At 38.5% G+C, this 72,089-nt stretch overlaps 2 protein-coding genes and 1 long non-coding RNA gene across 3 annotated transcripts; 2 read left to right on the forward strand and 1 right to left on the reverse strand.

The window, feature by feature from the left end:
* Positions 1–3,394: 3,394 nt before the first annotated feature.
* Positions 3,395–13,506, reverse strand: hhipl1 (HHIP-like 1). Its single transcript, XM_042501141.2, has 9 exons — positions 12,782–13,506; positions 9,324–9,970; positions 9,087–9,230; positions 8,543–8,871; positions 7,599–7,725; positions 6,670–6,815; positions 6,468–6,549; positions 5,427–5,509; positions 3,395–4,781 (listed from the first exon to the last, which is right to left on the reverse strand). The coding sequence occupies exons 1-9, from the start codon at positions 13,073–13,075 to the stop codon at positions 4,222–4,224; spliced, it is 2,412 nt and encodes an 803-aa protein (XP_042357075.1). The 5' UTR covers positions 13,076–13,506; the 3' UTR covers positions 3,395–4,221.
* A 1,220-nt stretch (positions 13,507–14,726) lies between these two features.
* Positions 14,727–48,191, forward strand: LOC121953160 (coiled-coil domain-containing protein 85C-A-like). Its single transcript, XM_042500072.2, has 5 exons — positions 14,727–17,313; positions 42,225–42,304; positions 44,695–44,787; positions 44,900–44,998; positions 46,407–48,191. The coding sequence occupies exons 1-5, from the start codon at positions 16,641–16,643 to the stop codon at positions 46,494–46,496; spliced, it is 1,035 nt and encodes a 344-aa protein (XP_042356006.2). The 5' UTR covers positions 14,727–16,640; the 3' UTR covers positions 46,497–48,191.
* A 4,799-nt stretch (positions 48,192–52,990) lies between these two features.
* On the forward strand, positions 52,991–58,971 carry LOC148187557 (uncharacterized). The gene is made up of 3 exons (XR_015778775.1): positions 52,991–53,081; positions 57,706–57,802; positions 58,100–58,971. It is a non-coding gene; the product is annotated as an uncharacterized LOC148187557 (long non-coding RNA).
* The last annotated feature ends 13,118 nt before the right edge of the window (positions 58,972–72,089 follow it).

Genomic DNA, 72,089 nt, shown 5'->3' on the forward strand with positions numbered 1-72,089 from the left:
ACACACACACACACACACGCACACACACACACACACACACACTTTGATGGCTCCACTGATAATCAACCCTGACAGGAGGAGGTGAAAATTCTCGGCGTTCCCTGTGGAGCCGGGATGCCACTCCAGCCGACTTAGGCAGAGAGAGCGAGAGAGAGAGGTGGGGGTGCGGAAGCTAATATTTGGGAGGAGAGGGAAAGACAAGACATGCAGGAGGTCTAGACTTTGAGACTCTGACACAGAGTTTATCTATTGTACTTAAAAAACACAAGAGTTTTTGCAAAATTTAACTTTTTCTTTAAAATGTATACATAAAATAGACATTTTTACAGTCAAACAAGTTACATTTAACCGAATAAAAATAGATTAGATAGAAAAAACAATGCTACTGAAGACATGTTGGAAATTAAATTTGTTCTTGCTTTACTTAAAGCATGATAGAAAATGTTTATTGAGTCTGACCAAAAAAAGAAAGAGTGAGGCCATCATCTGCTTGTGTTCCTGAGTGATATCAGGAGTGAATTGGGATCATGTTCTGCTGACAGGAGGCCTTTCAGGGCCTCAGAAATGGCAGCAAGCGGCGGTTCTGAGGTTGCACACCACAAGCCACAGACCCTCACAAGGTTTGTTACATGTTTTAAAGTGAAACCCTCTTAAATCCACTTTTGGTGATCTTCATGTTTTCACTTCAATTAAAGGATTAAAGGGTCCTCAGTGGGCTAAAAAGATCTTGGACCCTTTCAAACAGCACAGGCTGATGTGATAAATGCTTGTTAGTTCTGCTGAAAACAGGGCAGTTTTTCTTAACTCCTGGAGAGCTGACGTTCTGCAGATACCAAAGTTGTACTTGAAAGCTAAACACCTTGTGTTTCAGCCCCGTGATGATTTCCAGAGAGATTTATGTTAAGTATACAAAGAATTCAATATCATTAAGGTTTCATGCCCTTTTTGCAAAGAATTAAACAGTGTACCATCTGGGCGGCAGACTGGCACAAAGACTACACTTGAATTATTAATACAAGCAATCTTTCAAAGCATCTGTTACTTCTTATGTCCTCTTCTTATAGGAAAGGCAAACACAAGTCGAATTGTCCTGCCCTCAACTAGTCGAACTACCCCAATTACAAACTGTCCAGAAGTCTCTGTTAGGATGAAACAACACTGCCACCTGGTGCTATGTCACACCTACTGTAGCCAGCTGTCGCAAAAATATAAGGATGGCCATGACTGTGATACACTCCCTTGTGTTTAGTTGGCTTTTCCCCTGTTTTTTGCTTGTGTGTTAGAGTGCATCCTTGTACTTGTCAAATAGTGAGGACCAAATGACATTTCAAACCAACGGAGAGGGGACATTTTTAAAAATGAGGGCATGTTGGCTGCTCCCTACTTCTTTAATCCTTTAACAGCCACACTAAAAAAATGCCTTTGCACAAAAAAAGATGCATTATAGACTGTAGAATATGTTAACAAAATGCATAAATTTATTAAGCAAAGAAGTGTTATGCATTGTAAAAAGTGCAAAAGTATATAATAGAAATCTAAAAATAAAAGTAACTTTATATATTTCATTTTCTGTAACCGCTTGTCCTTGTAAGGGTCATGGGGGGGCTGGAGCCAATCCCAGCTGTCATTGTATGGAAGGCGGGGTACACCCTGAACAGTTCGCCAGACCATTGCAGGGCCGACACATATAGACAAACAACCATACACACTCACAGTCACACCTAGGGGCAAGTTAGAGTCACCACTTAACCTGAGCTGCATGTCTTTGGACTGTGGGAGGAAGCCGGAGACCCCGGAGAGAACCCACGCAGACACAGGGAGAACATGCAAACTCTGCACAGAAGGGCCCCCGCCCGGACCAAACCCTGTTCCAACTGGGATTCGAACCAGTTGGAACTGTGAAGCAACAGTGCTAACCACAAAGCCACCGTGCCACCCCTTTATACACTTTATACAATAAACATATAAAAATAGAGAAACAAAAATAGACACTAAAATATATGTTAAATGACAAATTATCAATGTTATATAATACAAATCTGAAAATAAAAGTAAATTCATACAAAAAGCAGATAAAAAACAAAATAATATTTAAAAAAAAAATTATTAATAATCACAAATGATTATGAATCTAGTAACAAAAAATATCAAACAAAATACTAAAAGAATATCGGTATAAAATGAAATTGGGTTTGCCAAGTTTTTAGAAAATCAATTTTCAACACCCTGTAACTTTTTTATAACCAACTTCCCGTAGGAGGCAAACTGAAGTCATTTTTTTAAAGACACAATGACATCTGACAACATAGCCTACCTAAACCAAATGGTAGAAATAGCTCAATACAGTTCTATACAATATTCATTGAGATAGTGACTCAAAAAGTGCTCTAGCAAAAGTTTGAGCAGCTGATGATATTTGTATTAACTGTGTTGGTTAGTTTAAAGTGTGATTCCACCCATTCACCTGGACTCTTACATCTCTGTTGTCTTTACATCAAAGATTACAACTTCTATAAGTACTAAACTTTATTGTGTTGTCCTTGATACTATGTGGATGTGTCCATCTTGTACTGTCATCAACTTAAGTCCCCCTGTGGCACACACAGACTGAAGAAATTCAGGGGATTCTGGGCCACTATCCGGTTGGGTACAGAGAATCGGGGCGAGAAGAAGGCAGGGGCCACACATTGGCAGGCTGTAGGGTGGTCAAGCCTGGCTCCAGCTCCTGAGATTTGCTGCTCAGCATATCAATGACCTTCACAACACAGAGAACAGATTCCTCAAACAAGCACTGACTGGTTAGAATAAAAGAGCTGTCATTTAGACTTTGTTTGTCTTGGTATTTACTCAAAATCGTGCAATCACAGAGGATGTAGGAATGGTCTTATTTTAAGGCCATTTCTTCGGTTATTTTTTATCTTGTGAAATACTAAAAACGATAAAATGAGTGCATCTATACCTGACAATCTAAGTCATATGGTTAAAAGCCTAAGAAAGACAGCTAAATGGCACGTCAGCAGGGCTGCATGCTCTTCTGTTAGTAATTAATGTTATAAAATAACAAAATGTACAGATATCATTTCAGCAAATGTAATGTTAGTGTTACATTACAGAGTTTATGGTGTGCTAATGTTTTGTGGGATGTGCACGCTTTCATGTTTCAACATGAAAGCGTGCACAACATAAAAAAGCCAAAAAGCTTTGGAAACATGTCCTTAAATTTTGGTGGCATGATATTATAATGCTTTTGTTATTTTGCTTGATTGACAAAAAGGCGCATTTGTGAAAAAAAAAAATGTTTAGAAACTGTTACCCTCTCTTTTTTAAAAAATACACTATTTATGAAACTCTACTCTAAAATGTCAAGTTTGGTACAAGTGTAAGAGGAAACCAGTTACGACTAGTAATCTTTTATTAAAACCATTTACTAAAACAATAACATCATGATACAAACATACATTCATTCAGTGGGCAGTGAGCATTCACCAGGAACTATGACATTCAGACACTAATTGTCAAATTTGTTACCACAACAAATTACTCAGAGGGCAAAGACTTAATGCAATAGTGCCAAACATACATTCAAATTAAACAATCAAGTCGGAGATGGAAAATTAACAATAAACATTATCATTCAGCTTTGAGAAAAGGCTATGTGCCACTAATGGCCAAATAAAACATTACTGAAGGAAAACCCCACCTTTAGATATGGTTACAGTGTTAGATATCATCAATGCATTCCAGCTGTTAGCTTATCTCATAAATAACCTCTGGAATGCTTTAATTAAAAGGATTGTCCTTGTTGGTACTCCAAGTTTCCATAAAATCTGCATCATTTCCTGCTTTAGATTGCAATTTCCTTTTTTTTTTTTTTTTTTTTTTTGCATTCACCTGTGTGTTCTATGAGAACAATTAGTCCCTTGTTCAAAGCACATTGTATTGTGGTTTATACAAGATTTCCCCTTTTCCTTTTATATTGTGATGGACTAACAACAAAGAACAGCAATTTTAGACCATATTTATGCTATTTAACTCCACTGCCACTGCTGGAAATATGATGGCACAAAGTTATGTGGTCTGTTTGGTGCGCTCATTCATGGGAATTAGAAAGTTATCCATCAAGAGTAAAATAAAAATACCAGCTGTTAAATTCAGGGTGCATTTTTACGACAACAGGTTTAGTTGGTGATCATTAGCTCTGATTTCATAGTAGTCAAACATTTAGACTTCTACAACGTAGTCTGAGTTACCACAGATCACCCCGGCGTCTTCATAATGGGCACAGTTATTTATCCCCACGCCAGCATGTTTGCAGTCCAGCAGGCTGGACTCTGTACCTTCACACTGAACATCATCCAAAAGAATGGGCAGATCCCTTCCCTCCCCAAACTCTGAGTTCTTGGCTGCCTTCAGAGCATGCCTGAAACCCAGCTGTCGGCAAACCACTGCAGCGTTCTTGGTGGTCCATAGGTCATCGCACACAGTGCCCCATGCCCCGTTAACGTAGATCTCCACCCGTCCACGGTCACTGCGGCCTTGGTCATCCCCAACCAGCCTCACCATTCCGTTCTGGAGCTCAGGCGTACTCTCTGCTCTGGATTTGCCCTTTCTTCGTCTGTTTTTCCGCCTTGAATTTCTGGGTGATTTGGTAGTAGTTGTGGTTGGCGAAGCGGTGGTCAGGTCTTGTCCTAGAAGATCAATAAGCTCTTGGAGCCAGTCGTAGGACTCTGTAGGTTGTGGGTCAGGCTCAATTTTGTTTGGTGGGTCAAGGCCGATTAATGCTAATGTGAGGACAATGAAAAAATATGAGACCAAGAGTATAAACAACTTTATGTCTAGGGCTTTATTGAACCAAAGAAAATTTTGACTGATTGAAATTCTACCTACTCCTCAACTAATTGATTCATAGATTGGGGTAAAAAAACTGCACATTATCTCTAGGTTAACTAAATCCCCACAGGCCACTCTACCTGGAAGTGTTGTGAGTCTACCAAAGCATTTTTTTTTTCTTTTACAGGGCTCACAATAACACCAGAGCAAGTAAACTCTGTGTTCAGGCAAGTGGAATGCCTCGAGTAAAAATAAATGTGATCTCGATTGTATCATTTGAAAAAAAAGTGTGCACTGTGCGCTTTTCCTCAGTTAAAAGAAATTCATTGAACTTAAAAATTTAAGAGAGGAAAAGAGGACAAGAGGAAAGACACAAGTGCTCAACAACAACCGTCATTTTTCAGCTAGGAAATGAAATGCTTTGGTGGAAACACGGCCTCGGTAAAGTAACATCAGTGATTGTCAGACCAATTAGTATTTGGTCGGACAAAAACATATCGATCAAGCAATCGACCTTTCGACTAGAGGCTTATAATGTCAGATTTAAATTGTTTTGTAGTCAGTATTGAGGTCATAGTGTTTGGAAGTGGACTTACTTTCTTGGGGAACAAACTTGATGAGGTTACTTTTCACTCTGACAGGAAGAGGGTCATAGTGGCATTGTCTTGGTGGAGCACGCCTGAAAATAAAACACAACGAAACATTCTTGCACATTAGAGAAGCCAGAATACAAGCAGGTGGACAGAAAAAACTGTGGTCCTGTGATATATATTTAATTTCCAACTCAAGTCACAACAGTGGCGAGGAACACTTAAATGAGCTTGATGGCTGGGAAACAAATTAAGTGACACAACCGTCTACTGCTGAGAGAAACGCAGCAAGAGCCAAAAGCTGTCTGAAGCAATGTCAGAGAAGGGAGATTTAGGATGGCAGGCCTTTCACACTACTGCCAACACTGCTTCATTTCCCCTCCTTTACCAAAACAGAGACAGGCAGTATAACCTCCACATTCAGCAAAAGTTATCCCACCAGCACTGAGAAAACACAGATCTAAGCTCACTTCCAGGCCAAGAATGATCATGATACTGCACATCCCTCAGGCTCACTGAGAAGAATGACATGCCTGTGTTTGTAATTATGAACAGATGTGTGTCAGACATATCCAATTCCAAGAAATCGAAATAGTAAATACTCTTCACACAGTGTGCAGACACTGTACAGGGCAAAAGTTTTCTTTGTGTAATGATGAAGTAAGAAAGAAGCAAAGTAATCATCATATGAATCACTCTATGAAACCCTATTATTGCTGCAACTTGGACTATTCCAAATCACCCCTAGAAGTGGCTATAATGGACTAAACCATCTTGTACCTGATCTGTATGAACAGGATTTGTCGGTCAAATCTAAAGTGTTGAATTGATTGGTGGTTCTTATTTGTATGCATGTACATGTGTATGCATGCATGAAACTACCATTACACACGTTCTACTGAAAATGAACTAAAGTCAGGGACAGTGATGCTGGAAAAGACTACAGACAGTCATTTCTTTGTCATAGCCTACACCTTCTATCAAAAGACAGGAATATGTAGCTGCAGCACACCAGTACAGTATACACACAGTGTCCTTAATACTCACCTTGAAGGGTCCACTATTTTATAAATGACTCCTGAAGGTGACGTAGCGCTCGGTATTCCAGTTGACATGAAGTACAGCTCGCCTGATGGAAAGACAAACAAAGCATTACATCAGGCAGACATTGCACAGGAAATCATATTTCCAAATTAGAGCTAGTGCAAACTCAAGACATATTCTGGGTTTGAGGGTGTGCATGCATTACCAGCTTCATCCTCTGCAAAGGAGATGATGTACTGGTGGTAGTTGTTGATGAGCCCAGGGAAGGCACAGGTCAGGCCCATCCCCATACAGATCTCATTGTATTTCCATTGCCTTGTGTTTCTGTCCTCCTGGAGACTCATCAAACGCCTGGAAAAGGAATAAAATCTTCAATCTCTAATGTGCAGTGCACTTCATGATGGAGAGTTATCTGAACTTCTATACCTTAGCAACAAGTATTTCCTACACTGATGTTGTGTGTAGAGCATAACCAAATTATATTACATCAAAGATAATCTACATGTCAAACTGGAATTATCTTTATTAATTCTAATCAGTTCGTTATTGAGTCCAATTCCCTTGAGGTGTTCTTGAGACATTGCATTTACAAGAATGCAAGAGATGAGGTCACAGTGAGCTTTAACCAGTAAATTACTAGTTAAATTACTAGTTAATCATTGTGTCCAAATGGATGTTCATGCCAAATTTGATTACCTCCAGGTGTTCTTGAGATATTTTATTGCTGAGAATAGGACAGATGGTCAGACAAACCGAAAAACAAACAATCCAACTTTCAGGTCTCGCCAAAGATAACATGAGCCACAACCTCCTCTTCAACATGACCAGAAATGGAAGACATACTCTCTGTCTTAAATCTAATTTTGTATCAGTATCACAGTGTGACAATAGTCTACTGTAAAAGTCCTGCATTCAAACTTTTCTTAAACAACAGAGGTAAAACGTACTTAAAGTAAAAAAAAAAAAAAAAAAGCAAAAGTTTTCATTGTATAGAATGGCCCAAAGTTTATGTCTGACATCATATTGGTACCATTCTTTAATAATGTCTTAATACCCTTTTTAACAAAAAGGCAAGCTTTAGAGGTTAGTGTTATTGTGTAAAGAAAATATACTATTTACTAGATTAAAGCTTACCCACTCATAAAGTCTCCAAATATGTACATGCCATTCAGATTGGGGTATTCACAGCCGCGGTACACATAGCCACCAGTCACTGACTTCCCCATCTTGTGAGGGTATGCATAAATAGGGAGGACATCATCTGTGAAGAAACTGAAAAGTTATTATTGGTATTACTGAGTTTCTCCATCTTTGTTAGCCATTTCTTCCCAATGAAGCATCTTGTTGACCTGATAAAACTTGCTTTTATTAGTAAGGTGAAAATAGTGAAAAATAGTTTTGGAAGCTAAATATGTATTATAGGAAGAAGTCCAACTATTTTAAAGTTCCTATGATTATGCTGAATGATTACACACCCAAATAAAATCTGAATGCTGTAAGTGCGGGGTACAACTGAAAAGTGAAGTATTTTTTGTAAAATATTGGAAACTAGTATGGCAGTCACACTTAATTGCCTTGATAACGGTGATATACTGTGCAGAGAACAATGCAGTTCCAACTAACAATGTGCTTTTGAAGTAACTGGTGATGCATTAAAATAATTTAAGTTAGGCAAGTAGGTCATGGTCATTGATTATCTAACTGTCTAGTGTGACAACATGATTACTTGAGGTTACAAAAATTAAAATGCTCTATGGTAGATGATGGTCAAATTTTGCTTTCAATATTCCCTCTTACATGTGTTTCAATTGAATTAGTTGTAATAATGAGTTCATGTCCTTTGCTTTGTGGCAGCACCAGAACACTGGTCACCATTTCTACCAAGGGCCAAGACCCTGCAGTCTCTCTTTCAAACATAACATGACAGAAGTTGATTTCATCCAGACAGGAAAATTTACACTAGTTTGTGCAGAGAGCTGCCATGGTGTGTGTCTGTGATGAATAACTCCAGTTCTGTAGTCTGGAGTTTAAGGAGGTTACCACGGGTGTGCTACCATTTCACTGTAGAGTATGCCTACCTAGTGAGCTGTTGGCACACAGCTTCTTGTCGTAGCAGGAGAAACCCTCTTTGGCTCTCCAGCCGTAGTTTCGCCCTTTCTCGATGATGTCGATCTCTTCGAACTTGTTCTGGCCCACATCCCCGCAGAAGATACGCCCTTTGCCCTCTTTGTTGCGAGGGTCGCCCCGGTCCACAGAGCACCTCCACATATTGCGGACACCGTAAGCATAAATCTCAGGTCGTGCCCCTCGCTCTTGTATGAAGGGGTTATCTGGAGGAATTCTGTACAATGGCCCTCTCTCATTGTCATCCACATCGATGCGGAGAACTTTACCCAATAGAGCTGACCTAAAGTGGATGGTGGCAATATGTGAAAAGTGATTTTAGAAAATGTAATTACTCTTCAAATATCTAAACTACCATTATATATTATGACTAAAACATAGGTGTAGCACTAGCCCTATTCAAGGTTCTTTGCTATAGTTTCTAAAACTGGGTACATTCTTCATTGATTTAGATCATTTGAGTGTGTCTAGTTCCAGGAACCTTTGTTGATGTCTTACTTGTTTTGGGCATTCCCATATTTCCCAAATGGATCTCCTGCCATTCCACCATCTCCTGTGAAAATGTACAAGTAACCATCATCTGCAAACAGAAGTTGCCCTCCATTGTGGTTGGATGCTGGTTCATCTATCTCCAGAATAACCCTAGAAGGAGAGTTGACATGACAAATAAGACAAGAAACAGACCAGTTGTAGGACCATTGCTGTACTTGCCAACCTGGATCAGTCCATACCTACCGCTCAGAGGCATGATCCACCACATTCATGTCACTGGCTGACACGTGGAACTCACTGATCCTGATCCTCTCATCAAAACCCACCTCCACTGAGTAATATACATACAGCTTCCCATTGAACTTGTACTTGGGGTGAAAGGTGAGTCCCAGAAAGCCTCTCTCGTCACCTTCCCATGATGACGTTAACACCGCCTTGGAAATATTCAAAAATGGTTTCTCTAGTTTGGACCCATCAGGTAGGTACGTCCACACCAAGCCTACCTGTTCTGCCACAAAGAACCTATATGTGCCATCGTTAGCATGCACCATAGCTAGTGGGTTCCGCAGCCCGTTTGCAACTTCTTTCAGGCACAGCTGCAGACAGCCATCCAAGTCTGACTGAACCCGGCCCAGATTCTTGGTGAGCTGTTGGTTGCTGAGGAGGTGTGGGTAGCAGTAGTCCACATCTTCTAGTTCCAGATACTGGCAAAGAAGTGCCTGGTTTTGTTTGACTTTGGCTATGTGTGGGTCATCAGACAGGAAAGGAATGGTGGAGCTGCACTTCTTCCAAAACTGGGCGCAGTAGTCAGGACAGAGGCCAGGGATGGTCCTGAGTGGGGTGGTTGGGACCTCAGCATCAAAGAGATGAGCTGCATATGGAGAGCATTCCTGGCCAGAGGAGAGGATGAGTGAGTATGACATGTAAATATGTAGAGATTTCCTTGAACCTGCATTAAGAAGCCGCCCTCACTCCCAACTCATCAAATACCATCGCATCTGTATGCAGTGTACTGGGCCATCTCATTATCTGACGCTCTAAGCAACTGTTGTAGTATAAAGAGCAACTAAGAATAAGTGGGGTGGGTGGGAGAGATGTTACAGGGGGGTCAAACAAACACCTTTCACCCAGGAGATCACTGTTTGTGTCCCATGTGAAACCAAAAATAAACAGTAAGACATGATAACAGCATAGCACAGTATGTCACATCTTGTCAATGTAACATACACAATGTTACATTTGTAAAACATTTATTTTTACATAAACAAATAAAAACTCAATAAAACAATTAATAAAATAAAACAAAAACAAATAAAACTAATTTGGGTATGTTTCCCCAGAAAACAAAACCCTGAAGGACATGGGTCGTGGTTTGGGAAACTAACTAAACACTGATAATGTACATTGATTGATTTGTTTATTTAAGTGTCATGCACTTAATTGTGCCCAGCCCACATGGGCTTATAAGACACTGACAATAACAATACAGAAAGAATACAAAGATGCACACATAGCCCCTTCTAATATGTCCACATAACAAAATATAAACTATACAAGGAGCATTTCATAATTTACAAACCAATAATAGACAATTATATTGGATACAGTGTTTTCTGGAGTAATGACCATACATTTTCAATGAACCTGGCTAAGGCGTAAATCTTGTCCTTAAAGAGCCAACTCAACATATCACACTCAGCCAACCAAAATAAGTCGGGGTTCTTCGCCTGAACTTTTTTTAGACAAATGCTTTCTCAGATCCCTGTACAAAGGACAGAAGAACAAAAAATGAAATTCATCCTCAACAGCTTCAACATCACACAAAACACACATACGCTGCTCTTTAGGAATACCTTTATACCTACCGACTTCTATCGCCAGAGGCAGTGTACCAGATCTTACCGAGACCTTAACAGAGCACACAGGGGCCTCTGTCCCCTCCTGAAGTTTAATGTTACATAAGGTTCTGTGTAGTAATTTTCTTTAATTTGAACATAATTTCTGAGTTTTGGCTTACTCCAGATCTCCTCCTTCCATTGTTTCTTATGGATGTGTAGTCATTTTTGTTTGACTGTATATATTTTACACTGCAAATTATTAATTAAAATATAATGTAGCTCAAAAAATAAAAATATTGCATAAACTTCCCTTGACCAAGGGTGATTGTGTGCTCGATGCCACTTAAAGATCTTTTTGGTCAAGAGGGTGAAAGCAAAATTGGGTTTCTAAAAAGTGTCATTGGAATAAAACTCCCCACAGCCACTGATCCTATCAGAATGATAGACAAATTAAAGAATTGGTCTCAAAATGAAGGTAAAATCACTTTATATTTAAACTTTATACCTTGCTTATTTGTTAATTGGCACTTTCCCTGATAAAATACAAATAAAATAAACCTAAATATTGCACAAATTGCAAGAAATTGCAAACGAAATATTTTTCGAGAAAATTATATTCAAAATAATTTCATATATAAAATTATGTTACAGAAAAAAAATATATAATTTATAAAATAAATACATGTATATGTTTGGCACCTTTTTAAAAGGTTGTTTCACATTTGTTTCATTTTGTTTTTTAAAAACTTTTTTAAAAATGGGCTTAGTTTCAGGTTATTTTCTTGTAACTTTTTCTCCAATTTTATGCTAATTTTTGGGCCACATCTTGTTAAGTTTTTTGTTGTCTTCTCCCCATATTTTGGAAAGAAATGAAACCAATTTGCTAAGGTTTCAAAGGGTTAAAATCCATATGCTCATGTAGACTACAAAGCCCATAGTGAGATCAGATGATTCCTCAGACAGTGAAATATTAGGTCCATCTGCTTGATAATAAGTTGCAGCCTCAGTTGCTCAATCAGCATGTGAGAGGTCTCTACAACTTTCTACCCTCCTGTGTGTGTGTGTGCGTCTGTCTGTCTGTCTTCACATCTCATCTATATGACTGATGTGTTTTCAGAGAAATTAGTGAGGGGGGGCCTTTACCTTCACTCAGCTGGTTCTTTGGATTAAGACATTTAACTTTAATTTTGGTACTACTGCTATGCAGTGGTGTGAATTTGCATATTAGCTAAATATTTAGAATGGTGTAATTTAGATTTAACATTTAGATATAACGTTTAACATTTACACATAACACCTAACATTTAGATATAACATCAAACATTTACATTTTACATTTAACAAAATATTTAACATCTAACATTTAGATGGAACATTTAACATTAAGATTTAAGACTTAACATTTTGATATAATATTTAACATTTATATTTAACAATTAACATTTATAACATTTACCATTTAAATTTAATATTAAACATTTTTATTTGACAGTGACATTATCTTTAATATATTTTTCACGATGGCGTAAATCTGGCAAACTCCGCAAATATCGCTCTGAATATGTTTTAAGGGGTGATTGAAAAATTCACACCTATTTTTAATTATGTTTTGGAGCTAAATACCTTAACAACACTTAACAACAATAACAACTTTACAATCGGCGTCCCATAGTCAACTTCATAAAAAGAGGAACCTTTTTCTGAAGTTACTGTAAGATCATATGATTCTGTTGGACTGTTTTAGCATTCATAGATTGTTTTTACAGATGACAGATCGCCTTCCTCTGCTGATTTTGTTGTTTGGACAGACTGTTGGCGCATGATGGAGACACAGCCAAGCGACCTTTGTCCATGCGTGCCTACCTGGCAGAGCAGCTCCAGGACGAACCCCGCGCAGTTGGCATATCCATAATAATCAAAGTTATCCATAATTCTGTAATACTTTGTCATGATCTCCTGGTCCTTCTGATAATCACAGCAGCCAAACTCCTTGTACATGACGCAGAACTCCAGCTCCCGGAGCGGTCGGAAGGGCGGCTTAAAGTCCAAACACTGCGGGTGTAACATCACAGGTGGCACACAGAACGCCAAAAAATACAAAATGCCAACCGGTGAGAGGCCGAGCCGGGCCGGGACTGTGCCATAACAGCGCTGCATGATGGCGCGCGCTGGAGATCATGGAGAGACAAAGTTGTGTGCAGGAGCGACTTCCTGTGTGCACTTTGCTCCTCACTCCAATCATCCGCCCGATGTGTCCCTCTGACGTGATGGACCGCGGTGTCACCCCGGGCCGTGTGTCTCTGTGGTCAGGCTGCAGCGTCGGGAGCCGGTCCGGACGGAAACCAGCTGTTGTCTGTCCCGGTATGTCCCGGTCTGTCCATCTGAGCACAAGTGGGAGGGAGCCAGGGGCAGAGGCTGTTTACCAGCACAGGGACAGTCTGCTGCCTCCATAATACACTCAAAATAATTATGATCATAATAACGACCATTACCAATAAAAGCCTGGTTATTAATAGTGACGTCTCTAACTACAGCAATATCACTTTAGGACAACTTTACAATCACAGCATCCTGTATGACATGTCTGATTGTTTTCATTCAGAGTCTAGTCTTAAGCATTTCACCTAAAACACGCAGTGCATTGTGGGTTTATAGTTACTGTAGTTCCTTGTCCCGAACTGATCGATTGCAACATATTGTTATGTTGAGTAATCATGTATGTCAACTGCTGCCCAGCAGATGGCGGCCTTTACCAATCATAATCATTTTATTATGCTCATTTTACTGCTAAATAAATTCCGTAATAATGAATAAATAAATAAATAAAATTAAATAATAATAATAATGATGATGATGATAAAAACCATGACAGTAGTAATACTTTAATGAGAGTGTATCATTCTTATATTATATATTTGTATAATGATAATAATAATAATGATTATTATTATCATTTTACCCCTGAATAAAAACTTTTGCAATAATAATTATAATAAAAATGATAACAACAACAACAACAACAACAACAACAATAATTATGATACAACAATGAGCAAAATAGTAGTAGTAGTAGTAGTAGTATCGTTAGTATTATTAACAATAATGATAATAATAATATTGACACACTATGTTGGTTTTGTAACTGTATTAAACTGATTTTGCAACATATTGTTGAATAATAATTTTTTATAATACCTTTTTAAGACTCAGGAAATCAGTGGCGGGAGACCCTTATTTTCGGTGATGCCAGGCATAAACAAAGACATTTAAAAACAACAAATAAGCAAACAAATAACAGCTTAAATAGAAATATATTAATACAAAACAATAACAGCAATGTATAATTGCAAAAAATAAACATTACAGGATAGTAAACAGGTTATGGTGTAGATGTATGATTAAAACCATTTACACTCAATTAAAACAAGATCTGAAATAAAGCATTTGAACAGCCGTAATGGTGGCAGAGTGTCCAAGTTTAAGTTCTTTTGCAGATTATTTAATGTATAAGGTGCATTGGAAGAGAATGACATTTTTTCCTAGTTCAGCTCTGATTTGGGTGATTGGGAGCAACAAGCTACTCTGCAACTGAGTATCAAGATTATATGAGTTCAGAGTTAAAAGGGATAGAAATTTAGGGTGAAAGCATCTGTTTCAAAGCAACAGAATTCAAAACAGATACAAACACTGATTCAACTAGTCTTTTTTCCCTGTAAAAAGGGGGAAACAATGCACAAAAACCCAAATATTGTTCTTAATTTATAAATGTAATTAATTTATGTTAATTAAAATTAGAATATATTTGGGGTGAGGTAATTGTTGATTTACTGAAAGGCTGCATGAAGTTGAAAATTCCTGCAGTCACACTGGAGCTATTGTTCAAATCCAGGTCATGGAATTGTGTGTGTGTGTGTGTGTGTGTGTACATTAAATAGATTTAATGTAGCAGGACACTCAATCAGCATATAGAGATCTTCAGGCAACATAACCTACATCCACCTCTGTTTGATGAAGTGCGCTTGTTTTAGTAAATGTATTTATATTAAAAATAAATTAAAACATTAACTTTAAAGAAGAAACAAAGAATTGTCTGCAAACCCACTGGTTTCTCTCAGTAAATCAGAATCAGAAATATTTGATTGATCTCCAGGGGGAAATTGCGGTTTGTTACAGTCGATCTGGTGTCAGCCCAGAGAAGTATAGCATGTAGATATAAGCACCAACACAGCTCTAAAATGTGAAAATTGAAATTATAATAAGGATAATAATAATAACCACAGAGGCAGACAAAGAAAGGCAAAGTAAAGCAGGAAGGAAGAGGACGGAGTCAAAGCATGACAAAACATCAAGGTTTCAGGTAGAGTGTAACAATTATTTTACAGCCAAGGATGGATAAGTGAACTGGTCTATACAGAGTGTCTACAAAATCAAAAACACAAAATGGCTGCAAAGAGACAAAAATGACCAAAAAAGACATATAATGTACTCAAAGATAAGCAAAACAACCATAACAAGACACACTACGACCCCAGAGAGACATAGAATGACCTCAAAGACACACAAAATAACTATAAATAGACACACATTTTTGACAAATGGACACAAATTATCCAAAAGGGACACAAAATGAGTATAAAGAGACAGAAAATTCCTACAGAAAGACACTAAATGACCTTAAAAGACAAAATGAATAACCTCAAAGAAACATATAAAGACTACAACAAGGCAAAAATGACAAGAAACAAGCATAAAATGATCGGACATTGAATGACCTAAAAGAGACACAAAATGAGTACAAAGAGACAAAAATGACCAAGAGACATAAAATGACTACAAAGTGAGGCGCCCGATATACAGAGGTTGTATCTTCACCGCAGCGGCCGTGGTTTTGATTCCGGCCTTGACCCTTTGGTGTATGTCGCCCCCCTCTCTCTCCCCCTTTCACGCTTAAACTGTCCTGTCCAATAAAGGCAATACAAGCCCCCAAAAATAATCTTTAAAAAAACAAACAAAAAACTACAAAGTGACAAAAAACACCAAAAGAGACAAAAAATTATTACAGAAAGACACAAAATGACTACAAATACCACAAAAAACAAGTACCCTAATGAGGAGAGAAAGATGCATAACAACTACAAAGACATGCAAAACAACAACAAAAAGAGGCAAAACCATAACAACTGTCTGTGTCTTGCTCCTCTGTAGGTGAGGTAGTGGGGCCCTTTGCATATGTGTGCCCAGGGCCCACTGTCTCATCCGCCCATGGAAACAACCATCGCCAGTCTGTCGCTGTGGATATGAATGATTTGAATTTAACACAGAAACAGACCTTCAAAAGTTAGGGGAGGTTTGTTGTGCAGCAGTGTGTAGCTGCCTATAGAGGACACTGTGAGACTCTGTGCTCAGTGGGAGAATCAGATTGTCTCTGTCTCCTCCCATGCTCCTCCACTCCGAGCACAAACCAGCCCCAGTCTCCGGCTACAGGCAGCGTCTCATCGCGTCTCTCAGATCAACTTTAACCGTTAACGTTGATGAAAGTGAGACTACTGGATATTTCCGTGCTGTGATCTGCTCCGCCGGTGGATTAACGGCAGCTCAGCCCGGTGTGGCGCCGGCGGATGATCTCTGGAGCCCGGTGTGTGTCTTTCTGTCATGGATCAGCTTTTCATAATAAGATAGATAATTAGATATTTATTAGGTCAACATCGGAGCCAGCGGGGACATGGACGGGGCCGGAGTGAGCCAGCTGTCCGACGAGGAGCTGCTGCTGCTGGGGAAGGAGGACCTGATCCGGAGGCTGCGGCGGCTGGACAGCCGCAACATGGACCTGATGCTGGAGCACGGCAACATGATGAAGGACGTGAACCGGAGGCTGCAGGTCCACCTCCACGAGATCCGGAGTCTCAAAGAGGTCAACCAGAGGCTGCAGGACGACAACCAGGAGCTGCGGGAGCTGTGCTGCTTCCTGGACGATGACCGGCAGAAGGGGAAGAAGGTGTCCCGGGAGTGGCAGCGCTTCGGCCGCTACACGGCCAGCGTGCTGTGGAAGGATGTGGGTCTGTACCAGCAGAAGCTGACGGAGCTGGAGAGCAGTCAGGAGGCGCTCAGGGCGGAGAACATGGAGCTAAAGGAGATCGTGCTGATGCTGGACGAGGACAGGAGCGGAGCCGGATCCAGGAGCTCCTTAGACAGTCAGTCCAGCCTGAGCAACCTCAATTGCCCGGTGCCGGTGCGGGACGTCGGGGATGGGAGCAGCACATCCAGCACTGGAAGCGCCGGGAGTCCCGACCACCACCTCAACCACTTCCACAAAGCATCCGAGGAGAAAATTGCATCCCTGAGGAGATCTATGGACGACCTGAGCGGCCCCAACCTCCACAGAGATGGGATCAGTGGTAAGTGATGCTCAGTTTTACTGGGTCAAACTTTAATCTGTCACTTATTCATAGCCATGATGAAAAAAGACCAGTTTAAGATGGTTAAACTGGTTGACCAGCTTATCTGACTAGTTAAAAGTATGTTTTTGCGTAACGTTTGATGGTTTAGCTGCTTAAACCAGTTTGTGATGGTCCCTCGAGCTGGCTTATCTATTGAAGTTCCTGCAAAACTGAAACCAAATCAATGTGAATGAGTATGAAGAAATATCAGTCATGAGGGGGAAATATATAAAGCAAAAGGCATAAATCAGTTAAGCATGCTGTCACGGGATATGAGAGATAAATGTGTGCATTTTTGAGGAAATTCTGTTGTCTCTGGATTCAAATACTTATCTTTGAAAAAAAAGGTATTTTGCAGTGAAGTTTTATAAGGAACAACATGTATAAATAGATCAAACATGACTTTAAGTGGTGTAAGAGCTACAGTCCAAATCATTCTGAGTTAATATTTCCTAACCTTTACAAAAGTACATCTGTGGTCAATGTTACAATATATGAATGATTCACCACCGTTACCCATTAACTACAGCAGAGTGTGTGAAGTTCTAAAACAGGAGCGTTCATCCTAAATGCAAATTAGAAAGCAAATAATCATAAAGCATAAGATAAAACCAGACAGAACATGAAAGTTGTCATTCTTCCTTCCTAAGCACTGTCTATTATAGAGATTACAGAGCTTTCAACCACATTTCAAGGTCTTCATCAGTGGATATCTCGGAAATGTCTCAGTTATTGTCCAATGTGTGTGTCTAGTGTGTGTATTCTTTGTTCTGAGAAAATCTAGTAAGTAGTCCTGAAGTCAAAATGATTTTGTTGGGTATGATGTTCAAGATCAAGAGCATATGAAGTTGTTACGAAAGTCATCATAAGTCCAACAATATAGTGCAATGCTGGATCAATGGAGTGCTCTTACATTTAGGCAACTAAAGCTACTTGGTTAAGAATAGGGAAAGATCTTTGTTGTGGTCAGATGTCAAACACAAGTGATGCTGACTGTTATCCTGACGTAGCAGGATTAAGGATCACCTTTAAATTGCAATTCTTCTCAAACTATGTTTAAGAAAATGACAATAAAGTTACTTTGTACCCTGTATTAGGAGATGTAAACCCTGGCCTCCACTGTCAACCCTTTGAAACCTGGATCAACGTCAGTTTTCTTGTGCTGTGCCGTGATGCCTTTCACAAGGGATTTAACCCCTGAAACCTGAGCAAATTGGTTTGATTTATCTTGAAAACATGAGGAAAAAGGCAATGAGCAACCTGACAAGAAATGTCCCTCAAATTGTAAGAAATAAGTGAAAGGTGACAAGAAATGACCTGAAAATTTGTTAAAAGAAACAACTCTTGGCCTAATATGTTCAGGAACCTATGCGTGTAATTTGTTATATATTTGTTATATACAAATATCTAAAATTATGCTGCAGTAATTTTTAATATGTACTGAATGAATGAAATTATCATTTTTTTTTAGAATTTTTTTTTTGGTTTAATTTTCTTTTTTTTTTTTTATGTCACTAATTTCTTGCTATTGTTATGGCCATTTCTTGTTAAGTTGCTCATTGCTTTCCACTCATGTTTTTGAAAGAAGTCAAACCAATTTGCTCTTGGGCAAAGGTCAAAAACATGCTACTTCTTGTACTGGCACTGAACACTGGTATTGTAAATTATGTTTTGCAGGAACTGTTCGAGAGGAACATGATTCATAGGCTGACTAACCACTGCATGGTTCTAAAACTGAGTTCTGGCACCCTTTTGGCACCCTCTTCTAAGATACTCTAGGAAGCAGTGAGCAGTGTGTTAGTGTGTCCAGCTTTCCAGATAAACTCAAAGATTACAAGGCAGTGAATGACCCTTTGTGAGAACATTCTCCTGCTTTTTATTGCTTCAGACATTTAAAAACTCATTAAACTATCTGAAAGACCCATAGCGTTTCATCTTCCATGACTGAGGTGGAGTCTTGAGTCACCTTGCAGACTGAGTGACACTGTGCGGCCTTGTGCAGATGGCCCAGCCCTAATTATTCAGCTCATTACAGATGAAGTCAGGTCTAATGAGGATTTAGCACCTCAGCAGCGCCAGCGGGACAGCACTGTAAGTCGCGTCAGCAAGTCATCTTGTTCAGAGCACAGCTGGAGGGAGACGGCCAAGGTGCCAGTCAGCTGCATGCTAACTGCTGTCTCTGGCACATTCCAGCAGCCCCGAGTGTGTGTTTTATGCACACATTCAAAGCTTAGATGGGGATCAAGATTGCATTTCACAGCTTGGTGAGGCTCACATGCCACTGGCTTGTTTAGCAGGTTTTGGCTAATGGAAGCCAAATTCTGCTGACTGACTCATCAGCAGAAGAAACAAGTGTAATTATGTCAAATTATAATGTAGCATAATGTTTGAAACCTTGACTTTTCTACCAGTTTCTTTCAAATATCAGTATGTGTGGACATTCTTTTCTTTAGTAAATTCTGGACAAACAGGTAGAAAACAGAATGACAGAGAGAGATATTTTCACTTCACTCTGCTTTACTCTGACAGACTCTGATAAGCACAGTGTCCATAGATAACCATCTGGTAGCACTTATCACTGAGTAGGAGTCAACTGATTATGACAGATTATTGGTGTCAAATTTTGACATTTTGCTGTTTATCTGTATTAGTGTTTTATTAAATGATTGCTGATAAAATTAATTAATGAAAAAGTTTAAAGAAAGTAGGCGGGTTTCCATTAAACCTCAAATTGCACAAATTAAAATAAAAAAATTGCCTTATGGAAACATGTCAGTTAACAACTGTCCTATTTATCGCAAAAAAGTTTTTAGGCCAGCATGAGTATTGCAGGCGATTCGATAAAGCCAGACTTGGAAACATAATAAAAGTCACATGATATTCTACAAAACATGACTCATTGTGTGTGGACAGAGGAAGAGACTGGGATCTCCTTAACTCTCATACAAGACAAAGAAATTACGGCGATATTAGATTGGCTTTATTGAGTGGCTGCAATAGAAATAAACCTGCCAATGTTTGGACATCCATTGCCATGGTTATTGGAATGCTTTCACAAGAGGAAAGTCACATAACACCACAAGAGATGTCGCATACATTTTTGTATCAATCTAGCAGAGACGTGTGTAGGACCTGCTTAAGGGCAGCGTGTCTTTGGCGGATGCAGCGTGTGTGGGTGTTGGCTGCAGAGATTTATCCCCCTCTGCAGCATCTTGTCACAGCACAAGGAAGGCGTCCGTGTTTACGGACAGCGTTTTCGCCACTCTGCTGAGGCGGGGGTGTTGAACTAATGGTAATGAAGAGAGTTGGGAGGATTTCTGGTTTGGCTAGACTGGTTTGTTGTATGAGCTCAAACTGGTTTGGTTTAATGCAAACCGGCTGAGCCGCCACATGCCATTATGAGTAAACTTTAAAAAAATGCACTGATCGGAGCCTTTAAAGGCTAAAAATTAACATGATGCATTTGTCTGAAATTTGTAAAAATGTCAGATTGTTGTTTTAAAGCACTGAATAGCAAATTAGTGCGGTTTGATTTTGAAAATATGGGAAAAAGGCAATGAACTAATTAGTGAGAAATGTTCCACAAATTACAAAAAAAGAGTAGATAAAGGACATTATTATAATTTTTTTAATTAAAAGAAAAATGTCTCCTCTCTAGCTATCTTCTTTATTAAAAGAAAAAAATGGGGAAAAAGCTAAGTAAAAAACTATACTTATATTACAATAACATATTAAAGCATGTTACAGAATTATTATAATTTTTAAGCATTTTTCCTAAGTCTTTTTTTTTTTTGCTGTTGTATTTTTTAAGGCAATTTTTCAGGTAATTTACCTATGCTTCTTCTTATTTTTTTTTTATTTTTTAACTTTTGTGTCATGGCCCTCTTCCAGTGTTTTTTTTCAAGCCAATTTGTTCAGGTTTCAAAGGGTTAATTCATTCAGCTTTAATTAATTATGATATTTTTTGGTAGGGTTTGGGATATTTTTAAATACTTTTTATTGTAGTATTACTTGTTTTATTTTTGTACCTGCTATCATGTGATTAAAGTTCCATCTTGAGGTTATGACTGTGATGTTGTTGGAAGCTCTGGAAAAAGATGAAGCTAAATAGTCAAAATTTAGTTAAGAATATCTTAACTCGTGTTTATGATAATTAAGCTTTGAGAGATACATGCTGAAACCTCATGAATAACATTATACCCAACCCTTCTGTGCACAGTGTCCCAGACTGCAGTGGATGGTTGTCAGATGTGGTCTGTGGGCACAGGTTTCAGTTTTGGTCTGTGTTCAGGCACAATGCTACCAACCTCGGCCGCCTCACTGTGATGGTGAGACTCTGGGAAGCTGTTTTACAGTCACTGCAACAATTTTGTCAAGAAATAGTTCCAGCCTGTAACTCCTGAAAGCTTGTTTTAATAATAATGTGTTAATTGGTGAGCTTTTGTGGTGATTTTTTTTTTACTTTGGACAGAGACAGCAAAGCATGGATTAAAAGGATGCAGACATAATTCTGTGCTTACAAGATGTTAATTACAAAAATGTGCCCTTAATCCTCTCATGGATTCACTCACATTTGAGCTAATCCTAACTACATGTGGGGACAAGCGGCCATCACAAACTCACTCTAATGAGATGAATGAAAAAATAAAATAAAAATATCTGCGAATGAAACAGCAGTTTGTTGACATGATTTAGGTTAGAATGCTTGAAACAGGTTGGTTTAATTCTTATTGGCTTGTCAAAGTAGACCAGTAAATGATGCATGCAGCCAAATATTTCAAATATAATCCAGAATTCCACATAAACTGATAAACGGGGATAAAACTGATGGAATCATGTGGCTCTTCTAGACTTGCTATCTTCTAGAAAATTCTATCAGCCTGAATGGATCAAATCTTCATAGTGAAACTGGTTACTTTGCAGGAGTTGTGATGCTCAAAAATTGTATCCACCATATAGCAGACATCTCTTTTACAGGTAAATCAAAGGGGAAAAGTATTTTTGGGCCCCATGGCATCACATCACAGACCCAGCCATTGCAATTCTATGTGTGGACAATGTCAAATTTACTTCAAAACCTACCACTGGCCCTGGGGTCCAACAAGCAACACTACAAATGTCAACTTCATGGTCGCACTAGAGGAGATGGTCAGTCATTAGGGGATATCCTCTGATGAACATGAATGTAACTGAAAATTTCATGGTAATCTATGTAATAGTTGCTGAGATATTTCAATCTAGACTATCCCACTCTCATGGCTTAACCCTTTAAAACCTGGGGAAATTGGTTAAATTTCATTCTAAAATGTAGAGAAGAAAATGGGCAACTTTACAAAACATGGCCCAAAAGTTAGACAAAAAAATCGCAAAAAATGTACAAGAAAATGACCCGAAAATAACCAGGAAAAAAGAGTAAAAAAATAAGTCAAACAAAAAAATGACCTGAAAATTAAAAAAAAGTATTTAACATATCTTTTTTGATTCAAAATATAAAATAATTCTAATTATAAGTAGATGCACACATTTAAAATATCTTGCAATTTGTGGGATATTTCTTGCCAAGATGGTGATTGTCTTTTTTCCCCCATGCTATTGAAAGAGATCAAACCAACTTGCTCAGGTTTTAAAGTTTCAAATGCTTGTGAAAGGCTTCTGAACGCAGCAAAAGAAAACTGTCATCGGTCCAGGTTTCAGGTGGTTAAAATAAAGGGTGCTTTTGCTATCTGTACCAAATCTCAGGCTTTCATTTTGGCTACACAGGTTTAATCTTCTTAAATTTGACTGATGTGCTGTAGCAGCTGCATATTCTGAAAGTTCTCCTGCTGTTCCCCATAAAATCCATTAATGCTTTCTTCTATGAATACTTTTTTTAAAAATCAATTTCATGTGGTGAGTTTGCTTTAGTTGCATCAACTCATGTGATGTTCACAAATTTAGTAGTAATTAAATCAGCTCATCTGACAGGGGTGTGGTTCCAAAAACCTGATTTACTCTCAGAAACACAGGGAGCACTCAGCTGTGCTGCTGAAACCATGAGGTGATTTTAAACCTCAGATAAGAATCAGTAATAGAAACAACCGCATACCAGCCCTGAATGGAATGATAACTATGTGCAACTGAAACTGCAGCGCTATCAAATTCTGCCTCTGCTGACCTGAATTCTGTGTCAAGGTAGATGTAGAGAAACTCCACAGGAAAGCTCAGGGGAGTCCCCAAACAGCTTTAGTGCATTTGTCATGACCTATAAATATTCCCAGTTCAGCTCGTGTCAGTTAACAGGAGTCAAACTTTTTCTTACTGAGAGGGTATCTGTCAACAACTCCAACAGCTGAGTCTTGTTCACCAGCTTCAAGTGCTACTGAAATATGCAGAGATCCATTTATCAAGACAATCAGAGTCTTCAGGCATTTCTTGTTGGATTGTATAGAGACAGATGCTTTCTTTTGTTTTGGATTTATACTCAGGAATTCTTGTTGTTGTTGTTGATAAGGATTTTGCTGTTTTTCATCCTCTGAGTAGTCGGACAGTAGTCAGCATATCTTACATAAGTTCTTTTCAAAGATGAAATGCAATATCTTGTTTGGAAAGTTGATATTTTTGCCTGAGATGATAGTGGAGAGAAAGTAAAATCCATGTTAATTTACGACAAAAAAAATAAAATTAAAAAAAGAGTGGAATAACTTCAAAAAGTAAACATGTCAATATTGAAAAAACTCCCATTTATTGCAAAAAAAGTTTTACACTTGCTTGAGGTGGTATTTCAGGCGATTCCAAAAAGCCATATTTTGCAAAACTGGGATGGAAACACTTTTTTGGCTTTAGTAGGTCACATGATGCTATGGCTATGTGCTAGTCAGTAGGAACTGGCTCCCTCATGATGCAGCAGGAGCTACAGAGGTGTTATTGCATCACATAACTCTTCAAAAGTTGAGTGGATCATCCAGAAGTTTTGAATCCACAGTTCCTCTGTGAAATCGTGGACTATCATCTCCCAGAAATCCCTCATATGTGGCCGCTCCCACGCATAAGGTGCTTGTCTTTCCAATATTGCTCCATAACATGCTTACATGGCCTTGGATCGTAAATAATGACTAACGCTAGTGAGATGGCTGCAATAGAAATAAATCTGATAATGTTTGAACAGCCATCACCATGCTTCTTGGAATGTTATTGCCACATAACATTACTCAGTGGAAACGCAGTCATCTCACAATTGTGTTTTATCATTATTTCGAAAATATCACATAAGTTTTGTGCAAATCTGTAATGGAATCCTGTTCAATAAAGAATTTATGTCCAAATAAAATAGGCAACAAGTCAGAACAGACTCTGGTCTTCCATCACTCTGTCTGAGGTCACTCTGACCACTCAGTGATATAAATCACTCGACCCCTAAAGTGATCAATTCTAATGAGAAAGTCCAAATTCTGAGAAAGTCTTAAAACTAAAAGTCTTTCAAATCCGTCACACTGTCCAACCTCTCTCTCTGTGATGTGTGTGTGTACCTCTCTCCTGTATTGTAGTCAACACTAACCAGTAACTAGTGCTAAATGTTTGTTGGAAGACACCTAATGTGTCATATGTTGAGCTCAGTCACAATGGAGACAGGATTCAGATTGACCCCTGTGATAAGAAAGTCCTCCAGCATGGTTCTCTCTGTCACTCTGTCATGAGGGTCGCATTTACGTAAACAAGATAACATTTCACTTCTCATGCCTGCAGAACATTTACAGTCATATTTGCACCATAGCATGGAGGGTTTTTTTTTCCTTTTATCAGTTTCAGTGCAATATATCATATCATACATTTGGACATCTCTTTGTCCAGCTACATTAAATCATTTCTTTTAACCTCTGTTTTACAATTCTGAGCAGTACTTGTATTAAAATATTTATCTCTGCAGTTTTTTTCTTACCCTCTCTGAACTTGATCTTAAATTCCAGTCTCAAAGATTCCAAAGATACCAAGTATGACAGGATGGATTTGGGGTAAATTTGCATACAATACCTTGTAGGACTCATGTGGGACATGAAGGTGAAGAGGACAGCAATGAATTTGTTTTCCAGAGCTGAGCAGTCCAAATGAACCCTCCACCTATCATGATAATCTACCATGTCATCGTTTTTTAAGTCATGCATTTTTGGGAGATTAGCAACATGAGACAGTGACACGGGTCAATACTCCACTTAATACTCCGGAACTACCTGGAAGCAGAGGCAACAGCAGCCTCTCCAGTCAGTCCACCAGATTCAGGGGCTTGTTTCTGGGAGGTAATAGTCCATGAAAACTGTTTTTCTCACATGCCTCCATGATAAAGAATCCAAAAGAGGGAGAAAACTCTTGATTAACTGAAGGAGACTGCATTTAACAACAGCAAAGCTACATCAAATATTCATTTGCTCAGTACCTCCTAAACACACAGTTTTTTTTTATTAAGGAACTTAATGAAAGTGAAACTTATCTATGCTGTTTTCTGAAAGTCTGCTTGTCTGAAGTTCCATTTCTGTCTCCGCTCCTGCAGCTCATAAAAGCCACCATTATCTCTCCACTAGTGCAGCGTTGCGGGTTTAAACTCCTTAAGGATCCTGTAATTGGGACTATCCATAACTGGCTCATTGACAGCTTCTCAATGGTCCTCTGGGGACTCGAAACCTCTGGGGTTGTGTGGTGGGGAGGAGGGGAAAAGCCATGTCGGAGGACTGGGAAACATACTGCTTGTTTTATGGAAACAGCAGCGGAATGACCTAACTTATATTCAAACATTTTCACTTTTTTTCTTGTGACTTATGAAGATTTTTACTCATTTAGATGAAGCAGGTTTTGTCTTTAGCCAGTCAAAGCGCTGCTCCATACATACCTAATCTGCTGATATCTGATATATTTAGATGAACATTGTTGATAATGAGTTTACATCTGAGAGGCTGAGCGTGATAAAAGTCGAATGATCGTTCGCTTCTCCTGTCCCATTTAGAAATGGCAGGGTTGCCTCTTTACTGTATGTGTTTAGCATCTTTTTCAGTGTATGTGTGTGTGCATGTGTGTGTGAGTGAGTGTGAGAGAGACGGATTTACAGCGTGCAATGGAGAGCGAGGCTGTGTTGTTATGATAATGAGGCAGCATGGGAAGGTCTTTGTCTGTGTGTGTGGTGCTATGAAAAGGTTTGGACAAACCGTGGGAGAATATGTCCCGTTTCTACACACCATCCACTGTCTGCTGATGGACAAGCAGAGCGAAGGGCTGTGTCAATGTACATATATATATATATATATATATATATATATATATACATATATATATATATATATATATATATATATATATATATATATATATATACATATACATGCATCTAAAAAAATTGAATATCAGGAAAAATCTCAATGTTTTCCATCAGTTATTCAAGAAAAAAATTATTTGTATATATATAAAATTTGTGAAAATTTTACATATTCCATACCCATTACATGTAAACTAAAATATTTTCTTGTTTAATTTTAATAATTATGGCCCACAGCTAGAAAAATGCAAAAAAAAAAAAAAAAGTTTCAAAATATTAGAAATTTCATTTCAAGTTTGAGTAAATTACTAGTCCCAATAGAAATAAAGCTGCTAATGTTCTGAACATCCATCATCATGCTTCTTAGAATGTTATTGAGAGAGGAGAAGTTGCATAACATCACTCATTGGAAACACAGTCATCTCGCAACTGTGTGTTATTGACATTTTGAAAATATTGTTAAACTTTTTGTGCAAATCTATAATGGAAACCTGCCTATTGTCAACCGCTATCTGCTCCACCTCAAAGTTCTAATCATCACAAGAGATATTGCACTATATGATGTTACAGCACAAACACCTTTAAAAGTGCTCAAGTGTAATTTGCCCCTTTTTTTTGCATCTGAGTGCTATTATCTGTGTGGCAAAGTATAAATGTTGACTTTGCAATAAGAACACAGTATACACAACAATGGCAGAGAGGAAAAGAAAACTGACATTTTCAAACTATGAGCTACGGATTCTGACCGAAAAGGTTCTGAGGCGTATCTCTGGGCATGACACATGAGGCCAATTTTGCACCAAATATATAGATATTACCTCATTTAAATAGATGCAAATAGCACAGAAGCAGAGACGCTGCTTGCTTGGCAGCACAGTTAGGGGTGCATTTCATCCTTTGTGGATGCTTTGAGAATTACATGCTTTCTTTTTATCTTATTCATGCAGGTTTAGAGGCTGCAAAAGGCGCAAAAGTCTTTTGTGAATCTGCCCCTGAATGTAGCTGTGAGGTTATATGTTCACCCTTTCTGTGTCTCGCCAGATACATTAAAAAGTTGTGTTTGTGTGACTAACCAGTCACCTTCCCTGCAATGTTGACAATCTTATTTTTGCTCTTTGCATACAAATTGCAGCACCATACTGTTATGTTAAATGCTAAGCATCAGAAACATAGTTTGATTCCCATTAACTTTAAATGAAATCTCCTGTGTGGGAATGCTGTTGCATTGATTTTTTTTTTCATCTGAAAGTATTAATCATGCTAATTTAAATGGAGAGTCACTCCTGCTACTGAGAGTGAGTTTAGTTTTGCTGTAAAAAATGAGATCTGGCTTTGCATCATAGGGGTTTGTTGAGAAAAAGCTGCCTGGTCAGGAATTCCCACATTCCAGCACACATAATGGAGCGAGAGCACTGTGGGAAAAAAGGTGCGTCAAGGAAAAGGATAATAGTGCATTGTTTTGTCCGACATCACTGGAAGAGCCCCAGCCGTCTGCTGGGACGGGCCAAGCGAGGAAGTGGTTAAACTGGCCAAATGGGTCATTTGCAAAGCAGCTTTACTTAATATAAATATGCAGCAGATAAGTCATTGTGTATGTGTGTGTTTGCATTTTTCAGTATGTGGTTTGCACATATGTAGATCAGCCAAAGTGTGTTGCTGCACCGCTGCTGAACAGTTTTTCTCCAGTGACTCAGTTTCCTGTGCTCGCTCTTTGTTTTTCAAAGCACATCATGCAGAAACAAAAAGAGCATGTGAACGATTCCAATATGACAAACTCTGCATTCAAGCTGAGCCTGCGTCATTTTTCTGGGCTCACGTCAAATCAAACAGCATTAGTGCAAAATTCAAAGTCAAAAATGCTGACATTGTTACATGCAAAGACCGAGCATAAATAATTTTTTAAAAAATCATACAAATGTTCCAACTACAACCGCTGATTGTGTTCATCCCAGTCAGACACCTCAGGAGGGATTGATTATAATGCCATGTAGGGCTGGGCGATATGGCTTTAAAATAATATCACAATATTTTTTTAGGTTATATTGTGATATACAATATATGTCATGATATTTTGAAATCTTCTCTAAACTACTGACCTACTAAAAAACAAAATTATATATGAACTACAGTTAGAAATAAAGTAGCTACTGGCATAAAATACTTTTATATAAAGTATTGTCTCATGCCTGTGGCTAAAAAATCAACAAATCAATATGCACTCAATGTTCGCTATAAAGCCATTTTATACATTGCACGTGGAACAAGTGGTGATGCGTCGAGTATATTTGTATATTCACCTAATCTTAGTTCTGTGTCTGACTGTTCATACCCAAACCAAACAACAGAAGGAGCCCTTTTTAGGGATGGGTTCCTTCTGGTTTTGAGCAGGCTGGTTGGTGTCAGTGTTTTGTGCTGAATCTCCACCTTCAGTATCGCTTTCCAGCTCCTCCGTGTTTGTTTGGTTTAATTTTTTTATTGAGCTCAAGTTGACGCATTCAGAGTAGTTTTTTTGTCTGGCCAACAGCCCCAAACCCAGAGATATTCACTTTATCATTGAAAAAGCTGCATTTGTTCACATTTGGGAGGATTAACCCTTTAAAACCTGGATCCACATCAGGTTTGTTGTGCTGCATACAGACACCTTTTACAGGCATTTACCTTTGGAAACTGAGAGAATTGCTTTAAAGTAAAAGTTAAAGGTGATAAGACAATGACTCAGAAAATAGCTGTGGGGAGATTATTTTGTATTATCCCAAAAATGCAAAAAGTCCAGAAAACTACCTAAATTCTAAAACATAAAATTATGTCAGGAGATTTTTTTTTGCTCTCTCTCAAGCTCATCTTCTAGTTTCTTTTTTTTTCTTTTGGACTTTTTTGTTTTTTGCTAATTTTTAGCAAATTTTTCTTGAAACGTACCGGTTTCTAGCTAATTTTGGGTCATTCATCGTTCACTTGCTCAGTGCCTTCTCCTTGTGTTCTTCAAAGAAATCAAAACAATTTGTTCAGGTTTCAAAGGGTTAGAAGCCACCAGTGTGACGCAAAAATGTGGTGTGGAAATAAAGCAATTATGCACAGTCTAGTGCATTGCGGGTTTCCATTGTAGCATTACTAGTAGTAATTCTTCATAAATGAGGCTACACAAATTTGGCTGGCGGGCATTGGGGATTAGTGAAGAAAGATGTTGCATCAAAGGCTCAGGAGGCAGATGTCCATGCAAGAAAAAGGTGGTGTTTTTATAAACTAAAAATCACAATGAAAAAGAGGAGAGGAACAAACATCAGCAAAAAAAAAGAACTCAGAGCAACACTGCCACTGACAACAACCCACTCTCAGTGCCAAAGTGGCTTTATATTCTCCTCTCTGGCCCCGCCCTAATTGGACTAAACCACTGTCTGGGGGTGACCTGGGCTGAACCACTGCATGGAGGTAAAGTAACCAAAAAGGAAAACTATTTCATAATTTGATTCAAACAGGAAAATATCAAACATATAAATGCCAAAAATATTTAAACATGAGCAAGTATCTAGTCAGCAGTGTGTAATCACACAGGAGGAGGAAGAGACTTCTCCCCTTTCAGCCCGAACTGCAGTAAAACCACAATAGCACTATGAAAAGAAGAGAAAATCACTATTAAAATATCTCACCCGAACACTGCAAAAAACAAGCACATAAACAACATTAATGAAACACTGTGTCATTAAACATTTTATGGATAAAAGTAAAGATAAGAACCAATTGACTCCAGCCTGTCTAACAAGCCACAGGTGTTCTTACTCAGCCTGATGACAGTGGTTGCTGTTGGGAATCTGGCCATGTGAGAACTGTACACATGCATTTTCCTTATGAAATCAATAAATACCATGAATGATGCTCAATGAGTCTCAATGACTACAAAGTGCCAGTGTCCAATCCAAACAACAACTACCTAAAAAGGACAGAAAATGTTTAAAGGGGATGTGATTAAAGATATAGTTTACCAATTTTCAACCAACTTTGTATCAAAACGATGTGGGTAGTATTTTAACCCTTAGGACCCACTTTAATATCACACACACTTGTATCGCTCAGCTCACAAAATGCACTCTTCAAAAACAAGCTTATACATTATTTTCTTTCATTGAGTTTATATTTTAACCAGCATCAGTCCTAATCATAAATATAAAATACTCATTTATTTTCAGAATTTAAATCCTCTAAATGCCAGGTTTTTGTCACACAAAATGCACAAAATGCACACACACAATGCCACCATGTTTTTAGATGAAGAAAGTGAATTATTTTCACTTTCTTATACTACATGCTCAGCAGATTATTTTTATTTATTATCACAGCTTAAAATCTAATAAATAATAAATATAAAATAATCATTCATTTTCAGAATTTTACCTCTTTAAGTGACAGTTATTTGACACTGTTTTTGGATGAAAATACACAAAAAAAGAATTATTTTCAATACACTACATGCAAAGTAGATTTTTTTTCAGATGATCCCAGTCTGTGATATGTCAGTGATTTATAGCAACACTGACTGTGACAGTGTACCTCATAGAAATAGCATGCATTTTCTCCATATGCCGAATATGGTACTTTTTTTTTTAAAAAGATTTTTTTTTTGTCGGATATGATACTTATTTGAACATTTTGGTAAATGGTAAATGGACTATACTTGTATAGCGCTTTTCTAGTCTTATTGACCACTCAAAGCACTTTAACACTACGTGTCACATTCACCCATTCACACACACATTCACACACTGGTGGCCGAGGCTACCGTACAAGATGCCACCTGCTACTCAGTAATCATTCACACACACTCACTATCCGATGACGCAGTATCAGGAGCAATTTGGGGTTCAGTATCTTGCCCAAGGATACTTTGACATGTTGTCCAGGGGAGCTGGGGATCGAACCACTGACCTTCTGATTAGAGGATGACCCACTCTACCTCTGAGCCACAGCCGTCCCCTGAGCCACAGCCGTCTGGAATTTGGGATTGTTTGTTTGACTAAACAACCACTTTCAAGATGTCACCTTCAAATCTCAAAAGAGCAGAATAAACAATAAATAAACAGTCCAAGTAGAGTTTGTTGTCTTCATCTTACAGTTTTCTTAATATGAGCAAAGAGCAAAACACACACACACACTCACAATCTCAGTCACCCAGCTCAATGCCATGTTGTAGCTTATCATCAAGTTGTCAGCAGTCTGCACTACTAACCCTTTGAAACCTGAGCCAATTGGCTAGATTTCCTCCAAAAACATGGGGAGAGAGCAATGAGAAACTTAACAAGAAATGCTCAAACAATAGCAGGAAATGAGTAACAGGTTACAAGAGAACTACCTTAAAAATTAGCAAAAGAAAAAAATTAAGTAAAAAAATAAAAAACACAAATGATAATAATAATGATGATAATGATAATAATAATAATAATAATAATACTATGTGGTCTTAGAAGAAAGTATAAAGTATATAGTCTTTTTTCCTGTAACATAATTTTAAATACATAATTAGTATATAAAAGTATATAAATATAGTTTTCTGGACAATTTTCCCTTTTATTTTTGTTGATTTCTTATAATATTAAGTAATTTTGTTATAACCTTTTCCTAATTAACAACTAATTTTATAAATTTTGCAGTTTGCAGAACTTTTTTGTTATTCCTTGTTTTTGGAAGAAATCAAATGAGCTCTCTCAAGTTTCAGAGTTTGAACAATAGTGATAAAGGTGTTAGAGGTTTAATATACTTGTTTTCTTGCTTTAGAAAAAACTAAAACCTACAGTACAATCAGCTTCAAAAAAAAAAAAAAAAGCCAGTTATTCTCTGTTTCTTTGGGTACTTAAATTTGAAACTCGAGCCATGTGATTGTTTTTTATCTGTTGGTCTCATCCCAGACAGGGCAAGGGTGTGTGTGTGTGCTCTCCATGCCCTGGCCATCTGTCCGACAGTATTGTCTGCCTAACAATGGGGTGCAGGGTCTTCAAAGACTCGCTGTGCAGAAAGGGAGCCTCACATTGACCCCAAAACACTCTGTCTGTCCCTCATCATAGTGTGTTTGTGCATGTGTGTGTGTGTCTGTGCGTGTGTGTGTGCGGGTGAGCCCATGGCCTCCGAGTCTGACAACAATGTGATGAGAGGGCTCAGGCTGCGAGGCTAGTCAGGGTCGAAGGTCATCTGCCTCTGTTGGATTTTATGGTGGTCATATCTCATGGTGGTTCTTTCAGCCGAAGTCTGGACTCACTGCGTCATTCCACAACAGACAGAGGTAGAAAGCACCTGGAGAAGAATAAAATTTGCCGCAAACTATTAATGACTGAGAGTTTATTGTTGAGAGAGTAGGGAAATGTCTGGCATGGGTTGTCAGCTGATCTAATTCACTTGGGCCTTTGGTTTTATAAAAGCTGGCCCGTGTGCTCAGTCAGCCAACATCCACCCTGCATCACCTTCTTTTTGCTTTTGCACCATCAACACACAGCTCAAAATGCTGAGATAGCTGAGATCTGAAAACACAGCAACAGCACAACAAGCAGTCAGACTATAAACAAGCCCTCTAAAACACAAGTAATCTGAAATGTCCTTAATATTCTCACTCCGAACTGGTCACATAGAGCTCTGGCAGAGCTCTGCCAGCGCTCTGGCAGCAGTGCTATCGGCGTACCAGCGTGACGCCAAAAGCCATCTTACGCGTCCAACCAGAACACAGCTAGACGGTGTCACATGAGAACGTAGTTGAACAGAACTGGTGGCGTTGCTATTGTATGGTGGCAGACAGACAGATGGCACCAGGTGTGTCCACATGCAATATGTACAGGGGGTGTTGAATGAGGACATGGCAGGTCGTGTGCACGTGAAACGCTGAAAGACAGTGTCAGGTAATAACACTGCCCGTAACCACATAATATAAGGACGCAAGTGTGCTTACAGGGTGGGTGGGTCAAACAAACGACGCACATAATCATGTGTTGTATCAGATTGTTTTTAGTTTGTATTATTTGAAACTGTCACTTCAAAATCAAAGTACAGTTTAAGTAGGTTTCCACACACATGGAATTTGCTGAAGTGGAATTTGCCCATTTTTATTATTAGTTTTTTTCACAAGCTTCAACTCCTGGTACTTTTCCATTACAAGACAAGTTAGCCACTACAGCTCATGTTGGTGGCATGTTTAAAAAGCATGATGTTAATGGCTATTCGATGTGGCTAACCCACCAAAGGCAAACACTCCTATGTGGTCAAAGTTCAAAAGAGTACTTCCCTGTGGTCAAACTTTGTCATGATGGCTAGTTTTCTTTTTTTTGTTAACCTTGTGAGTCTGGTTGTATGTTATGCCAAAATGAAATCCTTGTGACACCATGGACATATCAAGAGATCTGGATACAACATGGAGGCAGGTCCTCAGTCATTCTTATGAAAACTGCTCAGAAGTGCGCAAAGCAAAAGACCTCTATTTCAGCAGTATGATCTTATGGGGCCCATAAAGGGTGCACACCAGAGACTTACAGCCGCCAAGTGCAGCCAAGTGGCTAACTTCTGTGGACTAAAGGGTGGCCTTCCGGTTTAGCGCTCTGCTAACTTGGGGATGAAATTATTTAATATGGCACCTCTTCTAGACTTCCTAAATGTTATCAGAATAAAACTCTCAAATTCTGATAGTTAAATGAATTGTTCATTGAGGTTTTAATGCTTAAAATATATCTTCTAAATTCACAGAAGTCTCTTTTGGACTAGGACAATGTAATTTCACTTTTGGCCACTATGTAAAATTGGCTTCAAAACCTGATGTTCCTGGTTGCACACATTTAGGAAACTTTATAGGGGCCATATTCACAAACACTCAGAGCTCTTTATTTATCCTTGAATCTTTTAGCAAGAGCCCTAGCTGAGGAGTGATTTAGGCAATATCTGAGAGTAACTCTGAGTGAGAAAGGGGCAGAAACTTTTATCTCAGTGAGCAGGTATAGTTGACACTGTTACTAGGTATGATACACTCTTTTAACAGATGCAATTGATTGTCACAGACAGCCGTTTGTTACCCTGCAAGGTGCGGACATGCAATGAAAAATTAAATGAACTGCATGAACTCACACAGGTTGGGTCTGTTCAGGATATAATTCTTTTGACCCGTTAAAAAATGTGTGCATATCCTTAATGAGATTGACCACGAACATTCTCCCTGCACCATCTAATCTGTCATTAGCTTAGTGTTATTCAGTATATTGGGAATATTTCTCCTATCTCTATGTATTTCTGCAATTTTCTCCTTTGCTTAAGAAGCTCTTCAGCAACTTAAGTCCTCCTCACTACTCGTTTTTCACCTTAGTAGCTCTCTTAAGGGCTTTGTGAATAACTTTTATCTTTACAAGGACAAGGACTAGTCTTAACTCTAAGGTGAAATTCCTAGACAACGTCATAAGAATTCTAAGAATTTTCCAAGAATTTTGTCATTCGGAGCAACTTTTAGTACTAGGAATCTTTGCTGATATTGGCCAAGGTGTGTTGTTGAGATCAAAATGAAGGCAGAGTTTGAATATGGGTGAGATATGAGCAAGGCGGACTGAAATAGGAGGGTAGGAGTAAGGAAGGAGTGATTGTCCCACCCCACTTCACTTGCGTGTCTGACATTCGTTTAAGTTTTGTATTGCTTTATCGCAGCTGGAGAGATCCCATGGCGAGATGGTCTCTTTCTGTATGTTTGTTCTCCGAACCCTCATCTAATGCCGGTTTAGCCCCCACTAGAACTTTATTGAACCACATATTTCACTGTCCCCCACACAGAGAACTTTTTCACCGCACCCCACACAGAGAACTTCTAAGACACAAACTTATGCACATGTTTTCAACCTGAAGCATTCCTAGTTTCACAACTTTACTATTCAAAGCAGCTCCCGAGCAAAGGCATTAGTTGGCTCGACTACAACCAGAGTTTAGGTGACGTTAACTCGGCTCAATGCCAAACTCAGTCATCCATCATCTGGAAACTTGTGGGTACAACTAAGAAGGAGTACGACAGAAAGTAATTGATTTCTCTTTGAGATAATGGTAATGTCCTGAAATATGTCGACTGGTTAACCCTTTAGCACTTGGGTCGACATCAGTTTTCTGGTGCTGCGTTCAGATGCCTTTCACAAGCGTCTAAACCTTGTTGCTTATTTTCAGGTAATTTTATTGTTAATTCCTAAACATTTCTTGCTAATTCTTTGGCCATTTCTTGTGAAGTTGCTTATTGCCTTCTTCTTCTCATGCCTTTGTGACCTGAGCAAATTGGCTTGATTTCTTTTGAAGGTTATACAGCAACTCTTCCAAATAATGAAACGTTGCTACAGTGCATACAGTACAGACCGGAGTTCCTCTCAGGTAACAGGCCTGTGTGTGCCTGTAGGCCTGTCATGTGTTGACATACTGATTTTGACCCAGTTTCAAAGACAAGCCTTGAGTTCAGGCTTTGCATAGATACACAGACAGCTATTGACACAGTTATGAGTTAACTTGGCCTTGTTTCCTTCCTCTTTCTTTGAGACTTATTATGATGGAATGAGGTTAAAATGGAAGCAGCTGATGTCAGGCCACTTTGTGTCGGGTTACCCTGTCTGCTGCTCTTTGGGGCCTTATAAAACATAATTCATTTTTACTTCATTTTGGCTCTAGGGATGTCGGTCCAGCCACATACTGTATCTCGACAGCTATTGGATGGATTGCCATGAAATTTAGTTCAGACATTTAAGGTCCTGACAGATTGAATTCTACTGATCCATTGACTTGCCTTCCCACAGTACCAGCAGGTTGACATTTTTGGCCTGTAGTGAAATACCTTTCTATTGGATGGATTGCCTCACAATGTGAAACATTCATCAAGATGAGTGTCTGGTATCCTTATGACAAGGGATGCATAACTCTTACCTGCTGTATCCGCATCAGCCGCAGTCCCAACGTGATGAAGACTAATGCATTTTATTTATTTTTATCTATGTATTTCATCATGTTAGTGGGAGTCTGACTTGGTTTTAATTGAACTTTTATCTTTATTCGTACCGCGTTTTAATCTCATCTAATCAGTAAGAGTTGTGAGTACCTCGTCCGTGTCCCTGTTTTGTACAGTCTTAACTTCTGTCAATTACATGAATAAAGTGACTTTTATTTATTTGTATATTTGCACCAGACTTAAAAGAATGATGTATAAACGCACCCATCTACAGCAGTTAAGAAGTAACGTGACATAACAGCCTTATCGCCTACAGGGATAAACCCCATGAGCTCCATAAAAGTTGGATGTGTATGCCAAATTTGAATGAGCACAAATCTTGTTTGATTTTCAATACATTTGGCACAAATGCCCACTTGGACCCAACAATGAATGATTAGAATTGGATGGACAAAGGTCACAGTTACCTCACAAAACATGTTTGGCCACAACTCGAGCAGAAAAAAATTGTTTTTAAATCTTTATTATAAGTGTCTGGACAATGTGTGTATGAAAAATTATGAAGATATGATACTCCTAACCTATTGTTTTGGGTGTGTTTTCATGGAAAATCAAAAAACGAGAAACCCACTGTGACTAAAAACTAAAAAAAGTATGTTACGAAAAACGGGCACTGTAGCCTCATACTTTAACCATTTTGAAAAATTCCAACTGATATGTTCTTAGGTCAGCTAGTACTTGCTGTGAAGGAAATTCTGAACTTCCACTAAGGACATTAATGGGCTGATGACCCAAAAATCTTCCAATGTATGAAATAAAAGTACAGTATGTCTTATGAACATATTAAGATAGATTTGAAAAATACTGAACCATTCTTATAGTGCCAGACAGTTTTTGATTTTGAGATAACTTTTAATTAGCAACAGACAGGGGAAACTGGGTCATGTAGAGGTTAAAAACTGGCCTATAGCCAAAGGGTTCCAGGACCAGCTGGAAAATGTGAGGAAGGGAAATTGTGCCACAGCCCCTCCCATAATTCTCTCATCCCTCAACTTCTAGTTTCAAGGTGTCCTTGAGCAAAACACTGAATGCTCAGAAATCATCCATGCAAGGCTGTGGTTAGTGTGCAGCTGTTAATGTGGATGTTTAGCAGTTTGTTGGTGAAAATGGTTAATTTTCTCCATCATGTTTTGTAGATGGAAGGACTCAGACAGGAAGAGACTGGGGTGTACTGGTAGTGTGCTGACTGACTGTAATTCAAGGATATCCTCTGTCCTTTGCTTTTTTTTGGTCAGCATTGCCACCTCTTGTGTGTGTGTGTGTGTGTGTGTGTGTGTGTGTGTGTGTGTGTTTGAGAGAGAGAGACAGGGATTTGCCCTGAGGTCAGCGCAGTCTGTTCCGGTGACTTTGACTGCATTACCTTGGTCATTGCCTTATGGCTAGCGGTCCTTGTGGAACACATGTAAAGGCTGACTGTGACAAACCTTTACCACCGAGGGTCTGTGTCACAAAGTCGAATCATTAGGTACATTTTGAGCTTTACCCTTATTTTTTAGGGTACATCTCTCTGGTGTCCTACACTTTTTGGCTAAAGCAGAGTATACTGAGTTCAGGGGATCTATTCAAAAATCTTAAAAAAGTCTGCGGATTAACCAGTCACCTCACTACCAGCCAACTACTCACTCAATTCATATCTGTTTTGTATTGGCATGGATAAAACTAGAACTGGCATTGAAAGTGAAATCACAAGCAGCCTAAAAAAGAGCACTATGCATCATGATTAAAATCTGTCATGTTGAATTTAGAAAGATATAATGTCAGAGACTGTCAGATCAAAACATCTTATTATACATAATCTTTCATCTTTTATTATGCATAACTTAACTGTTTTTTTTTGGGGGGGGGGTTACACTACAATGTGGTGTGTTAGTGTTAGGAGTTCAGATCTCGTAGCAAAGAGGGGTGCATGATATGTATCAGGCTTATAAACTTAATAATGCAAATTTTGTATTATTATGTATTATTCCCAAAATCAAACTATAGCCAAAAACTAGTACTCATTATATGAAGGCAGGTTGGTTTTATTGACTAAACAAGGGCAGTTATGATTCATCAATAAGCACAGAGAAGAACAAGAGTAGCACATCGACTAGAGAGCCAAGTGTGTTTGGAATATTAAATCAGATTTCATATTTGCTTCTTTTTAACATTAGAAAAAACTAAATGTGAAATCATCAGTTTTCTTATTGGTATCGGCCGTGAGATTCAGGTAATTATTGGTTATTGGTAAAAAAAATCCATATTGTGCATTCTTCATAGTGGCATATCATTTTGATATTGTAATCATTATTGCTGTCAGGTTTGTGCATTCCTACTAAAGATTTGCAATCTGCAATCTGCCCTTACAGTACTCTTACATAGCAGTGCTATATTGCACTTGAATCTGATAAACGTGAATTAGTGTAAGCACTATAAAGTAGTTGTCTGGTTACACACCTAAAAAGTTGTGATACACTAAGTTTTGGATGCTGTGTGCAAAGAATGCAGATTGGATTGCTGTGGGGTCAGTCCAGCACTGAATACCATGCATTATATCCTTATTCATCACTTTCTTCCCTCTTTTGATCCTCTCTGGCTGGTTAAATAACTGTTCACATACTGCAAGAATGTGATTGGCTGCTTCAAATAACTTACAGAAGTACAGAGAGAAAGGGAGAGAGGGGATGGGTGAGGAACAATGTGTTCTCTGTTTGCTGTAGCAGCTCTACTAAACTTCTGCTCCCCTGCTCCTGCAGCTCAGCTATACATCATTATGAGCTATAAGTCAACCGTATGTGTGTGTATTCAGTGTAATTGAAATCATTCCTGGACTTTCCTGTCTGTGGACCTGAGGCCCACTGGCTCTGAAACATGGCTGGGAGCCAGAGCATGCGCTGCTTAACCAGCTCTCAGCAGAATCATGAACTTTTGAAATGTTTTGCACTGGCAAGCACAGATGGTAGGAAACAGAAAGAAAGGGTCACAGTTGTCTAAATATAAAAAGAGGAAGGCATGAACATCTTTCTCAAGGTCAGTAGATGGGGAAAAAGACCAACATTTGGAAATACTCATAAGATAGAGGAAACAGGAGTGGACCACCCTCTTGTTCTCTCTCATCAAAACAAAGATCAGATTCAAATATGAGCCTCTGGCCTCCAAGATTGCACCAAAGTTACATATTATGGCTTGAAGGTTGGTTCAAAACAACCAGTTTAAGGATTAATTTTATGTTCATATTCATAAGTTGTGGAAATGAAGATACTGAAGTCACTAATAGCTAAACTAATAAGATGACTGTCCAAAAATCTGACTTTTGAAGTGGTGAGTAATGTGATTGTACCCTCAGACTCTTTTCCACTCAGTAACTGTGCCACTGCCAAGCAAGTCGGAGTATGCAGTTTTTCATGTAACAGTCAAAATACTCTTCTTGCCTTAATGACGTATTGGGGGTTTGAGTTCAACCAAACTGCAACAAGTGACTCATGCTTACAAACTGTATGCCATTCCTCTTTTCAAGCTTATATCAGCACAGAAATTCCCAACCAACCATGTAGATGTGCCCAAATTTCCTCCACGATTTCTTGTTCAAAGTTTGTTTTGCATTGTTAGTGGCCATGTGGTCCATCTTGTTCTCATCCCAATTAGTCACATTTTACAGCGTTTTCAGTGGACTTCTATGTCTACAACATTTTAGGTATCCTTCTGCATCTGTTTTTGGGATGGCTCTACCATTATGTCAACAAATGCACATGGTGGGATGCATGCCACAAGGTTATGCTTAGGGCACAAAAGCACATGGCAACCAACGCCAGAATGTCAACAAACAAGCATGCTGGCACAGACGGTTAGGTTTTGGCAAAAAGAGAAGTGGATGGTTAAGCTTAGACAAAAAAGTAATGGTTAAGTTTAGGGCAAGGAGACACATTAGTAGGGGGTAGAAAAAGAACACTATTTTTTACAAGTTTGGAATGAGAACAGGCTGTGTAGACACATGCACAAAACTTGTATGTGTCTATACATTATGTGAGAGATGGTTAAAGGATGATGAGGGTTAAAGGGATGGAAAGAAAGGGGACATTATGGTTTACCAGGCCACCAGGACACCTCAGTATAGTAATTTGTTATTTTTAAATAAAACCAGCAAGAACTCCTCCTGATTGCTATGCCATTTTTGTCCTAATTTTACCAAATCCCAATGTATTCCAACCATGACAGATTTTGACAGCCATAACCTCTTGCATCCTCCTTTTATATTATGTGAAATGATAATCAGGTTTTACATCCCCCAACAGTTAAAATGTAGGTTATTTACAGGTTTAGCTCAGTCCTTTTTGATAGTAAGGCCCTGTTAGTGTCTGGCTTTCACTTGCTTTTATGTTAAAGCAAGTGAAAGCCAGAATAATATAATTTTTAAACCTTATTTTGCATTCTTGAATTGCATTTTCAGCCTAGGCAATGTAAGTGAGTTAGTCTACCAAAAATCTGTGGATAGATTGCCACGAAACGTGGTAGAAACATTCCTGGTCCCCTGAAGATCAATCCTAATATAGGGGATACCCTGACTTTTCATTTAGCTTCACCAGCAGATCAGATTTCTCAGTTATATTCCAAGATGGATGACATAGGTTTTGTACAAATATTCATGATCCACAAAGGATGAATTCTAATGATTCTGGCGATCCCCTGACTTTTCCTCTTGTGCCACCATGAGATCGACATGTTTGTCTTTGAGTTCAAATATTGAGACAACTATTGTTTGGATTGAAATTTGATTTAGATATCCATGTTCCCCAGAAGATGACTCCCAACGATCGAGGTGATTCCCTGACTTTTTATCTAGAGCCATAAAAAAATTACACTTTTTCAAAGAAAGATTCCGACAATTAACAGAGTGGATTTTATGCAGATTTTCATGATCCTCTGTTGATGAGTATTTAATGGAATTTGGAATCACCTGAGTTTTCCTATCACACCACTTAGTAGGATGACATTCTTTGTCCAGACTAATATGTCTCAGCAACTGTTGATGGATGGATTGCCATGGAATTTGATGCACACATTCATTATCCCATCAGGATGAATCATAATTGCATGTTAGCATGCTGCCATTGATGGCTTATGGGGCTGGAAACTTTTAGCCATTTTGTACAAATAACCACAAACTTTCCATGAGATCAGATTCAAGTAATAGCTGCAATGCTTTACACTAAGCACTTGTTCTTGGAAGTCTTCTTATTTCCTTGTATTTAACTTCTCAGTCTGTGTGTTCAGTGTCAAACTCAAATAGGCTTTAATGTGCAGAAAATTCCTTTGTTGTTTAATACTGTTCTGAAAGCAGCTAGTACATTCATAAATAACCATTTGGGATTCAAAGACTACAACGGGGCAATTTTAGGATTAGTCGGCTTAACTCGAATCTGTTTGGGAAAATCAACAATGGAATTCTCAGCTGTATTTGGGGATTAAGCTCGAGTGGGCTGCTAAACATCTGAAAAACATGCCAATCAAGGCCCATATGGAGAAAGTACGACTAATATTTACTCGCAAGTTAAAAAGAAACACTAATTTGACAATCAAGTTCTTGGTTCAGATGGTTCATATGTGACATGTTTCCCTTTTTCCCATTTTATTCAGATGCATTAGCCAGCTACATCAGACAGCTGGAGAACAAGACGAGAATGCTGGAAGAGGAGAACAAGCAGCTGCTGTCACAGGTAACAACTGCCACTGTCACATCTCTTATCACTTTACACAGTATGGGAGACCGGGTCAGTTGTACACTGTAAAATCTGACAAGTTAAAAGAATCTTGGAAACCAATTGCCTTGAAAACGAACAGTAAATATATCTAAACTTAAGTGTTAGGATTACTTGAAATTTGTACTGTATTGTATTTATTCATTTTTTGAAGTTGCTGCAATTTAAAAGCGTTAGTTAAATTACTGGTAGCACTGTCCATGCAGACCACATTTATAATGCATTATGAAGGCATTCATGTTGAATTATAATGCATCCTTCCTTTTAAGTGTTTTGGGTGCTGACCCAAAAATCACACTTGTAAAATGAAGTCGTCAACACTTTCTTCAGCTTCCTACAATAAGTCTAAAATACACTGTGGAAACTGAATTGTTACATTCAGACTATTATGTGCAAACAATGCACCACTGAAACCCATTCAAGCTGCAATTTTTGATCCCAAAGCCATCAAAGCATAAAAACATACATTATAATAGTTAGAAATAGTTAGTTAGAAATAATTATACATTAATTCTGGGTGACATTCTGGGCTTTTGCTTTGGAATTTGTCATTTTTACTATTTTCCACCTGATGATGTAATTTTTACCGTATTTGGCATATGGAGAAAATACATGCTATTTCCACTAGGTACACTGTCACAATCAATGTTGCTGCAAATCATTGACGTATCCCAGAATGTGATAATCATAAAAAAAAAAAACCAAAAAACAAATATACTTAACATGTAGTATATTGAAAATAATTAATTTTTGTGATATTTTTTCTCCTTTCATCTAATAACATAGTGGCATCATGACAAAAACCGGGCATTTAAAGGGTTAAAATTCTTAAAAGGACTGATGTTGGTTAAAAATTAACTCAATGAAAGTAGAAAATCATACTAATGTATAATATTTTTGATAGCCTGATTTTGAAAAAGTGCATCTTGTGTGAGTGTGTGATATTAAAGTGGTCCCAAAGGGTTAAAGTGAGATCAGTGCTTTTAAGTTTGGGCAGTTGTCCTCCCCTGACAGAACTGCTGTATGTCCACACCTACAGTGACTTTGTCTTGTTGATGACTCATGTTATTATTAACCTGATGAAGGCAGTTTACTTATGTAAAAGTTGGCGTGCAGTTACATATCCTTGAGCTGTACACTCAAAACTACAAACAGCTGCGGTAGCATTGTTTTTATATACTGCCCTTATACTTTTCTTGGCTAAATATACAGTATGTTAAAGCCTTAAGTGGTAAATATTGTGTTTGTGATTTGATCTTGTTTAAAAATATTGTGTGAGAAAAGGTTCCTTTATTATTATTTAAGAGGCTATCAAGCGCAGCATGCTAAGGCCTCTGCTCAAAAAGTGGGACATGGGCCCTCAAAAAGTTTTGCAATTGTAGGAGGTGGAAGAAATGTGAAGTTGGGAGTTGAAACATCTGCTGGAGCTGTTGGAATGAGGGGAGGTGAAATGGGATTAAATGCATTATTGGAGCATATCGGTGTGTTCAGATATATTTTAAGGGCTTTTAAAACAGAAAACACCTGAAACCAAACTTTCAAAGAGTTTTGGAAAATAGGATTATTCCCATATATGTATTTTTTAACCTTTGTTGGAGCTCTACATTTCTGCCTTCTTCTTTCAGTTTAATTCACTTTTTTAACTCACTTAATTTTATAGTCGATGGAATAAGCATGCATCCCAAAATGTTGACCTAAAGGATGCTGACTTTTAACAAAGTCATATTAAGCTGTAAATCAGTGAGAAACCTCTTTGTGATAGCTTACAGTGGCTTACAGAAACATTCTGTCATATATCATGCCAGTTCCACTCTTTATGAACAAGGTTAGACAAACCAGTTTATTCTGTATGGAGTTTAGTTACTTCTTAAATTGTGTTGGACTGAATCAACTTGTTTAAGCATTATCTGGTTGCATCACAACCTATTTGAAAAGATGATAAAAGGGCACAGAAGTGTTTCTGTCAATATCTAAAGTACAGTATTATTGCTGACAGCTACACTGATGTAACTACAATCTACTGTAAACATGAGCTCCTTACAGCAGATGCAGGACATCATATTTCACCTATTGATGAGTTTATCTAACTGGCAGATTGATCCTGTCCTGCTTTACTGCAAACACAGCAGGTCTACTACACCTCCTGTCACCATGGGAATACAGACCGCCCTGCCTCAGCAGTGCTGCTGCCTCCTCTTACACTTAGTCCTGTTGTTCCTCTTTCTATCTTCTTTCTCTTTGTTTATTTTTTCACTGCTGGTTGCTACAGTATATCTCTACATTCATACCTGTTGGTGTACATGGTGATTACAATGGTTGTAATCAGATAGCTCCACCTGCCTCCACAGAGTGCTGTTCAGACCCCCAACAGTGAACCATCCTCCACAGGGCTCTACCTGTCCCCCAAGCAGAAACCAGAAGCTATCGTCCATGCAATGAAGGTAGGCCACAAACCACCAACCTAAAGCCTCATTTACACTGCTTGAATCAAGGAGGAGATATCATGTATTTGGTTGTGTGTGTGTGTGCGCGCGCGTGCGTGTGTGTGTGTAGGTGCTAGAGGTCCATGAGAAGCTGGACAGGCAACGCTCACAGGAATACGATGAAGACTTAAATGAGAAAGAGAAGGCCATCGTCAGAGAGATGTGCAATGTAAGTCTCACTTTGAGCGTTCTTTCCTTCAATAGAAAGTCCGAATTAAAATAAAAATAAAAAGTCTAATTCTTGAAATGCAGGTTTTGGTTCACTTTCAAGTCAAATGAGTGGAAGGGCTGCCTCTTAAAAGCTGGAGGCTCAAATCATCACTCTGAGACCCTCACTTGACTGAGATTGCTTTAAGTTGAGCAGCCATTTTCTTCTGTGCAGTGCACTGTTAGAGGAAGTTTGGTCCCCAGATTTTGCTTTGGCGTGGATGCTCTTAACTTTTAAGCTACGTTTTGCAGTTGCAGACATACGGGCAACAGCACAGAGGGAGATGCACACAGCATTGTAGTTAACATGATAGAGTCTCTGGCTTTTCTTTGATATATAGTGTCTGCAGAAATTGTTGTGTATTAGTGATCCGTCGTTAGTGCCGTTAGCTGGTTTACTATATGATGTGAATCCACCTGTCACGCTGAGCGTCCCTCTGAGCTCATTCAAACTTTGTAAGGAAAACAAAACAAACTGTCGAATATTCTTGAACCTACAAAATTTGATTTGACTGCCATTATTCTGAGTCAGGTAAAGCCCTTAATGTGTAGTTTGCTGAGAGTCAATTTCAGAACCAACAGCCTATTGGTCTGACCATTACGGTCTGTGCCAAGACTTATCCACACGCTGGTCATTTTGGCCGATCTCTATAAGCAGATAAAATTTAACAAAGCTTATATAAGGATAACTCATTGTCAGACGATATCTAATGGGTTCAGAGATTGCATTTTGGCCAGTGCTTTCTGTCTCTTCACAAGAACTTATTACCTGCCATTCAGGGGTGGCAGAGAGATCAAAATCAACCAGTAGAAATGGATTTTGAGGCATACAAGGTATTGTCATGGAAATTTATATCTATGTCATTTGTAATTACATAATTTCAAATATACCACACACACACACACACACACACACTATTCTACAGGTTGTGTTACCCTGGCATCATCCTGGAACAAAGACTTCCAAATTCTATTTATTGGACAAACATGCTTTTATGCTACTGCAATCGGATGATTTTAGGGAATGGTTAAAATCAGGAAGAGTGAATCCAATGTCTGTTTTGATAGGTGCGTGAACAAGGACCGGTCCCTATGATAAGTTATACCACTATCTATCAGATGTAGCATGCCTCAGTTGCTTTGTAAACCAACTCCTGTCTTTGGTTCAAATCTTTATATTTCGTACGACTACATCTTTGATAAGTTTAATTTTGAGTTAAAAAATACACAACAGTATACCTTCTGCAGTATTTCAGCTGCTGGTTGCATATTGTTTTCTTGGTGTTTCCTATGACTAACTGTCTAAGGGTTTTCACACTTTGTTTCAATCTGATATTCCTGTCTGACCCTGTTTTGTCTCTCCCGCTCAGGTGGTTTGGAGAAAGCTGGGTGATGCTGCCGGATCTAAGCCTTCCATCCGACAGCAGCTGTCAGGCAACCAGTTTAAAGGACCTTTATAGTTGTCAGACACCAAGAGAAGCCACCAGTAGTCCCAACACCTTTTTACCACGGACTGGAAGCTCTTCAGCATGGTTTTGGTGCTCTTGGCTACAGCCTCCTCTGTCTGAACCAAACTGAATCATAATGGATATCCAGCTCAGTCTACCAGGACATAGTACTGAAATGCCAGCATTGGAAGACTTTGTTGCAGATGTACGGACAAACTTCTAATCTGGCTCACAGACATAGACTGTTTGAAGTTTTTTAAAGCCTTCGCTATTTTGGAAGCAGAAAATCCAAACATGAGAAACATGGCTTAAACCTGGTTGTAACTCATACCCAAGTGGCAGTCACCATGGCTTAGTGTGACAGTGTAGTCTGAGACACTGGCCAATCAACGGACACGACCAGAAAGTCTCACTTTAAGCCTTAATAGCTCCTTAACAAGTTAAAAAAATTGCAATATGACCACCTTGATACTGGACATATATATTAGTATATAAAAATGTTGCTTTGTATTTGAGGAGAGATGTTGGAAGCTTTCAAACCTTCAGTTTCAAGTGGTCACTGAAAGAACTGCCGCTCAAGACACTTCTGCATTGGCTTCTCTGCTTAGCTGTGGCGACTGCTGCAGTGCGGAGAGCACCAAAGGTAGTCTTGTAGGGGTGTTCTCCAATAACCATGCATTCATACAGTGCTCAATCAGCTCTGCAGGAGCCCTTTGTTTACTCCTTGATAGACAAAAAGAAGCTTTGTATTTCGATGATTCATAGGCTCTTTCTCTGTTTTGTTCTTTTTTAAATTGATGAGGTGTCATCAAAAAACTTCTATTTAATTTCCTTAAAATTCATGACATGACTTATTGACTGTGTTTACAGTGTGAACGCACAGTGAGAATATAAAATGTCCATGAAGAACTGCAGTTGACTTCATCAAAGCCAGGAATCACTGAAACTGTGCAATTTGAGTCACAACCTTAAAGAAACCCTATACCCCTTTTCCACCAAATTAGCTCTGGTTCTTGAACCAGCTCCGTTCAGGATTCTTGGAACCTTGGTGCTATCCAGCTAACCAACCTGAGTTTCCACCAGTTTTGCACAGAACCATTGTAATCAAGGATGTGTCATCTTCAGAGGGCGTTGCACAATGCACAACAGAAGTAAACATCAAAGGAAAATCAGAAACATTTGTTTAGTTATTACAGGTATTTCTTTATACCTAAGAGACAAGCATGAGCCAACTATTAATGAGATGCTGTTTTTTTCAACGATTTCTCATTTCTCGACCCTCTCTTTCCAGCCTGTAGAATATGACACGTCCACTGATGTCACTGTTTGCACTTTAAGTCAAGAAAAACCTGCTACTTTTAGGCGCTGGCTGAGAACAAACTTTTGGGTTTTGAACCAATTTGTGTTCAAAATGCTCATAACAGTTCAAAATTAGGTGCAGGAACTGAAACAGAACTGGCTCTATGTTGGTGGAAAAGGGGTACTATTGTTCAACCCGTTGAACGATGACATGCAACTCAGCTTATGAATGAAAGATGGATGAAGGTTTGTTTATCTTCTTCTTTCAATGCTTAACAGCAGAATAATGCATGCGCAAACACGGCTGGCTCTTGTTTTAGACCGTCTGTACATAAATATATTCACAATCTCTAGAAATTCCTACAAATGAAGCAATAAAAATTCCCATTTGGGGAATGCTACAAAAAACATATGAGGACATAAAATGTTGATATTTTCAGTTGTTCGGTTTGACATCTAGTGTTTCTTATTATTCAGCCTAAAACTAAAGAACAAGTTCTTAAGTTTTGTTAACAGTAGTAATTGTTTCAATGAAACACCTTTGAGTCAAATTCATTGTAATTTATTCATAGAGCTAGCAGATGAACAGGTAAACAATGACTTTACAAAACAGCTGCTTAATGAAAACTAGCAGCATTTTGTACATTTAGTAGAACTGGCTTGCAGTAGCTTTACAACAATATTAGCCTAAATGCAGGAGACACAATTAAACTGCTATCAGCACAGGAATTTGATCAAAGAGTGCATTTTTCACAAATCGTCTCTCTTGATTTGGAGCTGGTTGCACTTTTTAATACTTCAAGATGTTTTCAGGGACACCAACATCCTTGGAAACATGCTTGTGTTGCCAAAACAGTTAGATTAGAGGATTGATGTCAACTTCATATCTGTTTGTCAGTGCAGACAAAGGACCAGGATATGTTGTGATCTGGGTTTTGTTTAGTGTTATTGTGCAAATCAGAGGTGTGCACCATGAAGCAAATTAATGGCTTAGTGAAGTATGTTGAGTCTTAAGATAGAGTTTTCTGTGTCACAAAGGCTCTCATTTAACCTGGATAGATGCTAGGGTTGTCCCTAGTCACCGATTCTGTTTGTGATATAAATGGACAGGATTTCAAGGTGCAGCTGGGAAAGAGGAAAGTGTCTAATTTCAGTCTTGCTCTTTGCAGATGATTGACTGTGGATATCAACTTGTACCCACAGAATCACCTGTGGGTACAAGTTGATAACCACAGTCATGGTACCTGTTATCTCTTACTGGATCTTAAGGGTTTGCTGCACCAGCTAATAATGTATAGAAAACTTGGCCTTGTCAAACTTGCTTTGTGGTAAATCCCTCTTACAACCTCACTATGATGACACATGCTGCCTGCTCCCCTTTTGATGGAAGAAGAGTAACGTTTTCCATCTATCTTGGTGCTAAGCTAGGCTAAATACAACCCAGATGTTATTGTACTGGAGGTTAAATGCAGTCCTTTTACTCTAAGACGGTGAACTACATATCCCAACATGTCACAGTGTCCCTTATATTAACATGTTAGCCTTAGCATATCATTTTGGCTAGCTAAGTTTGTAAGCTATATAACAGTGTTTTCTTATTTTTGAAATTTAAAAATCGACAATGATATTGTCCATTTATTTTTTCTTTGGTCATAACAGTTATGATAACTCTATTCCTACTTGGCAATTTATGCTGTTTTCATAAAAAAAAAGAAAAGCAGATTTCAGATAATCAAATTAGCTAACCTGCTAGCTAAAATATAGGTACCAGAAGCTAGCCTGGGTGTTGGACTTTAGAAAATATACCTGGCCTCTTTGTCTTTTTTCTGCAAGAGATATGTAAAATATTACATATTTGTCCAGTTAATTTCATCTGTTTGCCTACCCAAAGCTCCATTTGCAAAAACCCAATACTTGGCCCATTAATTTATCGTCTTTCAGCTCTGCAACGCTAACTTCAACTTTCTTGAATCATAATAGGGTGTCTTCAAACTATTGTCTCAATAAACGCCTATTATGAAAAAATCTCTCTTTAGGATAATGTTCCTATACAATGTACAGTCATGTATTATAATTTATGAATTTATGTTGGAGTCATAAATTAAGTCACATGCTTTTTGTTTACTTAGGCCCTGATGGATTTTCCTTTGAAATGATTTAAGTTGAAGATACCGGTAGTTCCTCCTCGTAAATAATGCAGTCTTTAGGCTATGTCCTATTTTATTGGATAACAGAGTGTGTGTATTTACTGACACTGCAGAATATTTTCTATGTGCAAAGTGACCACTATTGATCACTCCATTACACCCCAAACAGCTGGTGTTTTCTTGTTGGTAAGAACACAAAGTTCTGTTTTAAAAATATGATGGAAAAAAATATTTTTTTAATGGTGACATTCAAATGCACTGCTTGTGTAGTCATGGAGTCACAGACTTCTATCTAGTAATGAAATGTTCCTCTGTAACAGTGTATTTAGAGACAGAGCAGTGCTGTTACATATCCCATAGGTAACCATGGAGTAGCATGTCTTTTATTTTTTGAATAAGCTGTATGTATAGCTGAACTGTATTTTAGCAGTATATCATAGTGATATGAAAAAAATAAAAAGCCACTTTTAGATGATTTTCAAATAAAATTTAAGTATATGTTATTCGTAAATGTGTGTTGTTGTCATTTACTGTGTAATATTTATGTTTTGGGGAAAGGTTTGATGAATTCTTTGTCCTATGGTTTATGTCTGTGTATAACAAATTGGCTTTAAATGCATTTCATATTTTACTGATTTACCCTAGAATAAATTGCTCAAATTGACTACAACCACAAGGGCAGCTTTAATCAGTTACATATGATTTGCTTTGTAGATGTTGATGGAACATGAAAAGGCTTTGTATAGTTTAGTTTAGTTTAGTTTATATTAGACTAGACTGCCTCCTAGTGACACAAACCTAACATTACAGCAGACTTAAATGACCTAGGAAACAATAGGTGTGTCCCGATTCCATACTGCATAGAGAACAAAAAAAAAGTGTTTGGAAAAAAGATTTATATTTCTAAGTAACTTACAGTTTGCTTAAACCTATATATTTAGCATTTGCATATATAAACATTATGTTGTTTTTCTCACAAATGCAAAAGGACGCTTATATGTTTATGTTTATTTCACTATAAGTGTTTATAAATGTAACTGCCAACAATTAGGCATCTGTGAGCAATTACACATGAGCACAAATCTCACAGTTGGTAATGAAGCATTTATTAATGTTCACACAGGTAAAAATCATCAGTGTCAGGCTTAACATAGTTAATAGATATCTTATCATAAAGAAACTGAGCCTCAAAGGGTCATTTTCTCTTCATGTTAAATGCAATCACAATATAATAACAGCTTTAATCTCTGTTAGCATTCAAACAAGTGCCAGTCCTTATGTATCCAGTGTCGCCTTTGTAAGCTAACTGTTACTAAATGAGAACATATACAGTGCAAGCTGGTTTTCTCTCTTTTTCTCTACTCTGACGAAGACAAAGACAGGTCTGGGGAGATAAAAAATAACTTCAGAAACCCTGTGAACAGAATTATTCAATATTATAACTCTTCTGGTCCTGAGACCCAGCAATTCATATTGTCCTGGGGGACATGGCATTGAGGACTTGATTTTAAACCCAATCTATGCAGTCTACTTGAGTCCGGATGTAAAGCACATCCTGAGGCCTGTATTATGGAGCCAGCTCAACATACCCAGGGTATATTTGTTATCTGGCTTAACTAATCCTAACAACCACAATCAAGCTAAGGGGTCACATGCAGTGGTTATTAACTTGGTAAGTCTTTCATTGCATTCACATGAAAGGGAACATTTTACTTCTAAATGATGACTCCGCATTTTCTCTTGAGATTTCTAGAGGAAGACTGTTGCTTTTAGGTTTGACAGCTGCAAAGAAAATACCAATACAGAGATGGAAATCCCCATATACACTCCATATTACTCAATGGGTTACACTGTCAAATAAGGCCATGGTATGCCCACTAGAGACTAACACCTGCCATATGTGCCACAGAGTGTGCCCAAGCGGCTAATTTACGCTGGTTAACTTCTGGTTTAGCGCTCCACGAACTTGAATGAGAATAAAATGATTTAAACTTGTGGCTCCTCTAGACTTTCCAAATGTTACTGGCCTGAATGGATCAAACCCTGGTGGTTACACAAATCATTTCTCCAGGGTTTTGATGCTCAAAAAATGTAGCCACCAATTTACAGATGTGTCTTAAAGTTAGTCAATGGGAAAAGCTCTTTTTGGGCCCCATGGCATCAGATCCCAGCAGTGTAATTACACTTTTGGCCACTATGTAAAAGTGGCTTCAAAGCCCACTGCTGTTCCCACAGCCTTGAAAATGACTCAAATATGTTGCATGCATGGTGTTTAAAAACAAAGGCCTCAATGTCATGTTCCAGAGTACAAATATGAATTTCTGGGTCTGAGGGGATCACTATTTTCCAAACTACTGTCAAGTTTGATTGCAGCCACAGACTCACAGCAAAGAAGACAGAGAAGACTCACCCTTCCTGCTTCTGTGATTGAATAGTAAAATGATATTCGTGATGGATACCAAATGATCTTAATGGCAGCATAGCCTTTGGCTATTCAGGAGGATGCGTGAAATATGGGAAGTGGGAGTACTTGAAGGTTTGATTCACAGCTATAAAGTTGGGACTAAAGCATATAATTGACTTCTGTGTGAACTTTTTTCACCCATAAATATGTGTTTACATTTTTCTTGTAAACCTTTGTGCAAATCATTTTAAGGCCCTTAGATATTGCAAATCATAAGTGCAAATCCTTTCCCATCTGTTCACAAAAAATCACACTCCAAAATGTTATAGGGGGAACTCATTTGCAAAACATCAATCAGGCTAAAAAAAGCAGCTAAAAAACATCAAAAACAGGTAGGCAACAAAAGTGAAGATAACATCAGGCATAAAAGAAAGAAAGAAAGAAAGAAAGCAAGAAGCATCAACATGAACATGGCAGACCAGCAAAAACAAACCAGGGAATGAAGCCACAAGCTGACAAAGGCAAAGTCACAGGTACATAAACACAGAGAAGTAATCACAGGAACAAGACACAGCTGGAGCAGAAGGAGGGAAACACACAGATTGGCTGATAATGAAGACAATAAGGGTGTGGCAGGAACACTGGAGTGGAGCAAATGACACTGACACAGAACTGGTGTGCATGGAAGACTGTGGGACAAAGGAGGACTAACAAGACTGATACAGAGCAGGAGTGTATGAAAACCATGTATGTATTATAGTGACGTAAGGCAAGAAATAGAGAAAGGAAGGAAGACAAGACATGACACATTAGGAGAGCGACCTTCAACATAAAACAGGAAACAAATGACAAGCAAAACCTAAGGTCATAACAAAGATTATGTTTCCACATTCAAACATTTGGATTAATTTTATTATTTTTTTTACATTCACTTATTTAAATGTACTCAGAAAACATTTGAACACAGTCTGATATGGACATACACACCTTGACTTCTTTTCATGTTTTTGAAAGAAATCAAAAGCAGTTTTCAAAGGGTTATTTGACCATGACAGCGTGGTCTTCAGTAAAGTTTTAGGATTTATTTATTTTTATGGAATTTTACTCAACAGAAGTGCTTTTCATTAAACTATTAATTTTTGTTTATTTAAAAGAGTAATAAAGACTTTTTTTTAATGTGCCAAAACTATGAGCTATGAATGAGAGTTATATATATATATATCAGTTCAATTGTTCAGTGTGTGACCAACTAGGGCAGCGTATTATCCAGGAGATGGCAGTGTTTTCTAACCATGAACCTGTACTGTGACTGCCTCCCTGCTTAAATGTTACCACCACAAAACTGGACAAATGGCTTTATCCTGCGCGCTTCTTTGACTTGAGAAAGCACATTCACTTCAAACTTAAAACAACAACCAGCAACTTAAAGGTGCTGGATCCAAAAACAAAATCAAAATAGCAGAGAGCAATGTGTTATGATTGAATTTTTCTTTGACTTTTGTGGACCAAAAGTGAACCATGTTCAGTTTGTAAGTTTACAAATTGACAAACCTAATTGTCAGCAGTGTAGACCTGTTCTTTGTTTTTATTCAGACAGTTTATGAAAAGTCAATTAATAAAGTTAACTTACTTCAGTGCTCTTTAGTGTTCTTATATTTAATTGAATAAAATCCAGAAACAAATGTCTCTATGTTTTCTTATTCACCTGCCACCCTTTCAGCTGTTTGTATACAGTGATATCATGCAGTGTACACCATTCAGTCTGTACTCAGAAAGTAGGTTTCCCTTACAGATTAGTGCAAAACATCGGCAATATATTCTAAATGTCTATAAATCACAACTGTGAGATGACTGTGTTTTCTTTCTTTTTTTTTTTTTGTGATCAATTTTTTATTGGTTTTTCCATTTAGTTTAAAACAAAACAAACAAACAAACAGATGTGGCAAGCAAGAATTAGACTATAGTAGCAACAGTAACAAAGGAAATATAATGGTAGTGTAGCCCATCCAACAGAAAATGAATAACTAAATAAATACCAAACAATGGCAATACTACCAACCAACCATATCTACAGTATTGAGTGCATGAGAAGGTAAATATAAAGAATGCCACATCTCCCCTCCCACCCTCCCACCCACCCACAGGACCCAAAGTAAGAGCAAAAGATGGCTACAGTAGGGATTTTAGAGTGGAGATTGCGTCATCCCAACATGAAACGTTTTCAGGTTTCGTTAAGTGCAAATTAGCTGCCCAGCGTTCCATAATGGCTATATCAATAAAATCTAACAGCCATTTGTTTATGGATAACACATGAGGGGGTTTCCATCGACATGCTATCATCCTTTTAGCAGCAGTGAGACCAGCCAGAAAAAGGCGCTTAAGTTTAGCGGATAGGTTCAAACCAGAAAGGTCATTGAGTAATAAGATGGTGGGTGAGTAAGGAATTTGCTTAGGCAATATTGTGGACAGCACACTACAAACATTCTTCCAGAAAACCACAACTCCTGGGCACTCCCAAACCATATGGAAAAAGGTGCCTAAGCTTTTTTGCGAACATAAAGTGCAGTTAGGAGAGGGCAAAGCTTTAAATTTGAACAAGCTGCGTGGAGTGAGATATGACCTGTGGATGAAATTATAATGAATAATTCGGTGGTTGGGGTTTCTGGAAGAAAAGGACAGGTTTTGCCAGATCAAGTGCCAGTCCATATTATTATCGACAGATGGGAGGTCCTGCTTCCAAACTCTGTCAAGAGAGAGTGGTTTGTTTGGTGCCTGCATCAAAATGGCGTAAACAGTAGAGACCAAAGCCTTACTCCCAGTCAGAGCCTTATGAAAAGGGTATAAACCTAGTGAGCCATCCCAAGGCACCCCATAAGTGCGCATTGCTGTACGCAACTGAAGATAAAAGAAAAAGGAGGAACCAGGTAAATTAAAGAGTTTCTGAATGTCTAAGAATGAGCGGAGACCTTCAGCCCCAAAAATATCAGATAATGTAAATACACCATTATTTGCCCAACTAGAAAAATATATAGGGCGCCCTCCCAGCTGGAGACGGGAGTTAAAAAATATGGGTGACTGGAGATACCAATTGGAAGAAACTTTACAAAATTTTTCAGCAGCACTCCAGGTGGAAATTAGCTTCAGCTTAGATTGTTTAATAGAAATATTGGACTAAATAAGATCTTGTAAACGGTGGGGCTGGACAATATTTTCCTCAATAGGGCGCCAAGATACGCAAGATGCTGTGTCAAACCAGGTGGAGAGAGGGCGCAACACAAAGGACCAATGATATAGTTGAAAGTTTGGGAGTCCTAAACCACCATATTTCTTTGGTCTCTGAAGGACAGATAATTTAATTCTGGGTCTTTTACCAGCCCAAATGAATTTAGAGAGTAGTGAGTGAATTTTCTTCCAGTAACCTTTGGGAGGTGCCAGAGGAAGCATAGAACTAACAAAATTTATTCGGGAGAGAATATTCATTTTAATCACTGAAATGCGGGAATGAAAAGACAAAGATGAGGAACTCCACTTTTGAAGGCTAGTTTCCACATCAGCAAGTGCTTTCTTATAATTGTTAGTCACTGTGGCTGAGACTGTAGGAAAAATTAAGATTCCTAGATATTTAAATGTCTGTACAACTGGTATGTTTAATGTGGCTACAGCGGTAAGAACCTGCCCAGTGGAAGAGTTCAGAGGTCGTAACGCAGATTTTTCCCAATTGATTTTGTATCCTGAAATCTGGCCAAAGTCCTTGAAAATGTTTAAAAGGTGAGGAAGACTATGAGAAACATTATGGAGGAAAAGAAGAACATCATCTGCATACAAAGATATAAAGTGTTTGGTATTATGTATAGTAATAGGGTTGTGGCTGATTGACTGCCGGACTGCCAGGGCAAGAGGCTCAAGAGATAAAACGAACAACAGAGGTGAGAGGGGACAACCCTGTCGACAACCTCTAGATATGGGAAATTGCCTAGAACAGGTGCTCCCTGTCAACACCATTGCAGTTGGGTCATTATATAGTGTTTGAATCATAGATATAAAGTTATGTCCAAAGCCCATATGATGCAGAACCTGCCACAGAAAATGCCACTCAAGGCGATCAAATGCCTTCTCTGCATCAAGCGACAGAATGGCATTTGAAGAATCTGCGGTGTTAGAGGCTTCTATAATGTGGAGAAGGCGGCGGACATTGTCTGAGGCAAGGCGCTTCTTAATAAAGCCAGTCTGATCCGCGTGAATTAGGGAAGGCAAATATGGTTCCAATCGGGAAGCTAAGACTTTGGCAAATAACTTAATATCAGTGTTTAGAATTGAAATAGGACGGTAACTCGAACACTCAGAAGGATCCTTACCCTTTTTTAAAAGTAGAGAAATAATAGCAATATTAGTATTCTTAAAGAAAGAATCATTATTAATTGTAGAATGAATCATCTCCAGTAAAAGAGGACCCATTTGAGGCCAGAAGGTCAAATAAAACTCTGGGGGTATACCATCAAGCCCTGGGGATTTATTCTTACTCATGCTCACTAGGGCTTTGTGCAATTCAGTCAGGGTTATTGGAGCATCAAGTTCGAGGGCGGATTCATAAGGAAGCTTAAGGAAACTCAGAAGAGTATAAATTGGAGTAAAATGAGCAGAAAATATCATTTATCTCGATTGGAGCAAAGCACAATTTACCTGTGGAAGATTTAGCAGATGATATGTTAGCCAATTGTTCGTTGGATTTTGGACTGTGTTTTCTTTTGAGTGATGTTCTGCAACTTCTCCTCTGGTGATAACATTCCAAGAATCATGGTGATGGATGTTCAAAACATTAGCAGCTTTATTTCAACTGCAGCCACCACACTAGCTGACATTATTTCCAATCCAAGGCCATGTAGGCGTGTTATGGAGCCATAATGGAAAGGCGAGCCCTTTATACGTGGGAGTGGCCATGTATGAGGGATTTATGAGAAGTGATAGTCCATGATTTCACAGAGGAATTGTGGAATCAAAACATCTGGATGATCTGCTCAACTTTTGAAGAGTTATGTGATGCAGTGACACCTCATGTAGCTCCTGCTGCATCATGAGGGAGCTGGTTCCTACTGACAAGCATATAGCCAGCATCATGTGACCTAGAAAAACCAAAAAGTGTTTCCATCCCATTTTGTGGTTGTGTTTAGGAACTAAACCCACTTAGTTATGGTTGGAAAAGCATCATGTTTTGGATTGGAAGTCCCACTTTTAGAGGTATAATCCTTGCTGAAAACACAGTGATGTCTCTTAAAAACAAACACTTTTCATGGCACTATAACGACTAAAAAGAGGGGGGCCAGGGACTGGTTGATTGAAAACAATCATTTTTTTTTGTCTGTTGTTCCCAAAGACTGGTCTGCAGCTGTGCAGGCCTCTCATCTAAGTGTCACCAAATCACCAACCCCTCCACCTCCTCTCAGTGGATAAGGACATCACGTGTTGAATAGGTAATTGCAATGAAAAACTAACACTGTTTCCGCCTTTACTGCTGCCCTAAAATGTCACGCAAATGTCACAGCTCAGCAGCAGGGTGCAGGGTGCCATTGAAATTTCCCAATTTCCCACCTGTAATTGCTAGTGTTAGACCAGCTTGTGATGATAAACTGAAGGAAGCTGATGAACTGTGTGAAGCTGGCAGCACTTTCCCTAATGTGCAGTTATATAAGGAGTCGTGTTTAGAGATTTGTACAAAAAACACTCACCAACGTGAGGAAAAAAAGTGTGAATATTTGTTTTCTCCTCAGATGAGTCTTTGCCTCTGGAAACACTCAGTGATTCAGAAAACCTGTCTGCCAGACTCACTGACGGCTGCATTGCTGGATCTTACTCACTAGATGACATCATATCACCATCAAATGAAACTGGACGGGGCTCATGAAGGAAAAAAAAAAGATCTCATCAGAGTGGGAATCAGACTGAGAAGAATGCACATGTTTGTCATGTTTGAAAGGGACCTCCTGACTGTTTTTTTTTTTTTAATATAATTAAAGATTGTCTATGAAGCCAAAGCCAAAGTCTTTCTGCCCCAGCTCAAGTATTGCATTTTCCCACAGGGAGGGTTGTCTGACTTTTTTTGGATGAATGATGGAAGAGGTGTCTATATGTAAGTGTGTCATCCTTTGTGAGATCAATTTGAAAAAAAAAAGCAAACAAAATTTTAAAAAGAAAATAAAACAGAGATTTGGGTTACCAAATCGTATCCTGTTCATGTATTAGTCAGATCAGGGCTTTACATGTGCCACTTCTGAGAAACACAAGACACACTCAGATGCTATCTCTCCAAAGAGTGTTAAACAACTTGATGGTTTCTACCTCGATTTATACATTAAAAGTTCTTACCGCCTACCCAGTCCCAAGGTTAAAGGCTTACATCGAAGAAGGTTGTTCAGCATCCTTACATTTGCTGCTCGAAAAAACATATTACTTAGATGGATTGATGACACACCACGCATAAAGTGATCTTTGATATCATACTAATGGAGTATCTTACACACAGACTCAGGTGTAAAGTTGATTATTTTTTTTTAAAAATGTGGACACCCTTTTTTAGATATACTGGTAAAAGATATACAAATTTGGTGCTAAAGGTAATGGTGGATTACAGCCCTCAAAACACTCTTGGGTACTAGAGAAGAATGATTTGCACAATTTAATGTTAGTTATTTATTTTACTTGAGTTATTTCCTTTTTTATATGCTTTGTTTTCTGAGCCTGCTTAAAACTCATGATTTTTTAATGTTTGTGTATTTTAAGTGCTGCATCATTGTCAAGTGTAATTGCAATTCATGTAGAATGTAATGTATTTTGGATTTAGATGAGAAATTTAGTTTTACATGGCCAGTGTGTGTTTCCTGTACTGTTTCATTGTTTGATTTGTCTGTATGTATGTTGAAAGTTAAAAAGTATAATAAAAATGTTGAAGAAAAAAAGAGTTGAGAAGTGGAAGTGTTGAAAAGTGGTGTGGAAATAAGGACTCATATGACAAACCATTTCTTTGATTTTGGGTTAGGATAGGCTTAGGCTAACCCTAAACCTATCAGGCGATGTGATGGGGGATAGACATGAGGTCAGAGTAGATAATTACTATGGGTTGGGGGAAAGAATGCATATTGGCACCTTAAAAAGGCAAAGCCTTAACTACTGCCAAGGGCGTACATTCCTCCTTAGGGGACACATATGAAGTGGGGGTCTGGGGTTGACCCCCAAGGCATTATGAATGTCTAACACTTCATTTTCTGCATCCTGGTGAATCTGTATGCATTAATTTATGGTAAAAATGTCTTGATTTATGTAAAGGAAGACACAAAATTCAGGTGACAATTGTTAATATAAAAATATAATGGAATTTAATAACATAAAGCTCTTAGACATTCTGCATTGCTTTCAATGTATGTGTTTATGTATTGTTCTGTAGATAAACTTTTCCAATTTAATTTTAATTATATACATGTGTAGGCCTACATATTCTCAGTCCCATATCGCTGAATGTTCAGTAGACTTTTAATGTCTACATGTGACATGCTAGGTATCCTGGGTGCCACTGTTGTTATGTCTATTGTGATGCCATGTTAATTTACACCTCATTGTGTCTTTTCAAAATACACTTCCGTTTTCACAAAAAACAGTACAGTTTCTGCTTGTAAGAAGTACACAGTCTTTTTAGAAATGAAAGCACAACGTCAGTATAACACCTTATAGTTAGGTTTATTTCCAACAAGAGCACATAGTTATGTTTAGAAGAAGGGATCATGGTCATTCAGACAGGTAAGCAAACAGCATCCTCGTGGGTGAAGGTCCTCTCTCGCCAACCCCAATGAAGACTTTCTGCCTAAGTCACGCTGTTGTAACTTAAGAAGCTGGAAACTGAAAACTGAAAAATGACTGAACGGATTAACTTTATTATTATATTAAGAGTACATTTCATCCAAGGGATGCAACTCAAAGTGCTTTACAATAAAAAATGCAACATAAAAGAAAAAAAAATGACAAGATTAGACATTAGTGCCAGAGTAAATACAAAGTTTTTCAGCTGTCATTTAAAAAAATATTAACAACATATATTTTATAGTATAACATATTAACATTAAAACTGACGCCTCTGGACATTATAAAGTGACTACCTGGCGACATACCATACCACCATAAAAGGATGGCTTTTTTTCTCTGATGCTGGATTCACAAATCAACCCAGCCAACATTTGTATGTGGGGCCCATAAAGGTAGTAAATAGGCTAAAAAAATGGACCCTATATGTGACTGTTCACCAGTTCCATGTCCATTGTCCACTTGGGTGGTTTTACTTCTTTACTTTGGCGTTTGACACCATGTAGCGTGTTGATTTTATGACTTTTTTGTGTATGTGCATACTTTTATATTTTTATTATTGCCTTGTGCGGGCAGTCGCTTTATTTATTTTCTTTTATCTTATTTATTTTATGTGATTTTATTTGTTTTTTTTTTATCTTATTTTATTTTATTTTATTTTATTTTATCCTATTGTGTATTGTGTATTTATTGTGCTTTTTACCTTGCTGTGCAGCACTTTGGAAACCTTGTGTTTGTTTAAAATCGTGCTATATAAATAAAATGGATTGGATTGGATTGGATACCCAAATGGGTCCTACATGGGTTATACCAAGGCTACCTAGGTACCAAGTTAATATGGGCATCTTATCTGGGTCCCATTGGGGTAAACCCACCCATGTGGGCAAGTGGCATGGAGTCATTATGGAACCCACTGACAACCCCATTTTTTAGCCCATTTACTTGTGTAAATGTTTTGTAGATATAATTTAAACTTAAGTCCTCTCTTTTGTCTTTTGTTTTGGAAAGAAACCTTTTTAAATGTATGCTTGTCATGTCAATGTGAAAGTCATGTTGCCATGTTCACAGAGAGTTAAATAAAAAACTTGGACAAGAGGAAGATGTTAAGAATTTATTAATGTTACTGATGGGCATGTGCATGTCTTTACAATTAATGGGCTACGGGGGATTTTTTAAGTTTTTATTTATTTATTTTTTATACCTTCCGATACTTTTTATTTTGGACAATGCAAATTTGTATCTTCTACATTACTTTGCTGCCCATTAGGTTTTCTTGTTGTGCAAATAAACCTTTCTCAAAGCATTTTTAGTTCAAATTTCTTTGTACAATCTGTCAGAACAGTTTTAACAAATAATGCTTTTAAAAAGTGACAGGAAAAAACGGTCATTTGTAAAAGTGGTGTGGACATGTCCCTAGTCTCGCCAGTGTAATAAATGGCACCTATGGTAACTACTTAAATAGAGTCAATGTGTCACTTTTAAGAAACACTAAATACACATAAATGTTTTCTTTTCAACGGGTGCAAAATTCTTTCACTACTTGTACTACTCATACCTACTAGTGGTTGTTTCTACAGGAGTACTTTCACTGAATGGTAAAGACACACAGTGAGTGTGCTGTACACAGCTCTCTGCAGTAAAGTCAATGGAAGAGATCAAAGAAAAATTTAATAATGCTGGAAAGGGCATAGTTTTTCAAAAAAGTGGCGACATATGTATGCACATACATTTTTTTTTATATTACATATATATATTTATGCCCTTGAAGTTTAATCCACTTTGTCTGTTTGCACCACAGAAAAATGTATGTCTATAATAGGCTATAAGTGATGAAAGATGATTAGCATTGAATTACCCAAGATGGCCTCGAGTTGCTGAAGTTATGGATTAAAGTGCACAGTGAAGCTTTTAAAGTAAGCTATGAGTCAGACTCATAAAAGGGTAACAGCATTGTTTACTTTGCAGAAAGCAGGTGTAAGAGGGTTAAATGCGGTCCTTAAACCACAGCCGTGAGCTCCGAGTTTCCACTATAACAGTTATTATTAACCTCTTATCTAACACCCCTCATCCACATGCTCCTTTGCCTCTGCTGCCTATTAATTAACAGCGTCCATGCACATTATTAAATGACCCTTAAAACACTTCTGGAGTGAAATGAATGTTTATGCAGTGATACGCCATTAACATGCAATGTGGTTGCTGTCATATGACCAGGCGGTGCCGTAGGAAAAGCTCTCAATTAGCATTAGATCTGATCTCATCTGTAGTCATAGTCTGGGCTCAGCCTTTGGGGACAGATTGAAGGTTCTGACAACTGGGATGAGCTTGGACTACAACTACTGATCCTTCACATTACAGGAGCTATTGGAGGTGGTTTGGACATCTGAAGGTGGAGGGATGCAGGCACATCCAACTAGAAGGAGACCTTAAGGCAGACCTAGAACACGCAGGAGGAACTACATATCCCATCTGGCCTTAGTCCGCATTGGTACCCCCAAGACGGAGCTGGGCAAAGTTAATTCATGTCTCAGGTAGTTTGTTAAGCCTGCTACGGGTTGCAAATATGTAGCAGAACATGGATGGAGTTTTGATGGCCATGAAATTCTGAATAGTCAATACAGATGATCACCAGAGGATGAGTTGGGTGATCCATTGACCATCAGACCAAAAGTTTTCCTTGAACAGATTTAACAGTCCTAAATGAGGCCACTGTCTAGATTACCAGAACATTTGTGAAAATATTCATTTGACTCTCTGGCCTTTCTGCTACCGCCTTTACATCAAACTTTACACCAAAGAAACCTTTAAAATCGTAATGCCCTGACACACCAAACCTACATTAGAGAACTATCAGCAACAACAGCCCTCTGCTGCGTCACCACACGTTGTCTCGTCTAAAAAGTTGCACATGAACACACCAAACCGACTGCTAATCAGCATGTATGTTCTGCACCTGCATGAGAGCAAATAACTCTCCATACCTGAAGACAGCAGTCGTCTGTAATTGTCATTCAAAAAGAAAAACAGGAGGACCGCCTTTATGCTCAGTAGCTAGTTAGCACGTTAGCAACACAATCTAATGTTGAAAGAACAAAGCATATTTACAAACAACAAACCATCAGGAAACATGTCTGCGAAAGACTTTAAGGGTTAAAGAAAAATAATCTTTCCTTATATATTTTTTTTTCTTTTAACACAACTCCCTCTTGACTTAAGCTCCTTGATTACTTTCCTCACTTTTTGATTTGATTTGTGATAATAGGCTTCATAAATAGATGTGACTTGTGCGAGTTGACTTTCGTTTCTCTTCTTGTTTGCTGAGCTGAACAGCCAATCAATGACTTCATTCACCGATGGGCTCTGCCACCACCGCCACGCTCATTCAGTGGAAAAAAAGCATTGACGAGGGCAAATGTTGTGAGAAACACTGCAGCAAAAAGGGTCATGGAGGCTTATGGTCCATGCTATGGAATGTGTCAATTTTTAAAAAAAAAATTGTTATGCTTCCCAGAGGATAAACCCTACTAATTTCAACACTCCATGAGCTTGACTCAAACAGGTAAGCAAACAGCATCCTCGTGGGTGAAGGTCCTCTCCCGCCAACCCCAATGAAGACTTTCCGCCTTCTTAAGTCACGCTGTTGTAACTTAAGAAGCTGGAAACTGAAAACTGAAAAATGACTGAACGGATTAACTTTATTATTATATTAAGAGTACATTTCATCCAAGGGATGCAACTCAAAGTGCTTTACAATAAAAAAATGCAACATAAAAGAAAAAAAAATGACAAGATTAGACATTAGTGCCAGAGTAATTAGTGCTTCCAGATTAGTGCCTTGACTCAATAGTCAAGGCAACATTTAAACTTTGGCACTATGCTTTTGGCGCTATCCTATTTCATATTTAGGATTATAATTTCAATTTAGATTTTTTTTTTGTTGTTATATTAAACATCCTAGCCTCTACACACTCGGCTTTAGAGAGCTGCAGATGATGCAAATGCAGATACTTGGTCTTTTCTGCTGAAAATCAAAGCTAATTGCTGTGTATCAATAGGCAATAAACAGACAAAAAATACAGCTGCATGACAACTGAGAAGCTTTAAGTCATTTTCTAAAAGAGGACCTGTGTTCATAAAATCTCTTTCTTTCTCTGTACCACTGTGTTGCTCTTCTCTGCCGTCTTAAAATGAAGGAGACAAAAAAAAAAAAAACATGAAGAAGAAAAATTGGGCCAAGAGCCGGAGCATGCACCTGGGACTCCCAGAAGGTGTTAAAACACCAGGAGCCCTCTCCCACAAAGCAGAGGAGGGATCATATTAGGCTAGCAGGTGCAACCTTCGCATTAAAAAAGCTAAGGACTAAGGCCTTCCTAATAAATGCTTTTATGACTGCATCTGTTTTCGAGTCCTGTGGCGCTAATGCCAGTGAGAGAGAGGAATGCTTTATGGGGTAGGAAACACACCATGTATGTGTAAGTGGTATAAACAAGTATGTTCTGCAGAAACATAAAGGCTACAGAAAAAAATATTATACACTACCTCTTAAAGATGAATGAATAGATACCCTGTTCTATTCCAGCGCTCTAAGGCAGGTTAAATGTATACTGGCAACAACTTTTACCCTTCAATAGAAAGCAGACAGCAAATGCTGAACGGTGCACTGTATCCAGATGTGAAGCCTGGAGCTAACAAACATGCTAAATATGACTGTAAAACATTTTTTTTTAACTTTTACATCTTCTTCAAGTTTTACCATGTGTATATTGAAATATATCAAACAAACAAAAAACTGCTCACACATGTAGGTAGGACTAGAAATAGTGATATTATCTTTCTTCGTAGGCAGCTAGTTACAGTAAAGAAATACAGAAAATGGCTAGTAAGCATGACTGTCATCGACTTATGTTTTTGTGAATTCACTTATCGTTGTAATAAGTCATTAACTGCTTCCAGCACCTTTGTTTACTGAAAATGACATTGCATTGGTAGTGATACATCACTCTAAAAGATGGTTAGAGCGAAACTAAACAAAAATTTCCAACTCCCATAAAGAAATCAGCTAATTTGAACACAATGTTGGCCTGAATTAATCAAGTCAAATTAGATGGCAGTTTAGTCTAAATTGTAGGATAAGACTGCAAAACAACATTACCAGCAGTCCAAAAAAATATGGCAAAGGGCTTAATGCAAATGACACCAATGGAATACAACAGACATGCCTTATGGTCAAAGGAAGTAGTTGCTTCATGATTGCCAGGATTTGCTGAAATTCTGATAATATTCAACAAAATTAACACTTCTCTGTAGAAGTGACTGGTCAGCACTTCCAGATACTGCAGCTGCATATTGCACAGTAACCTCTGATAACAAATCTATGATCCGGTACAAGTGTTTTGATGGGACTTGTATGCCTAAAGGTGGATGTTCATTACAGATTTTTGCAAAACTTAAGCAGTTGTTTTGAAATATTGAAGAAACACACATGTGGAATGACTCACTGATGAGTTTCTAGTGAGTGATGTTTTGCGACTTCTCCTCTGGTGAAAACATTCCAAGAAGCACAGCGATGGATGTTCAAAACATTAGCAGCTTTAATTCTATTGCAGCCGCTGCACTAGCCGTCATTATTTCCAATCCAAGGCCACGTAGGCGTGTTATGTGAGCATAATGTTTCCATTGCAGTTTTGCAAAATATGGGTTTTTCAAATTGCCTGAAATACCACCTCATGTGAGTGTTTTTTTGGGAGATAAATAGGAGTTTTTTTCTAAATTGATGTGTTCCAATATGACGTATTTTATAACTGCAGTTTCAATTTGCACAATTTGGGGTTAATGAAAACCCACCTACCATTGTATGTTGCCCTTCAAGGAAAAGGTTAGGGTGGATGTCTGGGTGCATAAAAAATAATGACTTTCACAACAGAGGCTGTGGTTTTTATGAGGTCCTTTTCACAATAACATATGTTAATTTCTAGGCCAAATGTCTGTATCCATACCGCTGACCCCAATCCAGTGAGAACAATCTTCCCAGCCTTTCTGTTGCCAAGTAGTTGCAGTTTTTCTAAAACTAACCAAACCTTAACCATACAGATGTGGTCATATTTAAACAGTCAGATGGGTGTGGTGTCTGCTTCGCGATCAGCCAGCCATAGTACTCAGATTCGGTGATCATTTCTACAGGCTGCTCCCCGAACCCGTAACAACTTATGATTCAACGTGTTCTCATTCCGAATTTGTCAAATAGCGCTGCTCTGTCAGTGCTTTCGGCATACGAATGTGACACCAAAAGCCATCTTCCACACACCCCACCATGCACATTTGTTGACATCACCGTAACGGCATCATGGAGCGTAAACAGCTCATGCACAAGGGTGCCTAACACATCATAGGTTGACGTGGAAGGTCCTGACAGAGTGGCACCATGTGAAGAGTTCGGAGTGAGAACATCTTGTATGATTAGATGCCATCCTTATTATCTCCCAAGGAAGTTCTCATTGGTCACTCCCACAGTGGTATCTATCCTGCCACCAGCCAAGGACTGAATGAGCTGTATGGAGTTATCACAGGACTAATAACTCATTGCAGGAGGCTGCTCTTATTGTGACGTGGATTTTAACAAGTCCTCTATGCATGGTGGTAACACCCTCGAACATGTCTGCATTCCTTTCCATGCAGGATAAAAAACACCAGTACAACAACCTCCATTTAACCTCAGCGAAATAAAGGATCTGATTGTGGTCTACAGGAGGTAACAGAAAGAAGGACACAACCATTTGCTTAAACAAGATGGGGTGTACATCACCAAAGGCCTGACTGTAAGGCTCTACAGACGGTGGTTTGAACTGCTCAGCACATCAGCATGACGAAACTGCAATCCATGGAGGACCTGTACACCTAGCGGTGTTGTAGGGAGGCCAACGGGATCATCAGATCATTCAAGCCACAAACGGTTTGCCTGCTACCATCCATCCTGCCCTTTTGTTGTTTGGATATTAGGATTACTTGCAGAAGAAAGCTCAGTCCTTTAGTTGGCCTTTATCACGTCATGTTAAGAAGGTCCGGTGGCAAATTTTTAAAAGCACCAATGCGTGAATTCAAATACTTGCACAGGGTATGTTTTTGGCCTTGGGGTTTGCCAGCTGCACAGTTTTCATGATTGGGCTGTTTAAGCAGGTCGGTGTATTAGCCTTTTTGGGGCCATAATTAATTTACCAGAGCCAAAGCTGTTTCATAGATAATGACAAAGAACACGCGTTTATTCCTGTTATAAAACAACATTTTTCGGTGACATCATGGACACTTCCTCACATCTCTTGCTGTTTTTGGATACCTGTCCTCATTATGGACACATGTGGTTTGTCCACTGAAAGCCTGTGTTTGTGTTTATAGCAGCAACATTGCGGTTAAGTGACTCAGTATGTGAAACTTTTCTCTGTCTGAGTTCATGCTTTAACTTGACCGACGATCTCGGCTTGTGGTCCTGCTGCTGTTTGTATTTGAAGGGAGGATTTTTATGGTGTCGCACCTGTGTGTTTGTTTAAGCCATGACTCATTTGCGTCTATTGTTATAGATTGTTGTTGGCCATCTTGTTCTCATTTGTTGTAGTTTGTAATGATACACCTTGGAATAACAATGCAGTCATCTCTGAGCTTCTCAGCAAATGAGCTTGGTGGTTTTATGCCTTATTCTATTAAAGTTTACAGGGAAAGGTCTGTTGCTCTCAATGAATGGTGAAGAACTTTGGACAGGGGCAGCCTACTGTTAGTAGGCTACATGTCAGCCAGAGATATAATACATTTTATAAACAGAGGTATGACGTTACTACTGCGGTGCCGTATCTAAACCTGTGCAGTAACACTCAATTGTTAACCCATTCTTATTCCCACATCTTTCAGTACCAATACCTGGTCATGCCCCTCAATGTCTTACAGTGATACGCAGGGTAACCTTGAGTGTATCTATGTATCACATAGCTCAAACACATTTTAACACATGGTTAGTGTTGTGAAACAGGCGCCGTTAGGTATAGGCAGTAAAACTGCTTGGTTAGTAAAAAACGCTGTGAGCTGTTGATTCCATGAATGAAGAAGAAATCTTGATGAATTACATACAGTATTTAATAAAGACTCAACTGAGGAGAATCACAGTTGAGCACAGAGTGTGGTACAATGTATGATATCCAGAGATCCTGAAGGTGTCCCTATGTGAGGCTGGTACTTAACCACAACAATTCTCCCGAGGAAGACACTACATGTTCCCAAATAAGGTTATTTTGCATACATCACTGAAGGAATTCTACTAGCCCCTAAGTTTAAAAAAAACAAAGTGTGCTCACCCTGCACATCACCAGGAGGAGACACTAAATCTACTGAGACCAAGATAAAACTGGCAGCTGTTGGGCGCAAGTATCTGAACTTGAGGCCTCTTCTAGACTCGGTACATGACCTAACTCTAGCTTCATGAAAAAGTCTCTATCAGTTAGGCTTGGAAAAAGATCATGTATTTAATGAAAATAAGTACACTGGTTACACAACATGCCCTAAATATCCAACACAAGTTGTCAAATCTTGTTGCTTGAACTACTGCTTCTAGATATTATGCTGTAGGTATCCTTCTGCATCTGTTCTTTACATTGCTGCTGCTGTGATGTGAACATATGGTGGGAATACTCTGCATGTGGTTATGTTTAGGCAGCAACAGCACATGGCAACCAATGCCAGGATATCAACAAGGGCACATGCTGGCATGGATGGTTAGGATTGAGGGGAAAGATGCACATGGTAAGGTGTAGAAAAGAAACAAAAAATCACGAAACTGGACTTCTGCTTTATAGTCAGGGGTTTGTTGGACCCATCCACTGCCCTGCTTGTCCAGTAAGTGCCCTCATGCTTTATATATTGTGTTGTTACTGGCAGCATTTCAACATGAAGCCATCCTGCCACTCAAGTGATGCGGCAGGTGCTGTCCCTCAGTCCACTGGCATATATTAATACCTTCCAGTTGCATTCTCGACTGACGTCATCGTGCCTCATTTCATACGCTAAAGGTGGCTTTTGGCAATGCAATCTCACGCCAAAAGCACTGTCAAAGTGGCAGTAATTTCTGAATGAGAACAGGCTGGAAATACCTGAATGGCCTCAGTGCATGTCAACCATCATTAAATTGTGCAATGTTATGTTAAAAGACAGTGCCTTTTGGTTTAACATGGACATGGACATGACCTGTCATCTTCTGGATATAAGTCTGGTATTGTTTGACCCATCAACTTTAATTTCATTTCTTCTTAAACCAAGTTCAAGAAAAATGACAAAATAAATCTACCCCCTACCTTCTACCTCCTGTCCTACACAGACTTCCTTTTTTTTTTTTTTTTTACTACATCAGTTGTGCCTAGCATTGTAGTATTGCCACAGACAGGTAAGCATTGGAATTGTTACATTACAAATGAACTTATTTTAACCAAAAACATTAACCAACACACATAAACACAATTTAATTGTATATAGTTTTTTATATTTATATTTATGTTGTCAAATTGTGATAAATTGTCATAAAATTGTGATTTGACCAATTCACAGTTACTGTTCACCTGGTTAAATACAGACGTACATGAGAACAACCTCAGTGTGTCTGGGAATAATAGGTGATCATAGAAAGAGGGAAGAAACTGAATAAGCTGAGACACTGCAGAAAAAACAGAATTGGTCCCACTGCTGCATATGTATCAGCTGCAAGTCACAATTTTGTTTGATCATTAAAAAAGAAGAAGAGGAAATTTATCAGTTTCTTCACAAATATGATATATTTCATGCATATATATCATACATATATCAAAAACAGCCAGTTTAACATGGGCCTTGTCTGAAAGCAAGGTCATATTTTACTTAAGTGTGCATATGCAAACCCTTGATTGTGGTATGTAAAGATATATAGGCGTATGCCTTAGTAACTAAAATTGGTCATTTTCTAAAACCACAGGATTCCATGTCACAATGCAACGTTGTCTTTTATTCAAACCTTCGTGCCAGGTAAAAGCTAGTGTCTTTGAAACCTCCAAGCCCAAAATTACTCGAGTGATGTCACTTAAGTTATTTTCTCAGTTGAGAAGGGTCTGCCAGAGCCACATGACATCATAAAGCTGCTTTCATTGACTTTAACCAAAACCATTAATTTGAGATTACAAATTGGGCAAGTGCCCCTTTAGTATTAAGTGAAATTTAGAGGAGTTTTTGATAATTTATTTTACAGTAGTTTCACATAGTGACTTGACAATAAAGACTTCAGTGCCCTTGATGTGACACCAATTTCCTGGTGTCTGAATTATTTTCAATCACAAGCCTGATCTTTTTTTTTTTAGTTAAATGGAACTCTTTTTATTATTATTTTTTTCATTATATATTAAAGTTGTCGGGGCTGTGGACTGTGTAAAAAGAAATAAATAAACACCAAATGATGTACTGCCTGCTGTTTAAATAATCTGTATGGAGTCAAATTTGTTCACAAATGTAGGTCTGTGAAGGTCTGATAAACAGTGGCACTACTCAATATTTGTTACAGGTGTTCCTCCCCATGCCTTCACCTCCTTGTGTCTCCCACGAGCAATATGGAAACCATTAACCCCCAAAAATGCAGATGGACATTCCAGATAATCTCCTCAGGGCAGGCAAATACTTTTTGATTCTATTCCATATTATGTGAAAACTGCACTGACCAGCTGGTTGATCCATTCTGCAGGAGGAGACATGCTACATCTCTCTGTCCTCTATTTATTGAGACATTAGTACCGAGAGCAATCCATTAGATAAACCCAGAAACTGTCAAGGTTGTCAAACACATTGACACAAAGCATCCATTCAGACTAAAACAGCGCTGTGTTAACACAGTGCAGGGGGCTGTGTTGGTGGGGATGAGTTTCAGTACTCACTGACAGAATTCTATAACTCTGAAAAGTTTTTATAGCTACGGCTGGGTATTGACGATGATTTCCTGAATTGATTCGATACCAATTCACAAGGTCTCAGTTTGATTGATTTCATTGTAGCATTCAACACAGCAGTACAGCACTCTACAGACTTAACAGTCAGTGAGTACTGAGTAGCTACAAAAGTGTCTTTTTTAGTGCAGAGGGTGCATGCACAGAAGGAATTTGCCACGTGAACACAAATGTTGGGAAGAGTTCGGATCTGACCTTTTTTTTAAATTTAGATTGCGTCTCTGGATGATGTCTTGTTAAAAGCTTTTGGAGATTTTGTGGCATTTCCACAACATTTCACCTTACATGGCTTTGCTTTTGTCCAGCTCTCCTCTGTCTTCATAGCTTTGAAATCTGACATGCAACTGGACATCTGCCTGCAAGCTTGACAGTTCTGTCAGAGCAACTGAGGTTTGGTATTCTCTCACAAGGCAGACTCTGCTGAAACTTCACTCATTCACGATTAAAACACATTAAAATGTTGTTTGCTTGAATTGGAAAATCATTTTTTTTAAAAACAAAAACAGCTTTCATCACAGTGGCAACCATTTTGCAAAGATTGCATGGTAAAAAGTAGAAATATTCTGTTTGCGTATACATACATATATGTATTTGAATAGCCAACATAGCATCTTGTCAGATAATCACAGATGTCACATATCATGTTGGGCTACAGGAAAACTTAAGCATGGCTCAACTTCTTTGCAGACGACCTTGTGTTGTTCTGCAGTCTCCTGGAGTCTCCTGCGTTGACCTCCCTGCTGTGTTGCCAGAATGCCAAAATTCAAAGTCATAAGAGAGCTGCTGCTGTTGGTCTGAACCTAACCTTACCCTGCTAACAGCCAGTGTTGCCTTTTTTATAACCATGACCACAATTGTTTGCTGTAGCCATAGAGGTGCCAGGTTGGAAATGAAAAAAGGTCTCAAAAGTCTAATG

Source organism: Plectropomus leopardus, chromosome 14, assembly GCF_026936395.1.
Source record: "Plectropomus leopardus strain MGB_pleo_1.0 chromosome 14, ASM2693639v1, whole genome shotgun sequence".
In the NCBI taxonomy this organism is placed as follows: domain Eukaryota; kingdom Metazoa; phylum Chordata; class Actinopteri; order Perciformes; family Serranidae; genus Plectropomus; species Plectropomus leopardus.

Coding starts and splice junctions, on each gene's coding strand:
- hhipl1 (XM_042501141.2), bottom strand. CDS start 13,075: ATGCAGCGCTGTTATGGCACAGTCCCGGCCCGGCTCGGCCTCTCACCG. Junction 9,971..12,781: donor TCCTGGAGCTGCTCTGCCAG/GTAGGCACGCAT, acceptor TCCTCTGGCCAG/GAATGCTCTCCATATGCAGC. Junction 6,550..6,669: donor CTTTGCAGAGGATGAAGCTG/GTAATGCATGCA, acceptor TCTTTCCATCAG/GCGAGCTGTACTTCATGTCA.
- LOC121953160 (XM_042500072.2), top strand. CDS start 16,641: ATGGACGGGGCCGGAGTGAGCCAGCTGTCCGACGAGGAGCTGCTGCTG. Junction 44,788..44,899: donor CTATCGTCCATGCAATGAAG/GTAGGCCACAAA, acceptor GTGTGTGTGTAG/GTGCTAGAGGTCCATGAGAA. Junction 44,999..46,406: donor TCGTCAGAGAGATGTGCAAT/GTAAGTCTCACT, acceptor TCTCCCGCTCAG/GTGGTTTGGAGAAAGCTGGG.